General features: G+C 44.6%; 1 protein-coding gene across 1 annotated transcript; it reads left to right on the forward strand.

The window, feature by feature from the left end:
- Nucleotides 1-4,342: 4,342 nt before the first annotated feature.
- C4H6orf132 (chromosome 4 C6orf132 homolog) lies at nt 4,343-49,904 on the forward strand. The gene is made up of 5 exons (XM_066624669.1): nt 4,343-4,496; nt 23,589-23,704; nt 41,383-41,458; nt 46,656-49,695; nt 49,799-49,904. Exons 1-5 carry the CDS (start codon nt 4,343-4,345, stop codon nt 49,902-49,904), a joined length of 3,492 nt encoding a protein of 1,163 aa, XP_066480766.1.
- Nucleotides 49,905-57,985: the final 8,081 nt, after the last annotated feature.

Consider the following 57,985-nt stretch of genomic DNA (forward strand, 5'->3'; position numbering starts at 1 on the left):
CTTATGTTCTTATCCAGGGCCTGAAAGCCCTACACAGGGTTACTCAAACTTTTGTCAGATCCAGGTAGCCCCATTGGGCAGGCCAGAGCCTCTGAGAGGAATTTTATCAGGGGGTACAAAGTTTCTTTTGGGCCCCTTTGCAAAGAGTGAGGGGTGAAACAGTGGGGGAGGGTGGTGATGGGCAAGCAGAATAGGGGCAGGGAGGGGCAAAACAGGGGAGGGGGAGGGTAGAGACAGCTGGAAGAGTCTTTGGAGCCTAGGTTTACCAACCCATGTGGCATCAGTAGTGTCTCCAGCATCCCGTACAGGCAACATGTCTGAGTAGACAGGAAAACATAAGATCCCAGGAAATTTCTGGGCCCCCTCCTTTGGTTCCAGGGCCTGGGACCTGGACCTGGCTCCTTTAGACCCTGGACCTGGGTACAAATTACCCCCTTTACCCCCTTTACCCCCCTCTCCTAGGCCCTGGGGCAGGCTGGGGTTCAACATGGGGTTAGGGAACAAATATTCCCTCACCCCAAGGAGAACTCCAGCATGCCCAGTTTCAGTGTTGTGTACAGTGTAGGCCATGTGACTCTACTGTGCCAGTGCTGAATAGGATTGGTTTGTGAATCTCTGTGATACTAATAGCAGACTTGGGTGCTTATCAGTGGTTATCAGTAGTGACACATACTTGGGGGCTCCCTATATGTGCAGAAGTATATATGAGTTTGTAAAGAAGAAGAAGAAAAACCCAAAATAGGCTGATGGGGATGCTCAGTAGCCGGTCACCCAGGAACCATGAACTCATGAGATGGCTCTTGGAAGAAAGTTAAAACAACAGTAACACAACACCAGGGGGCCACTGGCCTGCTAACAGTACCACAGAGATAGGCATTAGAACGAGGGAAATGCAATGTTTTGTTACAGGTCACACTTGTATTGGCTTCTACTGCTAACATGAATTGCCAGTCATGAACCTCTGTGGCTCTTTGCGGTATTATTGAAAAGTAGAGGGTGAGTTGGAAAAGAAAAAATGCTTTGAGTGATGTTTAAATAAGCAGTTCAATCCTATGCATGTGTACTTGGAAGTAAGTACCACCGAGTTCAATTGGGACTTAATCCCGTTAAGTGTACATAGTTGTTACTTCTGGCAAATGGTGACACAAAGCCTTAAATACACCAAAGATCCCTCGACATGGGTTGCGCAGAAGGAAATGTTTCACGGACTGGGTGGCTCAAGGAATTGCGCTTCAACATTGTAATGCTTTTAGTCCAGTATGACTGCATATTTTAGTTAACAGACTTGTCTTTCAGAGGCAGTGCTGCAGGTTCCTTTCTGATGATGGATTACAATGGGGGGATGACTTCAGTGCAACATGGTCTACACTGTGCTTCTGTTTTTAGTTTAAAAAAACAAATTAGAACCCCCATGATCAGATACATCCCATGTTTTCAAGCAAGAGTGCATACCTCATATCTCTCAGTAATCAAGGCATAACTAATCTGTATTAAGTGAGCATTCTTCTGTCTTGTACTGTCATGCCGAGGTCTGCATAATCCAGCTGCCTTTGCAAGAACCCCAGTAACCATCAGGTACTAGGTGGTATGTTAGAAATTATTGTTGTCCACCAGTGGGCCATGAACTACCTTCTGCCAGCCCCTGAACTGAGAGACAGAAACAGAGTGGTGGTATTACAAAAAATTGTTATTTCAAAGTTAAAGTTGACTCTTCATGAAAGAAAGAAAAAATTTCTGGGCATATTCATCTATAGGTTTGTTGGGAGTTTGTTTATTCACTCCCCTTCCCCTCTGATCAGCAAATAGCAACTAATGACTTATCAATAATGAGGAAAACACTTCTGCTGATCTGTGAAGTATTCAGAGATGATAAGTCAATGTTATACATTTGAAAAATGCAGCCTAAACCCAGTTTACACACTCAGAAAGCAGTGGGGTTGCTACTTAATGGGCAAGTATGTAGAAGCTGTTACAACTTATGAAAGTTTGTCACTGTGGCACTAAAAGTGCTGTAGAATTTATGACCAAAGCCTAGGCTTTGTGCCAAAATTCAGGCTTGAAATTCAGAGGATGAAATTTTAGATTTCAAATTTTGCAATTGAGGTTGTGACATGGTCCTGTTAACATCCCTTGGTCTTACAGCCCAATCCTATCCTCTATCAGCCTAGAGCAGTGATTTTCAACATTTTTAATCTCATGGCACACTGACAAGGCGCTAAAATGGTCAAGGCACATTGTCAGTTTTTTGCCAGTTGACAAGTATTGCTGATGGGGAGCTCACATCTCCTAATGGCCCCACTAATAAGTGACCCTCCACCAAACTCCTGTGGCAACCATTCACAACACACCAATGTGCCATGGCATTCTGGTTGAAAATCGCTGGCCTAGAGTGTGCAGTGCTGCCAACAGAGTGTGTGCTGCAGTCTATGAGCTGGCAGGGCTCCAGACAGCCCAGGATAGGTAAATAAAGAACATTTTACTTACTTTCCCAGTGGCTGCCTAGTCCCCAGTGGGTCTCCTCAGATCTATGGCAGTTCTTTAGCTGGCATAGCTCCAAGGAGATTTGGGGGATGAGTCCTGGTCAGGAATGGGAATAGGATCTGGTGTGCACAGCTGTCACTGAGATGCACCCCTGTCCTGCTTCACCCTGCCCTGACCCAATCCCTGCCCTTATCTGCTCCTGAATCCCCCACTATTGGCCTCCTGTCTCCAGTGGAAGTTTTGCTGCCCACTGCTGCCAGTGCAAGACTTACTGGCTCCCACACCATGAGCAGCAAGCCTCAGAATGACGGAGTGGCAGCTGCTCTAGCAGCCCTGGCAGATTGTGAGATCTTCCAGTTGAAGGCCAGCGTAGGATTGGAGCCAAAGGAAGCTATATAGCAATGCTTTTCGAGCAGTGGTACTTTGCAGTCTGGCATGTGCTAGTTGGCTATGTGGATGATTCCACATGTGTGTGAAGTGCCGCTGCTAGCACTGAGACCACACAGCAATGCTCTGCATAGGCTCACCCCACTGGAGAGCAGTGCACTGGCAGTATGATGTGGATCCTTTGAAAGACCCTTTGAAAGAAGGCAGGTAAGGCAAGGAGGATTCAGAGTGGAGGAGAAACCAGAGAAGCCTCTTCCACAGGCTTTAGGAATGACTCTGTGGTGAGCCTCCTGCCCCGTCACATAGTAACTGCCTCTGTACCAAGTAGTATTTGCAAAAAAAAATAAAAAAAAATGGCAGGAAGCCAAGGGGCTGATATTCCAAACCTCTCTAGTATATATTCCAGAACCTATAGTATATAAGATTAAATTGCTCAGCGCATAATTCCATTTTTGAGTTCTGTTCTTCTGTTGTACTTCCCCAAGCTCTCAGTTGCAGCCATAATATGTAGAACTAGCAAACAGGCTCTTCCTCTTCGCATGGGGCATCTCCTTGTCAGCACAGCACATTCCTGAAGGAGGCTCGCGTTGACATGGAGATGGCCCATGTGAGAAGGAAATAGGATGTGTTTACTGGTGTCAAATATCATGGTGGTGATGGGGACAAATCATAAGGACAAGGCATTTCCTTATTGGAAAACAGACCTCTTCCACCTCTGTCCATCATTTTGATAAGTGAGAATAGCCTCTCAATAGTTCTCTGTAAGTTTAGAACAGATGGCGAAGGTGCACAGAAAGTAGTTCTTCATGTTTGCTCCCCAGGAGAGGTTCACCAAAGCCTTAGGTTGAGCTCATAGAAATGTTACAAAGCCAAGAATTCTGTGGCTGTGGATAAGCAAGGAGCTGTATATTTCTACTGCATACTTTTATTGTTTTAAAAAACAAAATATCATTTTAAAAATGTGTTTAGAGATGTTGTTACCTCTTCTGAGCTTTAGCAGGTTAGACCTGGTAGACCCTAAACAAATATTTGACCTGGTAGATTAGGGAATGCATGCATTGCCAATCATACTTTTTTTGCACAGCTTTGCCTCTGGAAATCTGGAAGGTGTGCTTGACTTGTACAGCTTTGATTGGGAGCCCTTGGGAGCCTTATAGATTCTCTCGGAGGTGGCAGCACGACGGGGGAACACCTCTGCAACTCCCTGGGCTCCAGAACAGCTACTTTTAACAATGGCTTATTGTAGCAGCGAAGAATGCAATCGAAGGAGCTGCTCCTGGGGTGTGGCCACCTAGCAGCAGCCAGCCCTCTACCTGCTCAGGTGGCTTGCCTTTAAAGCAGCTGAAAAGGTAGTTCAGGAGAGGAGCACCTGTTGGAGCCTCTGAGTGTTGGGTGGCAAGAACTGAGCAAACTGGAAATATGCCTTGCTAGAGGGAGCCTTTGGGAGACACGTCAGGGAAAGGCAGAAGGAAAGATGAAGAAGAACAGCTCTATGCAGGGAACATTTAGCAGGCTGTTTGGGAAGAAACATGGCAACAGTGGCAACAGCTCGACCACTTCCCTCTACGTCACCAACCCTCCATGGGTCTTCACACAGGAGGTCAGCTCTGACAAGCTGAAAAGCTCTGGTCAGTATGCTTCCCTTTCGTTTTCCTCTTCTGAGCTTTGGGGGGGGGGAGAAATTCTGGAGTTGCTGATTTGTGCTCTCACTGTGTAACTTTACCAGGACAGGTTCCAGCATGTTGGTTATTTGACCCCAGGGGTGTTTGGAAAATTGAGAAGAGGGGTGAAGATGTGGGTTTGGGGGCTTCATCGGTACTATTTTGCAATAGCTGTTTTAAGCAGCCGTCAAGCTGGGAAACTACAGGAGGCGTTTGGGAGGAATGACTGGATTAAACAGAAGCATGTTGGAACCTGTGAAGCTAAACCAGCACTCTGTGACCAGCTCATGAAAAAACAAAACCCAGGGTGAATGAGTGGATCTTGAATGGTCTCCCTTTAAAGCAAGGATATTGGGGTAACAGCATAGAATAAGGCAGCTATTTATTAGCAAGTTAATAAATCACTGCCACTGCTTTTGCGCGAGATTAGAACTCTAATGATGATAGCCATACGGAAGCCTTCAAAAGGATATACTGTAGTACTGTAGGTGCTTCTGGTGTCGAAGGCAAACATTTGTTTATTCTCTGAGTTTTATTTCTCTCTTATAGTTAGTAATTGTGTTAAAACAGATGGGAAGATGCCAGCCCTAAATGGCATTGGAGCAGTGCTGAGCATCAGCTAAGAAAATGGGGACATTTAGGGTACAGTTCACCGGGCATAGCTGCTATACAACCACTGGTTGATTTGCCAGGATATTGTGCAAAAACTCCATGCGGGTGCCATTGGAACGAATGGAAGTTGCACAGCAGAGATCTTCATAGATAGCACTCTTGGAGGCCAGGAAGCATAAAGATTAAAATGCATAAAGTTATGTAACTTGTACTTGGGTGGTGTTCAAGATAGGCAGCTACAGTGAGTCTCTCAAAATCCAGGAGTGCAATGTTTTGGATGAAAGGGGATGAGAGGAAAAAAGTCTCCACGATTAAATGAAATGTGAAGCTTTGCCCTTTGGCTTGCTCCTAGTTCAAAGAGTGAGTCAGTTCTTCGCTATGCATAAAAAAAATGTTTCTCAGTGTTTAATTACAAAGTTAGGCCTGAAGTCCAAGACAGTATCTGTCAACACTGGAGCTATTCTAGATGCTAAAGTTAGGAGTGGGCCTCCCCTGGTGTCTGATCTCATGTGGAGGCTTTGTATGATGAGGACCATCTGTTCAGGAATTCCCATGTGGTAGGCTGTCAAGCAAACAATAGTGTCAGCATGGTGGCCCAGGGAGTTAAGAGTACATCTGCAAAAGGCTTCTCTGTTGCTGTTCTTCACATTCTCATCATATGGTCATCATATTTTCAGTCCAAACATGCTTCCTTTCCCCAGGGCTGTGAGTTGTTCTTTGGGTCAGGTAATAAGTATGTAAAAAAAATACACAAAGGCATAAAGAAAGTGGAACTGACAGATCCTACCATGAAGCAATGCAAAGTGTTGCTCTGGGCAACAGATTCCAGGCAGGATACCAATTTTTGACCCCAAATCTCCTCTGAGTCATTCAAAAAGCCTTAGGGATTGGTGGGTGGGAGGAGAGGGATCAATTTCCCTTTTTGCTTCAGGTACAAACACATCTAAAGCTGATCCTGTGTTGTATATGTACGCACACAGCTGTGTATGCTGACACCCACACACAACAACTGCTGGAATGCTAAAATGAAGAGGATCCCTCCATCATGACTACATAGCCCCAGCCTAGCTATGAAATAGCAACCTCTGAATTGGGGGGGGGGGAGAGTTCTATTATGAAATGGTAAATACAGACCTGTATGTTCAGCATTATTTTATAGAGAATAATGAAAATAAATCTTCAGTAGTGGATGATGAACACTGGGACAATATTTGGGATGAGAGATGTCTGGGCTGTTCAGATGTGACACCCAACCACAGCCTGGCTTTACAAGAATAAGTTTTGGGCTTACACTCATTCTCTTCCTTTTCCCCCTCCATCCTTCTCCTCTGATTAGTAACTTCTGATTCTTTTGTGACAAATACTTTGCCATTTCATTCAGAAAGGTCTGCATCAAACCCTATTTTTTGCTCATGTTTGGTAGGCAAATGGAAACTTGGTTTCACTGTTTGCACTAAATGGCAATCTCTGGTTTGCCATAACCAGGGACTGAGCATCACAGATCACCACACATGAGGGGAGGAGAGAGGGGGAAGAGGGAGTGCATCCCAAGGCTACACATGTCTTATGGTAATGCCGAATAAACCATGACTTGACATTCTGTCTGAATGAGCAGGACCACTGTGAAATGCTAGCTCTGTGTAAACACAGAAACTTTGATATCCAGATCATGGTGGAATCAATATGACACCCATACAGAACATTTTCTTATTGACTACCCTTGTTGAAATATTTATCATCCATTGTTTTAGTTCACCTGTGTGTTTTCCCCATAAGAATGAGCAAAAAGAAGCAGGCTGTACATGGATTCAACCTGCAGCAGCTTTTTCTATGATGGCACAAAGTGTCATTGCAATTGGGAAGTGATGGACTGCTGGTCACTGCCAACTGCAAACTACATTTGATCCCTTCTACATCTGAACACACTCCTTGTTTCCTTGTAGTCTAACTGCTTATTGTACTGCGTCTGTTGCTGGAATTGAATCACACACTTTTCAGACTAATGTACCTCATCTGTATCTTGGTGTGGTGTGTAACATAAACTTGATCCATGACTGTGACAGCCACACACTGTTGTGTAAAAGTTATGCCTAGTGGCTTACTATTGCCCACTGAAACACTAAAGCTGCCAGTTTGAGGTGTATCAGTGGTAGGTATGGCATTATTACGCAGGTCCCTTGCTCTGAATGTTTGCTGCATACTTTCCATGCTCCATGTGCTAAAACAGATTGAATGCTTCAGCTAATCCCCACCTTAGTTTTGCATCAGATGAATTGCAAAGTAAACACAAGTTACCCAACCTGAAATGGGTGTAGACTTGTGGGTGTCACTGACTCAGAGATTCCTGAATCTAGTCCCTGGCCACTCCCTTTTCCTACACTTCCCTTAAAGCTATGGATGCATTTCTCATAAAGAGATAGCTAAACTACACCTCTCCTGTGTAAAGCATGGAATGATGTGACATGGTCAGAAATGTCTTGGAAATAGCCCCTACCAAGTCACACAACTGAACTAATTATAAAGCTGTTTGGGCATATAAAGTTCAGGCACTGGATTCTCCTGAAAATAGGAGATTTCCTCCCCCCCTTGTGCAAACAGTCCACGGGGAGCTGCATGTTTTGTAACAACCATCTGTGGAGTCCTCATCAAATATAGCTTTTGCCCCCTTCTCTCCAAGCAATGCGTCTGAGCATTGTTAATAGTTATTGTTAATGAATTAAATGCTGTTCAAACATTCCTGTCTAGGACAAAAATACAGGTTTAGTATTTCAAGTCTAAGCTCCAGGGCACACTGAGGGGAAAAACTCTTTCTAGGCTTCTCTCCGCCAGAAAGAAGCTCACTTGACTAATTATTAGTGTATAATAATAAGTCCAAAAACTGTGGCTTAGCCTTCTGGCATCCTGTGCCTAACTCGTTCAATGCTTATTGCTGCTCATCCATCAGGCTGATCAGGGCTAACTACTCACATAGTCCTCATGGTCATAGCAGTAGTAGAATGGTGCATTCCAGGTTACTTCCATATGCAGCAGTAGTGTAGCTAGAGGGGGGCAAAATGGTAAGTATTGCAGGCACTGCAATGCTCTGCGTAAGCAGCCCCTCCCACTCGCTGTCAGAGACATTCTGGGCAGCAACAGCACCATGCAGGAGACACTGTTTGGTTTGGCGACTCCTTGCACATTGCTGTTGCTGCCTGGAATGAAACCAGCGGCAAGGGGGAGGGGCTGCTTACATGGCACATTGCTGTGCCTGCAGTACTTACCCTTCCCCCCCTCCCTAGCCACATTACTGATTTGCTGCTTCACTGATTTCCCACATTCCTAGTTTAGTGTGTGAACATAAAACGTAGAGCATAAGACACATTGGCAAGGTCATCGTGGATTCCACAGTGTAGGTCATATCTCTCTAAGGACGCAGTCTTAACTTGCGGTGGAACAGGCTGGCCTAGCTGCCTGTGCTGTATTCAGCATAAGGAAAGTATGGCCTGGAGCACAACTCAGAGTAAGTTGGCCCCTTACCCCATGTCACGCGCCAGTTACCCCACAGGGCTGCTCAGATCTGTGCCCGTGATTTAACGGGCATAGATCTGAGCAGCCCATGTAACACTTGTTGGGACAGGGGTTAGGATCTGCCTCCCAGTCCATCCTCCCTCTGCCCACAACACCCCCTCCCTGCCTTCATTCCGCCCTCCTGCCATCCTCTCCCACCCCCAGCGCCAGCCTGCCTGGGCCGGCACAAACTCACCTTCTCCAGGGCTTGATTCAGCTCTGGCAAGCCAGTGCATGCCTAAGTGCTAGCTCACCCTGCTCCTGAGTAGCCACTAATGTGCTTTGGACTTGCTCTGGCTCAGGGGCGAGCTAGTTTTGTTCTGCCCAAAGATTCAAACATTTAGCAAAAGCTAATGATTCCCCCTACTCCTTCTGTAGCTCAGTGATTGATTTATTTTTATTTATTAATTTCTTCCAGTGCTGGTATCCTATAGCTTCAGTTTTAAAAATTCTCCCAGGAAGAATTTTCAACCTTTTCAATAGGCTGAAAACAATTTAGCGCAGTGTTTTTCAAACTGTGGGTTGGGGCCCACCATTGGGTTGCCACCTGATTGTTGGTGGGTCCTGAAGCTGAAAGTGACAAGCTGGTAGTTGACAAGGAAAATGTATTGGAAAGTGAAACTGAGCTACACATGCACATTTACTTATGAGAAAGCAAACATGTCTTGGCTCTTATTTAAAGGGGAATGGAAGACTGCCAGAATGTTCCTTATCCTATCTACTCAGAATTCAACAAATCCTCCGGAAGGCGGTCCCCTCACCATAGTAAAAAGGATAAAAGCAGAGGCTTGAACAACTGATAAAATGAATTTTTTTTTAGTTTCGTAAAGCCAGGTGGGTCCTGATAGAGTGTCGTTTTAAAAAGTGGGTCCCAGTGTTAAAAGGTTTGGTCACCACTGATTTAGCGGAAAGGCAAAACAGAAAAACAAGACAACAATAAAAACAGCAGCGCCATCAAAATAAAACAGGAACAGCAAGAAATGGATTAAAACAACTGAAGTGTTTAAACAAGGTCTGTGGAAATAAACAGGGCTTTGGTTGGCAACCTTCAGTCTCGAAAGACTATGGTATAAGCCTACAGCACCCGGTATTCCCAGGTGGTCTCCCATCCAAGTACTAACTAGGCCTGACCCTGCTTAGCTTCCGAGATCAGACGAGATCGGGCATGTACCTAGTGCTGAAAAGACAAAAGTGTAGGCATCTGGCAAGCCTCCATAGGGAGAGCGTTCCACAGCTGGGGTGCCCCAGCTAAGAAGACCCTCTCAGGGGTTGCCACATGGCTAACTTTTTGAAGGCCATCCAACAACAATCTTTGTATTATTTATTTATTTATTTATTTGCATGATTTTTACCTTGCTTTCTCTCCCTGCTTTGCACTCAAAGCAGCTAACATTTGCTTACATGAGCAAATACATATAGGGAAAGACAGACATTCAGGTACCAAGGTCCTGGGCACTTAGGTTAACAGCAGCATTTTATTGCATCAGAAGATACAAGCTGGGGTGTTAAACATAAGGCTGCTGGTTGTATCTGATCTGCAGAAGCTCTTTATTCAGCACACATGGTAATAGGGCTCTCTCAGCATCACCTACAGCTACTCTCAGTTGCTGAGCTACCCATCAGCAGAACTGGCCCAGCTGAAAGGGTAGAACTGGGACAACCCAGTTATCACGTGGGCCATCTTTTCAACAACACTGCTTCTACTGAGGTGTCACTGCTGAAAGCGTAGCCCATGTGATAATTGGGCTCTCCCAGACTACCCTTTCAGCAGTACCGCTTCTGCCAAGGCACTGGGAAAGAGAGACAGAAGGAGGTCTCAGAAGGTGAGGAATGGTATGAGGGAAGAAGCAGACCATGAGGGGTGCAAAAAGGGGAAAGCTGCCAAGGCTCTGGGAGAGAGCCCAATTATTATGTGGGCTGCCCTTTCAGCAGCACTGCTCCTGCTGAGATGTCACCCTACAGACACTGCTGGGCTACAAAGTGGTGCCTCATCAGAAGCAGTGGTGCTGCTGAAAGGGCAACCCACATGATAATTGGGGTCTCCTAGTATAATAATAGGGCTCTCTCACGTCTTGAAAATATGATACAGATTTGCGTATTTTCTTTTCTGCAGCTAATGAATTTGTGAGGAAAAAATGCTTATTTCTGGTCACCTCTGCTTAATGATGTCACTTTCTACTCAATGAAATCAGTTCTGGCCCTCAGCATTGCCATGAATGCTATTCGGTCTGCTATATGAAATGGGTTTTATATCCCTGTATCTATTTGCTGTTATATTGGTTGATGCCACTGAAGATCAGCCAATCAATTTTGGGGTTCTTCTCTGGTGTTATCAGTGAGCCTATGTGATCCTACACATTCTCTTTTGTTTCATCTACCTATCCTCAGGTATAAAGAGTAAGTGAGGGCTGCCCTTTGCACTTGAGAACTGATTTTGTCAGCCTTAGGAAGGCTGTACAGGTCCAGCCTATTTATACACTGATTTTTTATACACGGATTTGACTCAACACGAATGGCCTCTGCAAGTGAGAAGGAATGTGCTGATCCCCGGAGAAGGGGAAAAATGCATCCCTTTAAAATCAGTTTAAAAAACTGAACAGTCCTTTAACAATAGCCTCCTTAATGAGAGAGGGGGGGCAGCTGGCTGACAATCCATCAATCCTTCTCTCTCCAGCGGACCCCTCCCTTCCCCCTGAGCACTTGAAAGAAAGTTGATCACTTTGCATTGATGAAGGGAGGGACTGAGTGAAGCGCCTTTGTAAGCCCTTGGAGGAGGACTGATAGATGGATTGTCTTCTTAATGACTCTTATCTTACATCACAAAGGTCAGCAAGGTTGTTTTTAAATCAAAGAAACTTTGTTTTCTATAAGAAAAGAAACTGATTTGCTATAGTGCGTTTTTTGCCATCCACGTGAGTGCTTGGAACGGAACCCACGCGAATAATGAGGCTCAGACTGTATTTTGTTTCCTTGACGTGAGAAGACTTGGTCTTCAAAGCCTTGCTTTTGTTGTGTGGAAACCAAGAGGAATTGGATGGGTTCCATTTGCTTTGAAATTCTCCCATGCTCTTATTATGTTTCAGTTTGTATGCATGGTGTTGCACAAGAGATGTTCACAGTGGGTTGCATCCCAACAGTGTTTTGCTGCCTTTTAAAAGATTTGCCCTCCATTTTGAAAGGATTGCTTGTTTATTTTTGCACATTCACTTTCCGTCCTTCCTCCAAGGAACTGAAGGTGGTGTACCTGGCTCCTGTGGGACATCATCTGGGCCCAGGTCATCCATGAACAAGTGATATCTATGAGCTTTGTGGCTGATGAGTAGTGTAAACCCAGATGTTCATATGGTTGAACCTGGTTCTGTGGTGTCCCTGCACATTCCTGATCTCATCTGATCTTGGAAGCTAAGCAGGGTCAGGCCTGGTTAGTACTTGGATGGGAGACCACTTGGGAATACTGGGTGCTGTAGGCTTATACCATAGTCTTTCGAGACTGAAGGTTGCCAACCATTGTGGTATCCATTGATTGAACAGAGGGGAATGCAAAGTTTGAGGTTGTCTTATTGTTGCTGAGGCTGACATAAATGCTTCTTTGGTTGAGCCATAGAGAATTTAGTTCTTAAGACCTTGGATGAAACTGTTTCAGAGAGGAGGGCTGTAGCTCAACATTAGAGCACTTGCTCTGAATGTAGAGCATCCCATGTTCAACCTTTGGCATCTCCAAGCATAGTGGGGAAATACCTCCATTTAAAACCCTGCAGAGCCACTGTCCATCAGTGTAGGCAATGCTGAACTCAAGGGAACCCTCCTGGACTGATTCAGGATAAGGCAGCTTCATACGCTATTGGATAAGATTCATGGGACAGTCTTGGAAGTGAAGATTATGTCCAAATATGAGCAAGAGCAATCCCGCCAAGTTTTGTCATATTACAGTATTCATATTGGCTTTTGTAAATGATTCACATTCTAAAGTCAGGCAAGCCCATTTAAGTGTCAGTTCAGTATAGGTATATATCATACCTTTCAATTCCCTAGAGTGCTCCAGCTCAGCCTCCCAGCTGATCAGCCTTCCGCTCATCCCACGCCAGCTATTTGGCAAAGGTCCTGCTCACAATGAAAAATGGTTGTGTCCAAAAGCCTTCATGTTGCAGATTATTAAAAGGAATTGATGCATTAAGTCTAGCAAAAGGAATCAGGGTAAAAAGAGCTATACTGAGGTCTCTAGAATCACATTAGTCTTCTGCTTGGGGGGGGGGGTCACATGCCTTCTCTCACTCTTTCCCCACTCCAGCATCCACCCATATTTGAACATCATTGCCCTTTCAAATTATGGAAATGTGGATTTTGGACCCCATTGATGGAAAAAGCCATTGGATTGGATGGGAATTTGTGGTGAAGAAACTGTTGAAGGAGAAAAGATTAAGCACTTCTCTCTTTCTCTGATCTTCACTGATTCCACTGTACATGGACTGTGGTATTTATGGGTATGTTTTTGTCCATCTCCAATCCAGTCTCTGTTCAGACCATTGCAAGATGCTGCTTTTAAAAACTTGTTTTGTAAAATGCACTTTTTTTAAAGCAGCACAGTATAGTATTTGGAGAACCTGCAGTTCTCACACCCTTAAAGCTGAGATACCAACCTGTTTTAGAGTTTCTCAAAGTGAGACGCTCTCAGGGAGGGGGGCATTGCATGAGAATTGGGGGCAGATTGGCAGATATTGCAGTTACCTGTTTTTTCTCATGGCACCATCGACTTGCCTGTGGCAAGCAGTTGCAACATAGCCGAGGCTGGCAAACCACCTAAATAGAGTCTATGTGGGCAGAGTACACTTGCAACATGAGTGGAGAAGGAGGAGCAGCTCACCAAGAATCATAAGGGAGAGGAAGGTGGTCAGTGTTTGGGAGCATTTGGATAAGATGGAGATAAATGACAGGTTGCACATGGCGTGTACTATCCTGATTTGCCTTAAGGTGTAAGGTAGATGCACCTAGAAAAATTCAAAACTATAGGTAGTCTAAGGGGGTAGAGGCTGGACAGCAGGACTTGCTGTTTGGTTTTGGACAAGTCATTTTTCCCCAACTTTGGTTCCCCTGCTGTCAAATGAATGACGAGTGATGCTGATCGAACCTTTGTAATGTTGTGAAGGTTGAGAAATTGTTTGGGATAGGTTCCCACTCAGTGCCATAGGCAGAGGGACATCTCTAAGACAAATCTTCTCCTGCATTTCAGTAGTGTTAGGGTGTCCTTAGGTTCCATTGCAACAGCCATTTTTGTTGTGCTCATGTCAACAGCCAATCACCACTCTCATGAAGGGGGTCATGTGATTGTTAAAATATAACCTCAGGCATGCCGTTCCAAGCTCTTTGGAGAGAATCCAAATGTGATGAACAGGCATCTGAATTAAAACTCACCATTTCTTCAAAAATATTCCAAAAAATGGACAGTGAGTTGCAGTTTGGGAATGTTAAAACCATCCCACTGCCAATTATGTGTCTCCTTGGGTTGACTTCCTTCTCTCATTAGGTCCATTCTGGGGCCTTTTTCTGAGCGTGTTTAGAGTTATGAAACAGACATCCCCAGAAGCAGTTACACCCAGATTATAAGCATCAAGATTAACCTGAAGATCTGCAGTTTTGCTTAATTTGGCCAACTGGAAGGGAATCTGGCCAGAAGAGTCATAGATGATGAAGGTAGGTGAATTTGGGTGTCAATGACATCCATCACCATGGTAGTGCAGACTACCAGGCATTTCAGGAATTTCTGCTGCAAGCTAATTGGCAAGTTAAAAAATAAACATAAATAGGCATCTTACTAAAAAACATATACTTATCATAGGACCCATCCCTTTCCCTACTGGTAATGAGTATACAATGCAATTTCTAGACAAATCATCCACTGCAATGAAAATAACTTGCAGCTTGTTCAATACGATCCACTTATTTTCTCCTTTAATGAAGCCATCTTTTCACTAATTCTGACACTGAACCAATAACAAAATGTAATTGATTGGAGTAGGTGTGGATCTTTTCCATGTGGGAATTCATCCTGTTTTATTGCTGATCATGCATATTCTTCATGTCTCCCTGCTTTCTCCCTGCTCTTGCTTTAATGTTTGCTTTCTCTGTGGTAAATTGCTTCACAGCAACCCTTCAAGCAGAGGTGGGGCTTGCAGCCTCTGAGTGTCTCTGCTGATCATACCTGTTAATTCATACTGTTCACCTGAGAATCTTATTAAAGTAAATTATGGGCTGTGCTCACTACCAGAAAGAACAGCTCAGAGAGGTGTGGTCCTAGGGCAAGAACATAGAGCTGGAAGCTAGGAAGTCCCCAAGTTCTGTTCCCAGTACTGACACCAAGTGTATCATCATGTTTCTTCCTCTATCACCTCTACAGTGGGAATAATTATAGTTTACACGAGGTTTTGAAAGAATGTCTATACTGGTGATTTTCAACCTTTTTAGTCCCTGGGCACACTGACAAGGTACTAAAATTGTTAAGGCACACCATCGGTCTTTTGACAATTGGCAAGGCACACTGTACTGCCAGCGGGATACTCATATTCCCCAATGGCCCTACTAATAAATGACCTTCCTCCAAACTCCCGTGGCACACCTGCAGACCATTCACGGCACACCAGTGTGCCATGGCACAGTGGTTGAAAATGGCTGGCCTATACTCACAAAAAGATCTGACATTTTAGATTTTTTCCCCCAGCAGGACTAGCTCCCATGGTTGGTGAGGTCAGGCTTTTTTTGGGGTTCCAAATTAACTGATTGATTCATTAATTGATTAATTATAATAAATGCTGGGTATTTGAGTGGTGTTGTACATTTAAGCATGAACAGTATGACAGGGTACCATAGGAAGTGATGTTTTGGTCAAGCACAATGTGTGTCATGGTGCTGTGGTAGAACATAGAGTACATATCAGACAGCTGGAGGTAGAATAGAATAAAGGATCTTAAATGCCTTTCTAGAAAGTAATTGTGCTGGACAAGGAAAAGCGCAGAGGGCAAGACGGGTACAAGACTTAGCAGTAAGCAATGGCTTTCTCCCTAGCCTCCAATTTTCACTTCCTCTTACTGATCAGACTGGATTTATTGGGACATTGATAATATTCTGCTGCCACTATCCAAGGCTAGGAAGTCCAGACAGAAAGAAGCCACCTTGGAAAAACTCCTTTCCCAAGATTACTAAGGAGCCCCTAAAATCCAAAGGGTCATCTTTTGGAACCAAAAAGTAGCAAAGCTAGGATGGTCTGTTATTCTTGATGCACTGCTTCCTAATGAACTGAACCCAAGCAATTAATCAACAAAAAATAGACGGCATTTATTTGAATGGATGAAAGACCAAAACAAAAAGGGAGGAGTTTTTTCTGCAAAGGATCAAAGCAAAACATATATCAGTAACAGACAGGCAAGAATGGGGAAAGGGGAGAAAAGAATGGCAAGGAGGTTAAAATGCAGGCAGCAAATAAAACATAACCCTCACACAGATAACTGAGTACTTTCTCCCTGCTCTTTCTTACCCACAAGGTGCCAGAGGCCCTGGTTCCTTCACTCACTTGGTAAGTGGGTTTGCCTTTTAATTGAAAAAAGCCAATAGCTCATTGTTTTCTACAATGAACCAGGGCAACATGCCCAAGCATCCCTGTGCATGACCTTATAAACCTAGGGTTGATGATGTCATGCGTTTATCTGGCTGGATGATATAAGACCACTTGGGCATCTCTACCTACTGCTTGTCCTTGTCAGCTGGTGTGCCCAATTAACTGGCACATGTTAATCCCAGCAGGAAGGCTGACTAGGATCTGTTGTTTTCAGAGAAGCCAGGCAAGAAGAGAGCAAATCCAGATTCTGACTTGGTCGCTGTGATATGTGGTTCATTTGAATGGCATTGAATTCAGAGAGGCTCTTGCAGCAGAATATTCCAGTACTCTGTTTTAAGTGACTAATGAATCACAGAAGCATTTGAAGCATCCAAGAAATGGTGGAAATAGGCAATAAATAGGGGAAATTCAGAGGAAACATGGGAAAACATTGTTAAGTATCACACTTGTACTATGGCTAATGCAGACCAGAAGCACAGTGTTCATCTCACTCCCCAAATGACACAGCAGAAGGATTCATGTATGGGTACAGGAGGGGATAATGTTGCTTGTGAGGATCACAGTAGACTGTGGACAAGCCCTAAGTAGTCACTGCTTTAAACTAATGACCCTTATTGAGGCGTTCTAAAGAAGTTGTCAGCCAATAGGCAGGTTTATGATAAGTTCTGTTACAGAACACACCGGGTACCACTGCTCTAGTATTGTTGATATTTACCATTTATAGATGCAAAGAAATGGCAGTCAGCCAGAAGCCTGGATAGCCCCCGTGTGTACGTTTTGAGTTCGGCGCAACAGACGCGGTCCAATATTTACTTGCACAGAAAACTCATTGGAACATCTTGTACAAGTCTCTTTGGTTGCAACCAACCATACAGATATGTTTATATGTCACTTTTAATGTGCATCACAATTCAAATTCTGTTTACCTCAAAGCTAGAGAGCTGGTGTAACATCAGCGGCTGAGAAATTGACCTGCAGATCGGGGCTTCCCTGTCTTGAATCTTGCCTCTGCCATACACTCAGTAGGTAGCTGTAGGCAAGCCACTTCATCTCAGCTGCAATATGAGGATAATAATACATACCTTGCCAGGTTGTTTTGCATATACAGTACCTTCATGATAAAACATTCAGATGTTAAGCATTATTATTAACTTCCTCTGTGACTATTTTTGCATTTAGGAAATGGGGACATACATACAGCCCAATTCCAGGGATGGGAACCCATGCTCAACCAGCCTGTGTGATGCAGTGGTGCCAACACAGACTCTGTGGCATCCCACAGGCAGGCTGGCTGGGACCAGGCATGAAGACATGTTTTAATAATAATAAACTTTATTTATATCCCACCCTTCTCCCTAAAAGGGACCCAGGGCGGCTAATGTTTTATTTACCTACTCCACTGCTCCATGGTCCCCAATGGGCCTACTCAGATCTATGCCAGCTCCTTTGCTGGTGTAAATCTGGCAGACCCAAGGGGGCATGTTGGGCCTGACCTAGGAGCACAGGATCTCAGTGGCTGCTACTACGGCCAAGATCCTACCTTCCTCACCCCAAGACGGCCCATTCTCTGCCCACTTCTGGCCCTGATTCTCCCCCCAGCAACTTACTAGTATGGCAGACAATCTGGAGTCCATATGCATCTGAGTGCATCCTCTGCGCAACACCAGTAAGTTGCCAGTTCTTCAGAGCTGCTGCAGCACCAGTGGCCCATGGGATGCAATGAGAGAACATAAGATTCATCATTGCATCCCACCCATAGAATTGGGAATGGTTGGGAGCTTGGCACTGCAGCTAGAGTCGAGTTTTGAGTCTCCGCCCCCCCCCCCAGCTCAACTCATGCAAAAGTCTTAATGGGCAACCTTTGCTGACTTGGGGACTCATTTCCGAGCCAGAGGCTCAAATTCGAGTTAGTGCCTGAGTCAGTGACACATCTGACTCAAGTGTACACAAGTCAGCAAAAAGCACATGTCAGCAAAAATTATGGGATTGGGTCCAGAGTCTATATCTGAGGTGGGATTTGAACACTGGTACATGAGCCATTCAAAACATGATATATATCCTGCACAGCAAACACACTGCTGCGGGGGGGGGGAATGTAAACTGTGTGTACATCATTCTGTGTGTTGGTCCTATGCACATCTATTGCACTGCATATGTACATATTTAAATGCTGTTTTTGGTAGTGATTTTCCCAGTGGTATGTACATGGTGAAACAGGCACCGGGGTGATCACACACAATGGAATTACCCACAGTTGTCATGGTTTTCCTACAGAGCAGTGCTGTTCCTGTACAAAGAGTTTCTAGTGCCCGAATGGCATTGAGAGTATTCAGTCTGTAGTGGCATGTTATGAAGGTAAACAGGTTTACCCTTGCTAGCAAAGTTTGTCCTTGCTTACTGGACAAAGAGGCACCTTTCAAGGTGGTTCCCTCTTACATCTAGCAGGGGGAAACCAACTCTCCCTCTTCACCCTGGCATGGCGGCTTTTCCAGTGCTGTTGCTGGTGCCTATTCTGTATTTTTTTAGATTGTGAGCCCTTTGGGAACAGAGAACCATTTATTGATTTATTTTACTATATATATCGCTTTCTGAACTACTCCTATTGAAAAGTGGTATATAAATATTCTTAATAATAAACAAGAGAGGAATTATAAACTCTCTTTGTATGCTGAAAAGTGCTATAGAGAATATGAATAAGCATTAAAAGTGAGAGCAAATGGTTTTCTTTTTTTTTGTGGATTTGGTGTTTTCCAAAGTTAGAAGTGCAGAAAGCAGTGCTGTGTATCTTTATTTCAAATTTACATTATAATTATAAATTATAATCCCTTTAAAAGTGTACTTGGTAGATGATATAGGTGGTATAGTGTCAGCAGATGCAGCCACAGTCATTACCCATGCACTTCCCCCAATAAAATAATAAAAACCAAATAAAACAGTTTTTATTTTGCTGCTGGTATTCATTTGCATCTTTTTAGATTGTGAGCCCTTTTGGGACAGGGAGCCATTTAGTTATTTGATTTTTTTCTGTAAACCGCTTTGTGAACTTTTAGTTGAATAGCGGTATATAAATACTGTTAATAATAATAGTAATAATAATAATAATTATAATAATAATAATTTTATTTCTTCACAAATTTGGGGTGGGTTTTTTTTTGTGTGTGTGTTTTTCAAAAAAAGGGGAGGTGCAGAAAGTGATGGTATGTGTTTTTATTTTGTTATCACCATTTTCTCCCGCCTTTTTGTGGTTTTGTGGTTTGTGGTTTTGAGGGGTTTTGTGGTTTTGAGGGGTTTTGTGGTTTGTGGTTTTGAGGGGTTTGTGGTTTTTCTTCAGCACTGGAAATGGAAAGTGGAATCTTCCAGTGGCCTCGACCATTACAGCTTCCAGGGTGGTATCTTCTCTTTGAAATGCACGTTTGCTTCTCTGTCTCATTGCTTCTTAAAAATCTCTACAAGTCTTTTCTTCTTTCATCCGTCGCCAGATGTTTTAGTCACACGGCATTCAGTATCAGATTCTCTGCTGACTTGCCAATCACAGCTGAGCTATCAATTAAATTCACGTGTAACCATTGAGATTATTGAAATGCACACAGTATTGAGAGGCTCCAGACTTGAATTATTCTTGGGGAGACAAGGCAGTGAAGGTGTGACTGTCCCATGGCATGCACAGACACAGAGAGAACAGATTGTGCATGAGAATAAAGTTGAGGCACACATAAAAACAGAACTCGGTGCTTATTCACTTAAGCGGGACCCTATAAATAGAGACATAATTAAGCTCATGTCTGTTTGAGCCTCACTTCTGCTAGGCATATAGAAGCTGTAGAATTGGTTGGGTTGAATGAAGAGTAGTCTGCCACTGCCTCTGCTTGATACTACTCATTGGTTTTAATCTTTTAAATCTTTTAATTGGTGCATTGTTTTAATCTATATTTTTACAGGGCTGCCTTTAATCATTTTATAACTTTTGAAGCCTTTTATAACTTAAAAAAAATGGAGTTCCTAATAAATCAGGCAGCACATTTTTTTGAAGTGTTATTTTTAATCAGCATTATTTTTAACCATTGATAAGACTGGAGATGGCCAGCACCATCCTGGCATTTTTCTTCCCTTTTCATACGGGAGGGACTTGGATCTTTTGCAATGATGCTTGCCACAACCCACAGGGATGCACTCTAAAAGCAAAGAAGGCACTTCAGAATGATCTGACTGGCATGCAAGTTTGATGGATTAATCAATGGCCGAAAAATCTACAAAATCAGCCAAAATGTTTTTACTTTTTACTATTCTAAATTTAAAAAAAAACAAAAACATTTTGGGGTCTATTTTTACATTTCTTATGCTGTTAATCCACTGGGGATTCCAGCTAGCAGGAGTGGCTTCAGGGCTAGGTCGGGCACTGGCAGTGATGGAGCCCAACTTGCCATCAGGCAGTGCTATGGAAGACCTACAGCAAAGTTTTGCCCCAAGGGCCCCAGCAACCTGATGCCAGTGGCACTGCTGACTGGAACCAAAAGGGAAGATAATATATACAAACAAGCTCCTCATTACCTCTGAGGAGGTGCAAACGTTTTGCAGTTACAGATGTGGTTTTAATTTATGTGCCGCTTTTCTGTAAAAACAAGCCCCAAGGCAGCACACAACCTACCAGATAGATGGGCTATTATCCATGCTGATACCATGATTGGCTCTAACATAAGGCAGGGTGAGAGGTCCTGCCTCAGGCAGCAGAACTGAGAATATAAATAAGGACAGTAAATACTGATTAGGATATTGTTATATTTTTACAACCACTAAAAAAATTTTTTTTACAACCACTTGTATTTTCTGCTATAGGCCCCAAATGTCTTGGACTGACCTCTGGTCAGTGCTTCCTGAATTGTTTCTTTTCCCCAGTTTTTAGCCTACACTTCCTATACCTTTTTCCTGCCTTGCTTGGCGACAGCTGTAATGTGAAGGAGGGCTACTGGCAGCCATCTGCTCGGTTCTCCCTGGGAGCTGGAATCCCTAGAAAAAAGTCCCTTCTGCCCAAAGTGTGAGCCATGCCAGGACACTTCCAGTAGCAATTATTCAGGTGTGATCACAAGAATGGTTTCTTAATTCTGGCCATCCCTTGGTGTTTTGCTTAGGCAGGAATGCATCAGCCAGGGAAAGGAAAAACGAGCTGCTTCAGCTAAGCCTCGCCCTATGCTTCCTACTGCAGACTCTGTTCATCCGGGCTGAATGAGGAAAGGCACTGTAGCTCACTTGTCCTTTGCTCCGTTCATGTTTCTTGCAAAGCCACCTGACAAAAGGCTCTCGCGGCACTGGCTGCCAAGCCGAAAGAGCAGTGATACTCTTGAGCAACACTGAGGGCTTATTGTCCTTCTTGGCCCCGTGCACGATTAAATGGCCAAGATCAGTCGGAGCGATAAAGTCAAGCAAAGAGCATGTGTATTGCAAGAAGACTCCCCGCCTGTGTGGACGTGCAGCTAGGCCATAAAGGCAAGGTGACAGCTTGCAATTCGGCTGGGGTTGCGTGGTGTGGTTTAGCCATTGCTCATGCTCTCGACGACGCTGCGATCCTATCTGCTTCCTTGCCAAAGTCGGGTTGTCAGCCAAAGGCCACCGTCAGAGTGCCACTGGCAGAGGCTGTCTCTCTAGCAGCACAATTAGCCAGGCGTTTTCTATGGAGATGTGATAAGAGCGGAAGGGAGAGTCCAGGAGAGAGTCCAAGAAAGAGCCTTTCTCACCAAACTTGAAAGAGCTTGCTGGCTTGTTTCCTTACCTTCTCTTTAATGATTCAGACAGAGGTCCTTTCCTCACCCTACCTGGTAGTGCTAGCCAGATAAGGATGGCTCATCCATGAAGTCAACTGAGGGCCCAATCCTATCCAATTTCCCATTACCGGTGCAGCTGCAGTGCAGCCCCGAGGCAAGGGTACAAATGTTCCCTTTTACCTTGTGGAGGCATCCATAACTACCCTGCCATCACAGGATGCAACGCACACCCCATTGGCACGGCTACACTAGGGCTGGAAAGTTGGATAGGATTTGGCCCTGAGGTGGCTGCCTCAAACAATAGATTGATGAGGGTCATCTACTGCCCATTTCTGTTTGCCTGCCTCTGCTGCTCCTCCTTCCACTTCCACCCTGGCACTCTACACCACTATTCTTTTCTTTTCACACTCCCTCTTCCACTCATTCCTCTTTTTCCTTCTCCAGTCCAGGGAGTGGGGGAAGGGGCAGCAGTGGCTGGTGCATCGCACTAAGGGAGGAGCATTTGTGCACTGCCTGAGACATGAAGAAGTCTTAGCCTGACCCCGATGGCAGGGATTGAAGCTAGAACCTTCCACATGCAAACCATGTGCTCTGTCTACACCCTATACATGGGAATAGACACAAAAATATAAGAAAACATCATTTCTGACTAGTCAAAATTATACTTGTAGTACTTGTAGAAATGCAGGAGCTGGCAATCCACAAGATCGCCTCTTCAGAGCTGTTATTTGCCCTGCAGGGTACAACATGCAGGTATGAATCAGGATTTGCAGGAGTTTTGGGTTGGCTGGGTTTATGCTTGGTGGAAAAACCTGGGTTTGCTTCTTTATTATGTATGAAAATAAGGCCCTTAGTTCTCCCCCACAAACAATAACACATGAAGTGACCCCCCCCCCCAGTTCTAAAGTTCTTTGCTTCTTCTGAAATCACAGTGCCCAATGATATGACTGTCATTAAGCGCAAGCTAACACAAGGCGTTTGTTCTCCATCGTGAGCAGTCCTGAGCAAACTTGGAAACATGGAAAAACGAAGCAAACAATTGGGCAGAATGATCAATTTGCAAATGCCAAACAAAAGTGGACCCAATGTACAGGTACAGAGAAGAAGTTCCAGACTAGTCCAGGAGTGGCCACCCTTTCAACTTTAGGGGTCCTGGACCTTTAACAATTGTGTATAGGAAGGAATTCCAGAAGGTGCAGTTTGCAATCTGTGAAATGACAAGCAGCACCTGCTGAAATTCCCACCTCTACACAATTGTTAAAGGTCCAGGAGCTGTAAGGATGGCAGTCCCTGGACTAGACTAACCTTTAACCAAATGGTTTTTGTCTACTGAGGATACCATATATCTGAACATTTTTCATCCAATTATTTTCTTGATTTCCCTATGATTCAAAGTTGTGGTTTAAGCATCAGACTCACATGGAATTCTGCCCATTTCTCAAGAAGCAATGGGTGTGATAATCACATCATGGGGTTCATAATTAAAAACTAAAGTTAGTATTTAGTGCTTATTTGTTTTCTCTTTCTTTTTTGGTTCAGGTGACATTGATGGCATTTATTATGGGGATAATCGCTTTGGGTCAGTGACAGATTCTGGAACAGCAACACTTAAAGCACGCCCAAGAGTCAGACCTCTGCTCACTTTCTTACCCCTTGTAAGTATTTTCTATCTGCTCCAGGTTGGCCTGGGTTTGGTTTGCATGCGGAATGCTATAGTCATGTTTCACCTATAAAATGAGCTACAAAATAAGAAAATCTGTAATTTTTAATTGATATTTTTAATTGATTAGTTGGTGAAAATGGAAGATTTTCCAAGTTTTTCACCTTCACAAAAAGTCTACAGGAAAAAATATTTAAGAGCTCAAAAGCTTCCAAATAATGAGATCACAGAATGGAATTGTAAATTCTGGTACTACCGGACTTTGGGAAAAGTCATTATAAAATTTATGTGGCTGGTTCTCAGTGCCATAAAGATGTGAAAAAAGATTTGTGATTTAATATTTGGCACGTGCTAGAAATGTCAACACGAGGGAGCTGATATGGTATGAGATTGTGCCCTGTCTTGAAGATCTTTCACAAATTACTCATGATTTGACTGGAAATGACCTCTGCTAGACCATAAGATTGCTTTATGAAAAAAAAATTGGGGGGGGGTGTGTGTTGAATTTTTTAACAGCAGTAAAAATTGTCTCCAGAACATGAACATTATCTTCTTCTAGAGCTGCATACTGGTTGAATAAAATATGGGAAATCTCTAAGATGGAAAAGCTAACTTTTGGGCTGTATATGAGAGATGGGAAACTGACAGATGTATTTGTCAACAAATGAAATTTATTTTTGAACATTCAGCATCATGATGAACAAGTTGCACATCATGCTTTCATGCTGGATGGATACAGATGATCATGATGCAACACCCTTGCACCCAACACGAGGTAGAATTTTCTTTACTGCTTGGGGAAGATACAGTCAACCAACTTGTCAAGTGGTTATATGTATGCTTAAGACAGATACCACTTGGTAAGTGGTTGTCTGTGATGTGTCCACCCACACTCTCTAGCACAGGGGTATCAAACTCATTTCATACAGAGGGCCGAATAGCATTCATGATGCCCGCAAGGGCTGAAAGTGATGTCATTAAGCAGGAAGTGATGTCATTAAACAGTTCATGACCAAAAATAAGCACTTTTTTCACTTAGGAACTCATAAGCTGCAAATGACAGAAGAGAAAATATACATATCTTGATCATATTCAAGATATGGGAGAGCTCAATTTTCAAGTGGGTTGCGCTTTCAGCAGTAACACCTTAGCATGGCTCAGCAGCTGAGAGCCTGAGGGCCGGATAAAAAGCTTCTGCAGGCCGCATCCGACCTCGGGGCCTTATGTTTGACACCCCTGCTCTAGCATATGTTAAACCAGTAAAAGGTGCCATGTGATCTTCTACTTCTGGCTGTAGGACATGGATCCCAAAGGCTCTCTTTTCAAGAATTGAAAAGTGAGCATTGTGAACAGTTGTGGGTGATGCAGTCCCAAAACTTCCCAAATGAAAAAAAAGAAAACAAGTAAAAGATAAACTTATAGGCAAATGTGCCGGTAGATTGTATTGTATTGGCAACCTTCAGTCTCGAAAGACTATGGTATCGCGCTCTGAAAGGTGGTTCTGGCACAGCGTCTAGTGTGGCTGAAAAGGCCAATCCGGGAGTGACAATCCCTTCCACACCGGGAGCAAGTGCAGTCTGTCCCTGGTCTGTCTCCCTGGCTATGGGCCTTCCTTCTTTGCCTCTTAGCCTCAGACTGTTGGCCAAGTGTCTCTTCAAACTGGGAAAGGCCATGCTGCACAGCCTGCCTCCAAGCGGGCCGCTCAGAGGCCAGGGTTTCCCATTTGTTGAGGTCCATCCTTAAGGCCTTCAGATCCCTCTTGCAGATATCCTTGTATCGCAGCTGTGGTCTACCTGTAGGGCGCTTTCCTTGCACGAGTTCTCCATAGAGAAGATCCTTTGGGATCCAGCCATCATCCATTCTCACGACATGACCGAGCCAACGCAGGCGTCTCTGTTTCAGCAGTGAATACATGCTAGGGATTCCAGCTCGTTCCAGGACTGTGTTGTTTGGAACTTTGTCCTGCCAGGTGATGCCGAGGATGCGTCGGAGGCAGCGCATGTGGAAAGCGCTCAGTTTCCTCTGCTGTTGTGAGCGAAGAGTCCATGACACGCTGCAGTACAGAAGTGTACTCAGGACGCAAGCTCTGTAGACCTGGATCTTGGTATGTTCCGTCAGCTTCTTGTTGGACCAGACTCTCTTTGTGAGTCTGGAAAACGTGGTAGCTGCTTTACCGATGCGCTTGTTTAGCTCGGTATCAATAGAAAGAGTGTTGGAGATCGTTGAGCCAAGGTACACAAAGTCATGGACAACCTCCAGTTCATGCTCAGAGACTGTAATGCAGGGAGGTGAGTCCACATCCTGAACCATGACCTGTGTTTTCTTCAGGCTGATTGTCAGTCCAAAATCTTGGCAGGCCTTGCTAAAACGATCCATGAGCTGCTGGAGATCTTTGGCAGAGTGGGTAGTGACAGCTGCATCGTCGGCAAAGAGGAAGTCACGCAGACATTCCAGCTGGACTTTGGATTTTGCTCTCAGTCTGGAGAGGTTGAAGAGCTTTCCGTCTGATCTGGTCTGGAGATAGATGCCTTCTGTTGAAGTTCCAAAGGCCTGCTTCAGCAGGACAGCGAAGAAAATCCCAAACAAGGTTGGTGCAAGAACACAGCCCTGCTTCACTCCGCTTCGGATGTCAAAAGGGTCTGATGTGGAGCCATCGAAGACAACAGTGCCCTTCATGTCCTTGTGGAAAGATCTGATGATGCTGAGGAGCCTGGGTGGACATCCGATCTTGGGGAGAATCTTGAAGAGGCCATCGCTGCTGACCAGGTCGAAAGCCTTTGTGAGATCTATGAAGGCTATAAAGAGTGGCTGTCGTTGTTCCCTGCATTTCTCCTGCAGTTGTCTAAGGGAGAATACCATATCAGTGGTGGACCTGTTGGCTCGGAATCCACACTGCGATTCTGGATAGACGCTCTCTGCAAGTACCTGGAGCCTCTTTAGTGCAACTCGAGCAAACAGCTTTCCTACAACGCTAAGGAGAGAGATGCTGCGGTAGTTGTTGCAGTCACCCCTGTCACCTTTGTTCTTGTACAGCGTGATGATGTTTGCATCCCTCATGTCTTGAGGTACTCCACCTTCTCTCCAGCAGAGACAGAGGATTTCATGCAGCTCAGTGACGATGATCTCTTTGCAGCATTTTAGGACTTCAGCAGGGATGCTGTCGAACAGGAATGCTGTCGAACAGGGATGCTGTCGAACAGGGATGTTTGGTAGATTGTGACCAAAGTTAATTAGGAGAAATACAAATGAGACTTAGGGAATATCTTCAGCATAAAGTAAGTGCACTGGCTGTAAACTTGGCTAACTGGCTTGGCATCCTTCATGCAAATGTGATGAAAACTCATTTGTGTCATTCAGTTCATAAGTATGTGGAGATTATCACCAGTGGTTGTGTCATAGCCTGATAATCTTGTCCTCTGTGGTGCTTCAAGTTAACCAAATGAAGGATTCACAGAAGTAGTGGAGGAAGAAGGAAAAGCAGGAGATGAGTGGGCAGGGATGTGAATTCTGTCGCTGATAAGGCAACATGGACAAGACAGTGCCATGCTGTTGTGTGTTTATCAGGGACATTTATATTCCACTTTGCCATTTCTTAAATAATGTCTGCTCTTCTAGGCAAGACTTTCTGTCTGTTTAGGAGTAGATGCCCTACAGACTGTTACACCAAACAGAAAGTGTGATGTTTTCAATAGGATGTGCTGTTCCCAGAAGTAAATCCTTATCCAAATGTGAAATTTTATTTATTTGAAAACATTTCTTTTCTGTCATTTTCTATCCTAACGGGGAAGGCAGCTTGCAGGGTTTAAAAAAGACAATGAAAACCATACCCATATCAAATTAAAACAACAAGAGCAGCCGTACAACCAGTTAAAATATCTTCAGTCTAAGAATGGGGAAACTTTACAGAGACACTGTAATCAGGGCAATTAGAATTCTCCAGTTCCACATGACAGCCAAAAGGTAAATGCAGAATTGACTTTGGGTACAGAATGCACTACTAGGAAAACCTCTGCTTTCATTTGTTTTTTAAAAAGAATAATTTGCATCAGTTCTGCCAACCACAACATTTTACTTTCATTGATGCTGGACTCATTGATGCTAAAGCACAAACTTCAAAACAAGTTTGAAACTGCAAAGAGCCCTGCCTAACAAAATGTTCTGTGGAACTGCTCAACTTCATATTACCTGCTATTCATTATACTGTGGGCTACATAGTTACTGATTCCTGGTTTTGCTCTCTGGCCCTGTTCAGTTTTGCTAGGCAGAATGAAAAATAGATTTGCTGGTGCCTAGATCTGCTGTTTCTGAAACAACGGAACCAGTGTCTTCAGACACAGATTTTTAATGAATGCTGAATGTTCTGTGGTGCAGAGGAAGATTGCAGTGGGTGAATTGGTTGCTGGAGGAAGTAAACAGCTGAACACATTTTCATAATGAAATTCTAGTCTAATTTCCATCTTTCAGCTAGGCAGACGGTCTGCTTTTCAACATCATGACCAGTGGTACATAAGAACATAAGAACAGCCCCACTGGATCAGGCCATATGCCCATCTAGTCCAGCTTCCTGTATCTCACAGCGGCCCACCAAATGCCCCAGGGAGCACACCACATAACAAGAGACCTCATCCTGGTGCCCTCCCTTGCATCTGGCATTCTGACATAACACATTTCTAAAATCAGGAGGTTGCGCATACACATCATGGCTTGTACCCCGTAATGGATTTTTCCTCCAGAAACTTGTCCAATCCCCTTTTAAAGGCATCCAGGCCAGTCGCCATCACCACATCCTGTGGCAAGGAGTTCCACAGACCAACCACACGCTGAGTAAAGAAATATTTTCTTTTGTCTGTCCTACCTCTCCCAACACTCAATTTTAGTGGATGTCCCCTGGTTCTGGTGTTATGTGAGAGTGTAAAGAGCATCTTCCTATCCACTTTGTCCATCCCCTGCATAATTTTGTATGTCTCAATCATGTCCCCCCTCAGGCGCCTCTTTTCTAGGCTGAAGAGGCCCAAACACCGTAGCCTTTCCTCATAAGGAAGGTGCCCCAGCCCCGTAATCATCTTAGTCGCTCTCTTTTGCACCTTTTCCATTTCCACTATGTCTTTTTTGAGATGCGGTGACCAGAACTGGACACAATACTCCAGGTGTGGCCTAACCATAGGTTTGTGCAATGGCATTATAATATTATAATATTATAATGTACTCCACATATCCTCCCTCAATGGTGTTGCTGGGTGTTGACCTGGAAACTCCCTGTCTGGGTCACTTAAAATGCCACATGCAGCCCAAGAATATGTAGGAGCAAAGTCTCCTGCCTTTCTACTCCAGCAGTCCCTTCACCTCCCATTTTCTGTAGTTCTGCTAGCTACAGAAAGTAAAAGGGAAGAGAGTGGAAAAGGTTCCCTAGAAAAGCACTACTTCTATGTATTGTCCTGCAAACCCACATTATCAAAGTGACAGGCAGAAATTCAGGATTAGCACCTGGTAATCCTACTCCTACCTGAGCATGTAATCCTGCTCATAGGTAATCCTGCTGCTACAGGTTTATAATAAGCATGTTTATAAAAGAAAGTTACATGTCCTACATGTTTGCGGGACTAGACGAATAGACAAGACGAATGAGGTCGTTTCTTGGGCTAGTACATATTGGTAGATCAGACAGACTTCAAGTTTCAAATGGTACTCAGACTTCAAGCTGAGTAAAGGTTGCTTCACCCATGCAGTTTTCAACTTCATGGTGGTTCTCTTCACATGCACAACAAGATGTACCGCATCTGTTTTTCAAAATGGGGTTGGTGGTGTGATATTTGGAGGTGTGTTTTTAAAAATGAGCTGATGCTTCTGCGTTCCTTGTGCCCCTCCAAGTGGTGGGAACACCATTCCTCTGGTGTCTGTTGTCCAGTTGCTGTCCAATTTCAATGAATCTGCCTGCTGACAGATGCAAAGACAATCTCTCAAGGCTGATTCACACATGCCTGATCTTAAGGACTGCAGCATCAAATGGTGCCATGCATATGTGAATGAACAGTTCGCACATTCGGATGCAAGATAATAAGTGGTGTGAGTGATCAAGTGAAGTGCATGCATGTGTGAAACTGTGACTCAGGCATAGCCAGAATATCTGGATTACAAAGAATGAATGTACTGCGCACACACCTCAAGTTGCTTACATAAGTACTTTAGGTGGATTCTATTTGAGGATGTCGCCGCTTTGTGCTTCCAGAGACTGAAATGAGAACGTGGGTGACATGTCATGCTTATTTAAATACAGTACTAGACAAGCATTATGATCTCTCATCTCTTCTCCACTGTAAATTTTAATCTGGGCCACAGAAGAATTTAGCTCAATATTCCCCCACCTCCAGAGAACTTCCAGATCTCCTTTCTGCCTCTTTGCCATAGGAGTAGCAACCAGCTAGTACAGTGGTTCCCCAACTTTTTTTGACTGGTGGCTCCCTTGGCTTACTAGACCATTGGCCTTGGATCCCCATTAGGGCTACAATCCTATACATTGTACAGGGCAGTAGATTTTTCATGAGGATTCCATGGCTCCCCTGTCTGGATTCTGCGGCTCCCCAGGGAGCCACGGCTCACAGTATGGGAACCAATGAGATGGTGATAGGAAAATTATGGTGAGAGATTCCCCTCTCTCCCCCTTTTTTCTCTGGCACCTGAAGCACTGCTGCTGAAGTGACATGCCCAGAAGGAGGACAGGGAAGCAAGGGTTGTTCTTTCTTTTAAAACAAATGCTAGGGCCAATTTATTCTGGAGAGCAAAACTCTAAAATGCCAAGACACAGGTAAACGCCTGACAGGTGTCTGCTCCCATACAAACCTGCCCTTTCTTTAAAATCATCTTCTTTGGCTACCCTTACTTCTGAGGGCCCAATCCTATGCATTGCACCACCGGCATGCACTGCAGACTCACCGCTGGCATGCACTGTTGCAGACGTGCCATAAGGCACGTTTGTGGGGATTCACACCGGTCCAGCGCTGTAGTTGGCCCAGTGCAAACCTGTGCTGAGACAGCGCTGGTTGGAGGCTGGTAATTGGCCGCCAGGTGCTTGCAGCAGAGAGGTAAGTCGGGGCATGGGGGAAGGTGGAGAGGAGGTTTTTCCAGGACGGGTGGAGGGCGGGGAGAAGGTGTGGCAGGGGAAGGGAGTGGGACTGGAGAGGGGTGGGACTGGTGGAGCTCAGCTCTGCCAGATCCAGAACCCCATGTTGGGCCAGGTGGCCCAACGCGAGGCTTCTTGATTCTGCACCAGCTAAAGAGCCACTGCAGAGTTGAGTAGCCCCATATTGGGGCTACTTCCCTTACTTGGGGGGAGGGGACAAATGTCCCCTTCTCCTGAGGAGCCACCAGTAGCTGCCCAGTTGCGCACAGGATGTCGCGGCAGCCATTTTTGGCACCACGGTTGCCCTGCACGTCAGGCAGCTCAGGATTGGCCTCTGAGCCTTGTCAGTGGGCAGAGTCTTTCCAGTGGTGGCAACCTGTGTTTGTGGAATTAGCTCCTTAGAGGCTAATTTAGTGCCAACTTCTTTTTGCCTTCAGGCAGCAAATCTAGATATGTGTTTTTTTCCCATGCATTGGATATTTGAACATTTGTTTAAAGAGAAGAAGTGCCTGTTTTAGGACTGCTTTTGTTTGTTTTCACATAGATGCCTATCGGTTTTTATTGTATTTTATATTCATTGGATGGAATCCAGACTAATGATTCTGTTCCCAGAGTGTGATTCATTTCTTGCAAACCTCCGTTGTGGAGTTTTTTTTTTTTTTTTCAGTCAAAAGAAAGGATATCCCACCTATGGAATAGAGAAACCAACAATCCCGCAAACAAATTGATGAGGTGTGGAAGATGCACTCATCATTTTCTCATTGCACAAAGGAACTTCGGAATTGACTGTTCAAACTTTTACAGCTTAAATTTGTACCCCAGAGAATCACATCTGGGAATCTCAGCCCATGTGGCCACATATTTTAAGACTCATTTTGGACAACAATTAGTCCTGGCTCTTCCCAGCGCAAGGATTTCTCTATTCCTCAAATCTTGAGCCACATCAACATTTTGCACAGCCGTAATTAATTAGTGTTGTGACAGCAGAGGCTGCTTTACAGCAGTCACAAAGTAGTCTCTGTGCATGCTGCAGGTCCTCTGGTCGGGATACCAGAGCAGCCTCCTGCACAATGGCCAATGATTTGCTGGCCCAGGTAAGCCAGTACAGGGGGTTGGTGGGAGGTGGGGAGGAGGTTGAATGGGGCAGGAGTGGATGGAAAGGGGCAGCGATGGCATAGGAGAAGAGGGTGGAACAGGCCTAGAAAGGAGGGTGGGTGCAGCAGTAGTGCACACTGAATCCCAACCCCCTTCCCATGCCTGATCCACCTTCATGAATCAATGTGGACTTTTGCTGGCACAGGTTCAAGTTGTCCCATAGCAGCTAGTGGGGCTTACCCTGGGAAGGCCTCCAGCAGCCAGAAATCTCCCGTGGGATGCAGTGGTAGCTATGCTGGCACTGCTGTATCATGGGGATTTAGGTAGGATTAGGTTGTCACTTTCCTTACCAGCACTGGTCCATCTGAGACGAAACTAGTGTGGCCTCCTCCCTTGTGACCTGGGGCTTCCAACATACCAGAGTGATATGGGAAAGAGAGATACTGCAGGAGCTTCCTTCATGCTGAGGTATGAGGATGGTATCATCTTTGAGAAACGCTTCTAGGAAATGTGTGTGGAGTACATGGCCAATGTCATCTGGAAACATTTTCCCACCAATGCTGCCAGAAGAGTACGTTGCCAAAGGGTGGAGACAAGGCAGAGGAGGTGGAGGACCGATATGGGGGCAGAAAGTTAGCCTTCTTATCCTGGGCAGCAAAACAAAAAAAAATAATCTAGGACTAGCTCTGCTGGAGGCCAAGGGCGCAAGCCTAACCAGGTCTACTCAGAAGTAAGTCCTATTTTGTTCAATGGGGCTTACTCTCAGGAAAGTGTGGTTAGGATTGCAGCGCAAGATACATATTGTATACAAATGCATACACCACTTGTTAGATGGAAAAGCAATGGGGCAGGAGGAGAGGTTGAGCAGAGGAATGCTGGATGTTTTTCTGCTTCAAATTGGCCCATTCCCAGCTACCTTTTCCTCAGCAGAATTTCAGATGAGTGTTTATGCTCACAACCAGATATCTGGAACTTCAGAGAAAGAAAAGGACCTGGGATGGGGCAATCAGAAGGAGAAAGATGTTTGGTGGGGAAAGAGCTAACCTCCTCCTGCTATTATTTAGCTCAAAATAATCCCCTCTGGAAGTTGCTGTTCTTTACTTAAAGTGTCCAGGGGGGTTCAGATCTTGCCTTTGTATGTAATGTGTAGACACGTGCTTAAATGCAAGGTTGGGTAGGTAAGAGAGGCTAAAATATGAAGTATATGAGGCCCAGCCCTTGTATCTAGCTATTTATATAATCTGAAATTCTTTACCTCCACGGCCTTTCCTTACACAGCTTTCACCCTATGTAATTCTGCATCAGAAAGGAATGCGGGCTTGAGCAGGCTGCAATTGGGTGTAAGCATGAGTCAATATTTGCAGTGGCTTAGGAGCTGTGTACACAGGACAAAAGCCCATGCTGATTCCTTGGCTTTGAAAGTATGCCCCCTGTAAGTCTCAAACCTCCTTGCCACACCCTGGATTGAATTTGGTGACTGCCTCACCCACTGGCAACAGAGCATCCAGGAAGTGTTTTATTGTGTTTCACTGAGAAAGGAATTGCATTCTAAGCAATGTTAATTGGAGCATGTTGGAGGCAAGATCTGCACTGCATATTGGCACCTGGCCAATGCACACGTGATGTACTCTTGGATGAATCTGGTGTGTCTGCGTAGTGACAGGCACTCCCTTCTCCCCCCCCCCCCATTCACGTGGTGTACAGGCAGGGTGAAGTGCACTGTTGACACACCAAGTTTCGTAAGAGATTGTCAGCTATGTCTTTGCGCAGCTTTAGTTGCTGGACAAACCTGACCAAGGTCACACGTGTGTGTGTGCCTTTTAGTCATGCTGAGATTTGGTTAGCTTCATGAGGTTTTCACAGAACTGCTTTTGAAAACTGGCTGAAAACTGTGACCTGCACAAATTGGATCAGTAGAGGTGTTTGAAAACCATGTTATTTATTTTATACAGAAGTAAGCCCATTGTGTTCAGTACGAGTTGGAATGTAAACCTATCTTACTCACCAGAAACAAACACCTCTATGGATCAGGTGTCCTGGTCCAAACTAAGTCTTGCTCTGTCCTCCAGCAGCTGTGACAAAAGCCGTTTCCTTCTTGCAGGAAAGGCTAGTCCAGAAAAAAAAGATGATTGATGCATCAGACTTCTCATGATTCACATTCTGCAAGCCTGAAATGCTGGTTTTAAGCTGTCCTACATGGTGAAAGTGGCTCTTGCTGAGTCAGATAAATGTAAGGTTATAGCATTTGCTCCTGCTATGTGTCCATTCCATACTAACACTGAACAAGGAGCTCTGCAAAACATAGAAGTCTCAAAGGGCTTGCCATGCAAGCATCATTATTAATACAGGGCACATTTTCTGGAGACTCCACTGGTCCGATTACCTTTTGTTTGTAGGAGTTTAGATTAAAGAGCTGCTCAAGGTTTTGCCTGTAATTTTTAGAGGAATCTCAAGCAAACCATTATAAAATAGCATCTTGTGATGATTTCTCTTGCTACAAAGAAATGCATGCATAGTGGTATAATAGTGGGGGAGGAACAACAGGGTTGTATAGTGATAGGGATGACAGCTGAGGCTACACAGAATTCTGCTGAGTGAAGAATACACCACTCCTTTTCTACTGTTTTCTAATGGTGCTGGGGTTTCTCTCCATCACCATGAGGACTAGGCACTTGCATAACATCTGACATTCAATTGCTTTGGTACAAGGCACAGAATTTCAAACTGAAGACCAGTTTCTGTGCTCCAGTCTGTGTGACATGATTCTGACAAAGTCCAGGTTACTGGTCCAAACAGGCCCATGATGCAGCCACTTTCCTGAAGCTAAACACATCTGGGTCTGTCCAGTGCCTGGATGGGGAACGTGTACCTAGAAACATTATGTGCACAGCCGTAAGCTCCATAATGAAAAGCAGGTTGTAACTCAAATAAATACACTTACAGTGCATGTCTGCTCAGAAGTTAGCCTTATTGGGTTCCATAGGACTGACTTCTAGGAAAGCATGCAGAGGATATAGCTTTAGCCTTCAGTGAAACTCTTTCCCTGACACCATCAGCATACTGCAAATTGGAAAAGAGCCAGGTTAACCATTCCTAAGGCAAAATTAATTTTCATCCTGCAAACAAATTCAAACTTGACCTGGAACCCTGTTTGTTAATTATTAGCAGAATACCTCATGGTTAGTTTGAAAAACTAAATATTTGAGAGTCCATCAGCATGTGCAACTCTTGGAATTGCAAGATCAAAGGTCATATTTCATAGCATAACCCACAGTATTTGGACTTGTTTTTAAGAAAGCTTATTTTATGTATAATATACTCCTCCCAGTACTTGGTGTGTTTGAGTGCCAGGAAACTGATTATTGTGTTAGAAAATGCCTAATTTAATTCCACACTTCCAGAAGAAACATTTTTAAAAGGAAGTCTTCAGAGTTGTGAAGAGTTCAGAATGCCCATGGTGTCAAAATAACAGCGTTATGGCCTCTTAAAGGTTAACAAACACATTGTAGCATAAGCATCAATCAGCTTGAGCCCACTGTACCAAATGCAGGAAATGGTCCTGTTTGTATACTGCCTCTTTGAGAGCCAACTCTGGAAGGCCTCAGAATGAGATTGGCCTTGTGAGAGAACTGGAAAACAGTTTCAGCTTTGCAACTAAAGCCTGTATGAGTGGTTGGCCTGTGTTCTAATTAGACCTAGGTCCAAATGGACTAGAAACAATCCTCAGATAAGATTGTGCTCCATTTGTTTGTTTTTCCTATCACCAATTTTAAGTTTTATGGCACCAGGCTTTTCTAGTGAGCTGTAAGCAGTACATACTTGAGTAACTAGATGAGGACTGGGTGCATGCTGCTGTTTTCACATATATAATAGTCTCCACTTGTTGGTCTCCATGATATCCTATAAAGTTGTGATGTCCTAGAATAGGAAATTAGTCATTTAAAATAATGCAGATCCATATTAACCCAAACAACTCAAAACATCTATTTAACATCTGTTATGAAGAGTAGGTTGTAACCACTACAAGGCAAGATACAGGACTAGGGCGTTGGTTCATTTGTTCTGAATGAACCACATACTTGCTTTTTGATATTCTGGCTTGAGTTGTACATGATGTTACATGTTCTGTTAAGTGTGCAAGACACTGACCCTCTATGCAGTATTCAAAGACAATAATAATAAGTGTTCAGTGCAAAGCACAGGTTTCTGGTTTAATCATTGTCAAAGGCTTCATTCATAGGAGAGCAGTAAAAACCTTTCAAGTGAGGCTAAGAGCTTTAATGCCAGTATGAATTGCCACTTCCTGGTTAACTTTAAAAGCATTCTGAAGCAGCAGTTCTCAAACTGTGGGTTGCGACCCACCAGTGGATAGCAACCCAATTTTCAGTGGGTTGCGTGGCTGTGCTGTCTGGAAGCTGCAAGGCATTCTGGGGTGCAACATGGCCACCACAGCCAACAAAGTTGGTCACGACGGTAAAACGACCGAGAAACACTGCTCTGAAGCATTCGTGTGTTCTCAAGCATGAGATAGGGCAGAGGGAAAGCACTGAATGAAAAGCACCACAAGTGCATGTCCACATGTTTGATACTACATTGCAGTCTTGCATATGGTGTGCTTCAGCCTGATAGACCCCATCCTAGCTCCCCACAAGACAGGGCTGACAAGAGAGCATTGGCAGCTTGTAGACGGTAATGGCTGACTTCCTGTGATTAATTGACTTCCTGTGGTGAACACGAGAGACCCTGGGGACCCTCAAAATGCCAGATGCGAGGGGGGCCACCAGGTTGCAGGTCTCCTGTTGTCTTGTGTGTTCCCTGAAGCATCTGGTGGGCCACTGTGAGATACAGGAGGCTGGACTAGATGGGCTTTTGGCATGATCCAGCCAGGCTTTTCTTCTTATGGGGATAAGAACATTCACTGCTGTGTGCGTGATGGGGAACTTTGCTTACTGGATGCCACCATGTGGATGTGTTCTAAGCATAGTATGAGTGCTTAAGGGTTTTCAAAATGGCATTTGCACCTGGGTCTGATTCACATTGTCAGATTGATGTGCCCTTCTTAACAACACTCATGTATAAAGAGCTCTGTTCTGTCATGAACTTGCTAGGGGCCTTCAGCAGGCCACTTCCTCCCAGCCTCAGTTCCTCAGCTGGGCTATGGGGATAATAATATTTGCTCACCTTACACAGGGTTGTTGCAAGCACAACAATGCATATAAGCCTATTAGCGTTATATAAAGATTAAACATTATAATTCATGTTTACAAAAACAACGGCGGCTGTTGCCCCATGGCAGGCAATGAGACACAGTGCAGTGTGTGGGCTAAAGCTCATTTTTGTGAAGGAAAGGCTCTGATGTGGGTCTGGGTGAGGCAGAAACTCAGTGCTTCTAAAGAAGCCACTCTCCCAGGTAGTCGGAAGTATGAGTTTGTCTTCTGGCAATGACTTCCCTATAATTTTCAGGAATTAATATGCAGCATATTCAGAAGGCAGAAGGAACATTAAAGGCCTTTTTGTGGCATGATCTCAATAGTGAGTCACCAGCAAAGGGACACGTTGAGTTCCTGGATGCAGGGCTGAATGATGAAGCAGATGCTCTTGTAGGGCATTCTAGGCTGCTTCTAAGCACCAAGTGCAAAACAGCTTCACTGTGAAATGATGTGAACTAAAGGTAGAGGGGGGCACTCAAAAGAACATGAAATAGCCATGACACTTTCACAAACCTGAAATCTAGGGAGCTGTGCTTAGAGGCCTGGGCCAGACCATGAAGACCATTCTAAAGAGGATTGTAACCAAAATGTTAGACTTACAGCCCAATTCTAAACACGCTGTCAGCCGGCACAGCCTAACGTCCGCTCCCAGGCCAAGCAGCCCTATACGGACTTCCCAAATTTGAGCCAGCTTTATAGCTGGTGTAGATCTGAGAAGCCCCAAGGAACGACTGGGGTTTTACTTGGAACTATATCCCCTTACCCAAAGGTGACCTCCAGCCAGCTCCTAAATTGCGTTGGATGCAGCACAGGCCATGCAGCCTGGCTGTGCCAGTGCAGTTTAGGATTGGGCTGTCAATCTAACAATTCTGGAGAGCCAGGATGGTGTAGTGGTTTGGACTTAGACCTGCAAGATCCAGGTTCAAATCTCCATCCAGCCATGAAGCTTCCTGGATGACCTTGGGCCAGTCACTATCTCTCAGCCCCACCTATCTCACAGGATTATTGCAAAGACAAAAGGAGGGAGGAAACTATGTACACCACCCTGAGCTTGGAGGAAAGGTGATATAAAATGTGAAAAAATAAATAAATTTTCACATTACACAGAGTTTGGTGGCAAGCTGAAGTGGTAGAATTCTGAACTGTTCCGCTTCAGCCTGCAGGGGGGAAATCATATATATGAATCTTTCCCCGGTGCAGAAAAAAACATCCTACATATAGCAAACCAACCAGTCAGGGTAAGGCCCTGCTTCATCTTTTCTTCAGTGTTGCAGATTTACTACATGCAGTGAAGGGTGGGATTTTTTTTTTGCAGGGGAAATATTTTAAAGTATGACCTCCCCTGCCCACTTGCAGTTTGAAGTGGAACATTTCAGCATTCTACCACCCCACTGTACCTTCTCACACTACAGAATGTGTAGACTGAGTCTTATGTTACCAGGAATGCACAGGGAAAAAAGTCCAAGCATCTCTAAGCTCCTCTTTGAGCCTTGCAAGAGTCAATGTTGCTTGTTGGATTATGCAAACAATTTTATAAGGATGCTCAATGCACATCCTTTAAAGATAGAATTCAGATACTTGTTTGAACCCAGAGGGCCATATTAGGTGTATCCAAGGGCTTAGGCATGCCAGTTTGGACTTCGGACTTTTTTTGTTTTGAACAGTTATCTCCACACCATCTCACAAGTGGCTTTTGGAAGTGCCATGCTTTTCCATGTCATGTTGTTATGTGGCACGGAGTAGACTGTAATTCAAGGAATATACGAGGGTCGCCCAGAAAGTAATGCACCACATTTTTTTTCTTCAACAATTATTTACTGAACACAATGAAACTTACACACAAGAAAGAATGATGTTTCTTCTACACTCCCTATTTTTCCATGTAATCTCCATCCAGTTCTATGGCCTTCCTCCAGCGAGACACAAGGGCATGTATGCCCTGTCGGTACCACTCCTTGTTCTGGTCACGAAGCCATTTCTGCACTGTGTGAATCACCTCTTCGTCATCCTCAAAATGTCTTCCGCGAATGGCATCCTTTAATGGCCCAAACAAGTGGATGTCTGAGGGAGCTAGGTCAGGGCTGTAGGGTGGATGGGGTAACACAGTCCAACCCTGTTTAGTGATGTGTTCCGAAGTCCTCAAACTTGTGTGAGGCTGAGCGTTATCATGTTGAATCTAACATTCACCTGGGTTGTTATGGCGCCGAAGTCGCTGGAAGCGCTTCTTGAGTTTGGTTAATGTCTTCACATAAGCTTCAGAATTAATGGTGCTGCCTCTTGGCATCACACCAATGAGTATGACACCCTCACAGTCCCAAAACACAGTGATCATGACCTTACCGACGGAAGCAGTTGCTTTGAATTTTTTCTTCTGTGGAGATTGAGGATGACGCCATTCCATCGACTGTCGTTTTGTTTCGGGCTCAAAATGGTGAACCCAGGTTTCATCACCTGTCACAATCCTGGACAAGAACGCTTCCACCTCATCTTCAAAACGTTTCAGCAACTCAGAAGAAACGTTTTTTCTGAGAGATTTGTGGTCCACCGTAAGACAGCGCGGAACCCATCGTGCACACACTTTTGAGTAATCAAGAGCACGGATGATTACATCCACACTTCCTTTGCTGATTGACAGCTTCAGCGCCAACTGCCTAGTTGTTATGCGTCAGTTCTCGCGAATGAGCACATCAGCAAGCTGCGTCTTGTCAGGTGTGACAGCCGTGGATGGCCGCCCTGAACGCTGCAAATCTTGGAGCTCTGCCGAACCGCCTTCTAATGGCCTCACCCTCTGTGCCCAGCGACTAACCGTACTTCTGTTGACTGCAGATTCTCCATAAACTGTACACAGACGTTTGTGAATGTTCTCAACAGTTTCTTTCTCTGCAGTGAGAAATTCAGTGACGACACGCTGCTTGTAACGTACATCACTTACAGACGCCATTTCGAAACACTGCTGCAGCTACGCTATCTGTCTGAAAAAACCAAAAATTTGTGTGCGCACTCCTGAAAATTCAAATAATGTATATCTAAAGTTTCGCATTCATACCATTACTGTAGACTGAGAAAAAAAATGTGGTGCATTACTTTCTGGGCAACCCTCGTAAGTCCAAAGTCCCCTTGGGCATGTTGAACTATTTGTCTAATTCTTTGGAAACCAGCCAAGGAGCCTGCAACTCTCCCAGCTGTTTAATCTCTGTCCTTCAGGATGGGGATCATGGCACAGAAAATCCAAGGAAAAATTATTCTAGATCATGACTTTCAACTTTTTTCACCTCATAGCAAATTGACAAGGTGCTAAAATTGTCTAGGCATGCCATTGGTTTTTTGACAATTGGCAAGGCACACCGCACTGCTGGCTGGAGGCTCACATCCCCCAAAGGCCCTACTAATAAATAACTTTCTCCCAAACCCCCGCAGCGTTCAGACCATTCACAGCACACCGGCTGAAAATATCTGTTCCTGATGCTTAAGTCAACACAAATAAACCATCACAAACAAGTGATGGCATTTGCCAAGTCATTCAACACCATCTGCTTAATCTTGCTTTTTTCCTTCCATCACTTGTTTGTGATCTGAATGGTCTGTCTTTCCATCTGGTTTTCTGAATGCTTCAGCATATGACCAGGGTTGCACACACAACCTCCCAGCTCTTGAAAATGGGGATTGAGCCAGAAAGTGGTGAATTGTGATGTGATGGGGATATGTATCAAAGTATTCTCCAGACTAGTTCAGCTTGCCAAACTGTAGCTTGTGGATGTGTGACTGAGCCTTAAGCAATTCCTCACATCAGGAAAGTGCATGCAAGTTCTGATTTAATGACTTCCATCCTTAAATGTTCTGGCCATAGGAGAAGAGCATCACGTCAGGTGGATTTCATTGACTGCAAGGTAGCAGCTTTCTCTTTGACAGCTCTGTGTGGAAGGTGGTCATCTTGCAGCTTCCAGTCATATTCGTAGGCCCAGCATTGCCAGCTGTTCTAATTCCTCTGATTGGATCACTCTAATGCTAATGATGGTGTGTTTCTGAGATTCCAAATGTTGGCACATGGGTATAGAAGGGGTGCGTCATTAGAGTTTTGTCAGATAGGTTAATGAATAAAAGGCAAAGGCCCCTTGTCATGAAAAGAGCTGTAGCATTTGCAAATATATGTACCACATTTACATACTTCCAATTAATTTTTGAATCAGCATCCTTTTTACTTTCATCATTTATTTCTTGTGATCTGATGGTCTCTCTTTCAACCCATTTCAGAGTGCTCAAGAGGCACATGGAGTGGCTGTACCAACACCGTCAGTGCCTGAAGGCTTTGAAGAGAAAGCATCTCTGGGTAAGACACTAGGTGGTTGTTTTTTAATTGGGGGGTCATCCAACAAACCTAATGTTGGATTTGCACACAGTTCAGAGTGCTGCTTGTTATTGCCTTGTTAAGTGTTATTGCACTTAAATCCTAAATGAGATTGCGCTGGCACATTTCTTTCAACATTGCCATATCCCTGCAACACCAGCTTGAGGCCATGTGTGACGCTGCACCATTGCAAGATATATGGAACCATTACGTATATCCGTTTAAAGCATAACAATACACAAAAGACAGCTTAACAATACCAACACCATCCCTGAGCGAGAGATGACTATGTGTTAATTCCATCCATAGGGTAAATACATACATAGAGTTGCCCGGTTTGCTGCAAATCAGGTACACAACAGTATAAGGCAGAGGGGTTGGGTTAGTTGTTCATCAAATGCACAGATTAGTAGTAGTGCAAACACAGGCTTAGAGTTCCAACATGCAGAGCTTTCTTCAATACAAGCTGATGTGGGGTAGTGTTGTAGAATGCTGGATTTGGACCAGGGAAGACCGTTGGAAGGCTTTGAGCAAGTCACAAACTCCTAAAAAGTATCTCATGGAGTGGTCAAGAGGAGAAATGGGATAACTTCATGTATGTTACCCTGAGCACCTTCAAGAAGGGTTGAGGGAGACAAGTATCGAACACATGTGCACATTGCATTCAAGTCTTGCAATCTACATATGGCGAAAATATATGGGAAGTGGTTGAAACATTTAAGGAAAAGCACTGCCTGAATGCTGAGTTTTATGGAGAGCCAGGGTTAGGTGTGGGAAACCCAGGCCAAAATCCCAACATGAAGCACAGTGGTTGGTCCTTGGCAAGTTACTCTCCCTCAGTTGTTGCAAGGATAAAACACGGTTATTCCTGAGCAACTTGGAGGAAGGCCGGGTTATAAATGTGACTTGTACATTAAAGAATGAACGAATGCTCCTAGGCCTTCAGGTTGTACTGGTTTCTCTGCCTGTCTTACCCAGCATAAGGGAACAACTGCACGAACAGTGTAAGTCTAACAAATCCAGTCAGTGTGAAAGTGGGTGAGACAGACAGGTCAGTATTTGCTGTATGTTATCCACTGAAACAAATGGGACCAGATTAACAGTCCACTTTGGCTGAATCATATATACATATATGGCATGTTGGAACATGTACCATAGAGTTAGGGTTAATCATGGCTTCCTAAATTATATTTCTGTTGAGCACGTGCAGTGAAAATAAAGGTGTGTAGCCATCTCACATGCGATGTAAAAGGACTGACGGAGGTAACTTCTGAGGCTGCAATCCTAACCACACTTTCCTGAGACTAAACCCCATTGAACAAAATAGGACTTACTTCTGAGTAGACCTGGTTAGGATTGTGCCCTAAATCTTTTAATATATACCTACCTACTCCTAATGCAAAGGCCCTCAGTCATCTGATTGCCTTGGTCAAAGAGGGCATATACCAAAATCTATACAGCAGTTTTAGAATTTTCATTTCCTACTATCATCATCAAAATCCAGTTAGCAACAAGAAAGTTTTTGTGTTTGTCCTCAAAGCAAAATCACCTGAGATACAAATGGTTGTTGTATGATACCGTTTTTTTGGACCTGCTCCGTTTTGGAGCATTTTTGGAGATGCTCCAAAATGCATCTCCATTTTGAAGATGGAAAATGCCATTTTTGAACTGTAGGTTCTCCAAAAATATTCCAGCCTCAAAAAGAGTTCTATGCACCGCAGAATCTTGCTTCCCTATCCTATTGACACAGTATGTCAAATATAAGTCATCAGAAATATTCATTAGAAAGGAGCGCGGTTCACTGAGAAGTTCCTCTGTGCAACTTCTGCTGAAACTGGTCTTTCATAACTCGCGTGCATTACAATAGCACTTGCTCAGGAGCAGAGGTGTAGCTAGGTCATTTGACACCCGGGGCCCATAAATTTTTGTCACCCCATATGACATAATTAATTAATTATTAATCATATTATTGATTTATTAATTATTAATTAATTAACTCACATTTTTAGACCACCCTTCCTCTAAGCAACTCAGGGTGGTGTACATGGTTCCTCTCCTTATTTTATCCTCACAACAACCCTGTGAGGTAGGTGAGACAGAGATAGTAATAGTCATGACATGAAATTAATAATAATAATGGCCAGAAAATAAATGCAGTGAATATTTTCCCACAAGCAATGGATGAAATTCTGCATCATATGGTATATAACATGATGGTGGTATTCCTAAAAAACACAATTTCCAGAGTTTTGGTCACTAGGGTGTCACCCCCACCCCCGGATGTCTCATTGGCCTGTTTTGAGTTAAGGCAGTGATTCTCAAACTTTGAACACTGAGACCCACTTTTTAGAATGACAATCTGTCCAAGACCACCAGAAGTAATGTCATGGCTGGAAGTGACTTCATCAAGCAAAATAAAATGATTACAAATAATTAAAGAAAAACAGATAATTAAATAAGGGGAAGCCAGCCCTGTTCCACCACGTGAATTTTCTCTGTAGCCTGCAACAACACCCCCCCACAAAAATATCAGTGAGATTTTCAGCCCTCCCCAGTGCCCAGTTCAGTGTAAATTCTTATATTTCAAGCATAGCACTATCAGGACCCACCTGGCTTTACAGGTCTAAAAACAAATAAAATGGCCAGCTGAATTCTCTGTTTTATTCTTGGGGGGGGGGGGGGCTGCCTTCTGGAGCATTTGTTGAGCTCCACTTTCATCAGATTGGGACCATGCAGCTAGCCTTGCATTCCCCTTTGCCTGACTTGACCAGGACCCAAGGCACATTTGCTTACTCACAAGTAAACGCGACCTTGTGGCTTACTTTCTCTTTCCATAGGGCTCAATACATTTGTCTGCTCGGAGGGAGGGACTTCCTTTTTGGGTGTTTTTGGGGGCCTGCTTTCGTTGGATAGGAACCATTCTGGTGTGATTGGATTCCTCTCAGCCTGCCCTTTCCGACGAACTATAGCAAGTTCATCTACTCACGAGTAAACGCGTGATATGGCTTGGGTTCATTTTCCATAGGGTTCCATGCATTTTTTTTCCGGTTTTTTGGCCATAACTTTTGATGGAAAGGAGATATTTCAATCCAGTTTTTTGCATTGCGTTTTGCTGGAAAGTCCACATCCAACGGTATATGGCATGATGGGGTTACTCCTAACCTTCGCAATGTTAGCGATGTTGGGGCATTTGTGGTGTGTCAACCCCCCAAAGGTGGTATCCGGGGTGGACCGCCCCCACCCCGTGCTAGCTACGCCACTGCTCAGGAGATCAAGCTAGTCCTAGTGGTTCATGTCCCAATATATTTAGTATGAAGTTGCCACAATATCAACCAACATTTTAAATTCCCATCCAAAAATGTTTGTGGCCAGTTTTTCAACTAGGTGGATTTCTTGTTCATTTATGTATTATTTATTTATTTGCACTTTTATATACCACCTTTCCTTTGGTAACACAGCCTGGTGCCCAAGGCAGTTTACAACACATACGTATGTAATTCACATATTAAATCCACTTTCGAATCGAGTCTATCCATTCAGTTGTGTCCAAACCGTGGCAATTCCATGAGCCAGCTCTCTCCATGATTTCCGAACTTTTACAGCTTATTTCAATTGCTTTACATTTTGGCCAGTGTCTGCTTTGATTACATCCAGCCAACGTGTTCTTTGGCATCCTCATCATCTTTTGCCACTGACCATTCCAAGCATAACATCATGTTCCAGTGATGTTGACTACATGACATGGCTGAAGTAACTAAGGGCGCAATCCTAACCAATTTTCCAGCACTGGCATAGCTGTGCCAGTGGGGCATATGCTGCATCCTGCAGTTGGGGGGCAGTCATGGAGGCCTCCTCAAGGTAAGGCAATGTTTGTTCCCTTACCTCGGAGTTGCATTGCCCTTATGTCAGTGCTGGAAAGTTGGTTAGGATTGCGGCCTAAGTCTAAGTTTTATTATTTTGCTTTCCAGTGACATGTCTGGTTTTATGCACTGCAGCACTTCTTTATTCATTATCTTTGCAGTCCATGGGATATGCAAGAGCATCCTCCAACACCATAGCTCAAAAGAATAATAATAAAAACCTGAAAACAGCAGCTTAATATATAAGAAAACAGAGAGTAAAAGATCTGCCACACACACACCCCCTTTTACATTTATATCACAATATTAAGTTGTGACAATTAGTTTCTCTGCTCATTCTGTTCTGTTTTCTGGGTGTAGAATTTCAACTGTGATGAACTCAAAATATTTAGCGTTGCTACCAGGAAGTCTTGGCACAGAGTTAAGGGCAGCTATCATGAAACTGAATCAACCTCTTCAGAAGCATGTTCAGCTAGTTTCTGCAGTGAGGCAACCATGGCAATTATCAAACATTAAAAAAAAAGAAAAAGAAAAAGTTACTTCCCTGTTAATATGTACATCTAGCCCCTCATTTATGGAGAAACTGGAATGTAAATTGATTTTCTTTGTCCTTTCTATTTGATAGTGGAGGTTGATAGGGTTGCTTGTTTTGTGGATACCAAAATCTGTTCTTCAAATGGGGGGAACATTTCCTGGACACCAGCTAGGCAAGGTGCTGTATATAGCTTCATAACGTACCTGCTGGAGAAAAGAATTACAATTCCTTTTCAGATTCCTTTGCTGATAATTCTAGAAGGGCCAAGTAGACATACAATGGCAGGCCTGTATGTAAAAACTGAGAATGCCAGATTTGTACAAAAGGGAGTGGAGAACACTACAAGTGCAGCATGGACTGATGATAGGGAGAGAGAGCTGAACCCTTGCCCTGAAACTGTCACACCCTAGCTGTTTTCTCCTGGTCTCCAAACCACAAGTCACCCAAGTAAGCAGAAAAACAGCTGGACAGAATCCATTTCAGGAGCAAAGTCCAGCTCTCCCCCTCTTACTTTTCCCATAGTGTCCACTCACCACCTTATAGGAATATGGCAAAACTTAAGTTGTTTTGTGTTGCCCAGCTCTCTTGTAATATTAATTGTAGTATTTAATTTGGTTTGTTTGGTGGCACAGCTCCTCTAATTGGGGGGGGGGGAGTTTAATTTTCCCAGCCTTCCAAAAATGCTTGCCACCATTGCCTGTTGGGAAATGCACTAATGTTGACTTTTTCCAGCCTAAAATAATAGGAAGTCTTAACACCATTGTATGTGTTGTTTTCTCTCCAGGGCTTGGGTCCCAAATCAATGGTGGTTATAGAAAGTATAATTCAGTTCTTGATCTGAGGTCCAAGGCATTTGATGAGGACTACTTCAACAATGAGGACATTCCACCCCCTCCATCAGTTCCTCCACCACCACCTCCATCCTCCATTGACATACCATCACCTCCACCACCCTTGGTGGAAGTTCCACCTCCACCACCTTCAGTGGAAGCTCCACCTCCACCACCTTCAGTGGAAGCTCCACCTCCACCCCCAATGGTGCCTCCTCCAGCCCCACCAACAAAGCCAGTTGTGTCTCCTTCATTCCTGGCCCCATCTTCATATCCATATTCTAACGTGTCTTCTCCCAGTACTCCATCTCCACCAGACTTCATTCCTCCCCCACCTCCTCTAGCATTTATGGATGATGCATCCCCTCTTGTGCCTCCCCCTCCACCACCACTCCCCTTCAATACTCCACCATTCTCAAATGGTGTGTCCAAGTGGAAATCTGAGACTGTTCTAAATATTAGGCAGTCAGAAAACAGCCTTCCTAATCTGAACCTCACTTCCCCACCAACCCCTAACCAGAAGGAGTCACAACTGCTCCGATCCAGCCCAGAGCCTCATCTCACCTTCCCCAGGTCACTTAAAGTGCCTCCCCCAACCCCTGTGAGAACATCATCCATGCCCTCAGGGGAAAAGGAATCCAGCCCACAAGAAGAGGAGCTTCTCAAGATGGTTTTTCATAGCCGGCCTGCCCTGCCATCTTCCTTTACTATACAAACTGCAACCATGGTTCACTCAAAGGGAGAAGCTGGGGAGAAAGCTGCTTTGGAAAAGCCTTCCATATTAATAACCGATAATTCAAAAGTGACATCAGACTCTAATGGTTCTTCTACTTCCTCGCTGAAACATGAGGTATCAGTTGCAGAAGAGACCAAATTTCCTACTCCAGAGAGTGCATCCTCTGATGATGATGACTGGAAGGAGCGCACCAACCTGGACAAACTGAAGCATGAATTGTCAGCCCTGCTGTCCTCTTCATGCCGAAAGGACGACAGGCAGCCTGAAAGAACTGTAATTCCCAAGACTAAAACCAGCAATACTGATGGTAACCAGGGTAGTACTGATGAATTAAAACGAGTTAAGCCTGCTGTGACAGGCCCACAGTTGCCCATAGGGACAGAGAGTGAGAGGAAAGAGAAGACAAGCAAGAAAGCACCCTCTCCAGGCAAAGCTTTCACTGGTGATGCTCTCCCAGCTGCAGACAGTAAATCCACCACTATCCCAACAAACTCAGTTATGAAATTCAGGAATGAGCTGGAAGCTGTGTTGTCCCCAACCAAGGACGGAGGACCACCCTTGGCTCTTGCAAACCTGAGGCACAAACCAGAAACAAAGAAACAAGTTACTCTTCAGTTTGGTGGCAGCCAGTCCAGGGTCCCAAAACTCCCCACAAATCAGAATCCTGCAATGTCAGAACTGACAAAGAAAGTGCCCGAGAGTCCTGGTGCCTCATCTGGTAAGTCGCCATCTGGGAACACTGGCAAACTTCCAGCCTCTCCTCTGAAACAAAAGAACGAACCTGTGGCTCCAGCTGCACCTTCACCCCTTTCTTCTGGGACCACCTCGCCAGTACGAACTGCCTCTCCCAACATGGATTTTTCACTCCTGCAATACAAGACACATCGGACAAGGTTTGGCTCTGTTGACAGCCTGGGCTCTGGGACTTCTTCCCAAACTACAGAAGACGGACCCGTGAACACAAACAACGTTGAAAGCCAAAGAGACTCTGCCGAGTCCATGTCGTCACGGACATCCACGCTCTCTAGGAACACAGAGCAAGCAAATAATCATGTTTTGTTCCATCCTGTTACAGGAGAAAAAGTCGAGAGAGGCTCTCCAATGGCTCTTCTCTTGGCTGCACAACAGCGGGCCCAGAAAGGCAGGTGTTCTTCTGCCACAACTTCTCGACAGAACAGTTACGTATCTGAGAAGCCTTCACCCAAGTTATCAGAGAAGCTGCTGAATAGCACCCAGTTAGAGACTGGGTCATCCTCCTCCTCCACTATCTACTACAGTGACTCCAAGCCCAACACTGTCACAGTTGTGCCAAAGTCCCCTCAAAGGGCATCTCATGCAGTCTTAGAAAGCAAGCAGCCTAATGGGCCAGATACCTCGGAGAGCAAGATCTGGAGCACATCAGGATTAGGGCAGAGAGAACATAAGCCTTATTCATCCTCCAGTGCTTCAGAGCAATGCAGGAATGTGCAGCAACTGAGGGAGAGTGAATCTCAGAATCCTCCCGCACCAAACAGGTCTGGTGCTTCTGTTTTCAAACAAGCCCTTGCCGAGTCCAGCCACTTGAAACAGCAAGGCCTTCACAGCACACCTGAGACTTCCTTGTCCTCGGTCACTGTACCCCAAAGTCACACTCAGAGCAACAATGATGACGTGGATGTGGGGTTTAACTATGAGATCATTCCCCCACCACCAGAGTTCAGCAATGATGCCATCAGGGTCACAGATGGTTTTTCAAATGGGCAAGATAGTCTTAAAGGCCTTACCCCTCGAAGAGATGATCAGGTCTCAGACAAGCAACCTTCTTATAATAATTCACGCTATAGCTATGGCAACAGTTACCCTCTGACACCTAAATCAGCTCTGGAAAGCAGCACAAAGCCCAGCGGATACAGCCACCATTATCCAGGTGGGACATATTCGACCGGCTACCTCGGTTCCTACTCCAACAGCCGCCCTCTGATAAAGAAGCGTCTTTATGTGTCTGACTCAGATAAGTCGTACGGGAGATCATCCATGACTTCTCGCAGCATGAGCACACCCACCACCTATGGCCACAATACAATGGCATACAACTCTCAGGTTGCAGAGGGAATGCGCCGGATGAACCCTGGTCATAGGAATGTCCCCAACAGTGCCCAAGGCAGGAGGGTCTCCCTGGAACTACCTGGGACAATGGTGACTTATAATAATCCTGCTGGTGATATCAAGTACAGAGGGCAGAATGGAGAGTATCCTACCAATGTGGCAGCTGCTAGCAGGTATGTTTTACTTGCCTAATTGTTTTTCTTATTGCATTGTAAACCTTGGGATTTTTTATTGCATTGTAAGCATCTGATGATATTCTTTTCCCTCTTGCTCTAGACCTTCCCATGGAAGTCAACAGTATGGTGGAACTGCAAATACATTTACTGTCAGACCCGGGACAAGACAACCCATTTCTTACTCACACCAAGGAGGTCTTCGATAAGGCACATCAAGAGGAAGCTCAAACATTTTGCACATAGCCCTGACTGAGTCTGGTGTTACACCTCATGGACCTTCTTTTCTCTGCTTTGTTGTGGATCTTCCTCTGAAAGCTCTTTAGGGAGAACCAAGAGTCTGCAGTAGACCTTAATTACCCCCTATTTATCTTCTTGTAAATTGGCTGGTTGTAAGTTATTAGGGACAAGGTAAGAATGAGTATTCTGAACCAATACTCTGCTTTTAAGGGTTTTATGCAATAGGAACCCCCAGGGCAGGATATGACACACAGTGATTCAGCAACCCTTATTGAACTTCAAGCAATTAAGCAATGGTGAAGGCCTCCTTATGTCTTAGGATCATTTATCCAGTAGGTGACTACCTAGTGCCACAGTTTATGGAAGACTTTGTCTTTCTGGCAGTGCTTGTCTTTCAGGAAAAACAAAGGAATGGTGGACACCTTCATCTTCTAGAGATGCAAAGAACAGACAAGGAATCCCCATAGAACAGAGTGAGTAGAGTGCAGGAGCCAAGATACGAAGGATGACTGAATAGTAGCTGGATCCAGAAGTGAGAGATGAAAATCCTAGTGGTTGGAAATGCAGTAGGTGGTACAGAGATGGGAATGGAGGAGAGTGGGACACAGAGAAAGTACAAGAAAAAAGTTCAATGGATGAAGGGGGAAAACCTTTTTCTTTATTATCTTCTTTCCCTTTTGCACTGTGATTTTAATGTGGCAGCTGGAGGTTGCCTTTTTCCTGCGTCTCTGAACTGAGAAAAGCTGTACCTGCTGAATTTGTGCCTGACATGACTGTTAACAGATGCAGTACTCAAGGAGGAACTGTCACAGCCAGGTGCTGTTGGGATCTCTTGGGAAGTGGGAGGGAAGTTAATAGTTCAGATATGGTACCAAAATGATACTCAAGCCTTCATCTCACACAATTCTAAAACTGGGCATGAATTTCACATTTTCAATGAGCACATTCCAACATTTTTGTAGACGCTGCTTCTCAATTGATGGGAATGAGGTTTCCCAATAGTGCTAAGTATCAGTACAGTATCAGCAAGTGTTAGGATTATTGCTGTCACTTTCAAATGTGACTTTGATTTCAAAAACTTTTTTTAAGAAACTGCACAGTTAAACTGTGTGTCTGCTCAATGTTGCATACACGCAGCAGGACCAAATGTGTACACCTGTGGGCAAAAATGGGTTCAAGCCAAATTGAAGTGCCACATGGTTGCCAGAGTGCAACCTAGAGATCCTGTGTATCTCTTTCATAGCTCAGATAGCAGACAAGGGTGCAGTTGTGACACCTCCAGCCTTGTTCCTCCATCAGCCCCTTCACGCTAGAACCCTGCTAGCTGCAGCAGACAAGTGTGGGCAGAGGGACAGGATGGAAGGTGAAATGGCTCCATTCTCTTTTTGCGGCCTTGGAATGTTTACGGGCATGGGAAGACGTCCCAGGCTTCAAACTGGCCCACCTGCATGGGGAATAAGGTGCCAAATAACCACAGATAGCCTGAAATGTCTGTGATCTGAGCAACTTGCTTGGTTTGAGGGTTTTTAAAAAAAAATCTTTTTAATGGTTTCAGTGGCACTTTAATAAACAGGTGCTGCCGCCTTACATAAATAAAATTCAAGAAATATTTGAATGGGCCACTACTACAGATGTAATGCAAGACCCCTGTAGAAATTTGAGCCCTGCAGCCTGATCCTTACCATGTTTTACTTGGCAGTCAATATCGATTAAATGGGTGTGGGATTGTAGTCGTAACCCACCTAAGTTTATGTTGCCTCTGTGTTAGTGCTCTCATAATATAACCGTTGGCCACTTGTCTGATGTCAGTTGATAATGTTTGGTAGATGTAGTATTTTAACTGGCGAGTTGAGAAATACATTCTGAACTTTCCTTCAGCTGTTCCCGTAGTCTATGCATGAGCCATGGCTTTTCGAATTACAAAAAACACTGCAAATACCCATGAATAGTTTTTCACACTTGTAGATACTCATGTAAATTATTACACACCATGTACAGTATTGTTGCTTTTGCTTAACTATGTATTATTTTTCATGTAAGAACAAATCTCAGAGGTAGGCAGTTTTAGTTCAGATCAAGGCGGTATAAATGGTTGGCACTGTCCTTTAGGATGACATCACACATAGCAATCTAATTCAGTATAGTGGGCTTTTGTACCCTTAAGAATAGGGTAGAAAAGTGAGATTCTCCAACATGTCATGTCAGAGTGCTGCAAGGCTGGGAAAAACTGCACTTTTGTTTCTTCTATTAAGAGGCACTGGAGTCCTCCCTTAAATTGCATTGAGCACCTTAGTCATATTTTAGAACTGTTTCCTACACTTATCTATAAACATGCATCTATAATGTTTAAAGCTGCAAGGCCATTGGCTTTCTCTATTATACACATAAATAGCCTGAGTGACTTCCAAACATTCACATCACAAGGCATATATATCCACTCTCTGGTGGGGTAGGGAAAAAGATTACCCGAAGGGATCTTCAGTGCTTTATTTTACTTGCCTTTGAATTTTGCATGCATTATTGGCTCTCAGCAGACTGCAGGTTCCAGACAAACAATTCCTTATATTAGTCGCAACTCAACAACTAGCCAAATGATATGAAAGGCGCTTGGGATGAAGAAGCAACTTATTTTCTCAGCATGTAGATTTTGATGCTCATTTCTGATGGCCAACGCGCATAAGAGATCTTTAGACTTTAGAAAAGCTCCACAGATGAAACGACTGTAGTATTTGCATCGCAAAGCTATGTAAGAACTGTAAAATAAATGTAAAACATGTAGAGACTGTATGGTACTATGGAAACATAAAGCACTTTGACACACAAACATCCTGAGAGCACTTTTTAATTTCCTCCATATGCAGCATCTTCCTTTCGTTCACTTACAGCATAATCCCATATAGATTACCCAGGCTTGTTTTGATCAATGGAGCTTACGTCCAGGTTTTGATTGCAGCCTTACAGCCAAACCTTGCAATGCAGCAGTGCTGGAATTGCTACCGCTCTAGCTAGCACAAGAAACAAGGTTGGTGGAGGTCTTCCTAAGGTAAGAAGACATTTGTCCCCTTTAACCCAGGAAAAGCCCCAGCAGCCACTATGGGGCTACTGTACTTGGGCCTCCACCTGCAAATTCGCTGGCCAGGCCTGAGCAGCTTCATATTGGTGGATCAGGCCTGGGAGGGAGGGGGGGATAGGATCCAACAGGAATCTCTGCCACTGGCCCTGCCCCCCAGGCCTGATCCATCCCTTCCCTGCCTACCTGCTCTGGTGGGCGCTGGTCTCTGGCGCTGGCAGGCCTGTCCACTGGTGCCATGATCCTTTGCGCAGCTGCAACCATGTTTGCAAAAGTGTGTATGCTTGTCCCACTGACAGTAGCAGGCTTAGGAAAGTCTTTCTCAGGTGGTGTGGAAATACCTATGTGTTAATTTTAAAGTACAGTACTTAATCTAATGTTGAGAAACATCTAGGCTATGGATTTTGAAAACTGGATATTTAGCTATATGTGTGGCATACTGGAACAAGCCATAGCACTGGCATTTTTGAAACAGTGGAAAAACTAGATAAAATGTAATGAGGTCCAAACTTCTATTCTCCTCCTCCTGGGAGAGGAGTCACCCAAAGGGAGGGAGCCCAGAGCTCTACTCTCTCCCCCAACCCTTCCCCCCCCCAAGCAGGACTGGTCTGACCCATCCCTGCTAGTGGGCAGCAGCCCTCAGGGAGGCGTCCCAGCCTGCAGGAGTCCAGGAAGGCATGGGAGGGGAACCTCTGTGCTCTTTGCAGCTTCGCAGCCTGTTGGGCACTTCCAGTCCTCAAAATGATGGCACCTGGGCTGGGCTCCAGACGCATAGGGAGACCCAGACCGGGTGCTTCACGGCTCCAGAGAGCTGGCCACGAAAAGGCCCACCTGGCCACAGAACCTGTGTAACACCACGAAACGCCCTGCCAGACCCTGAGAGCCAAGGGCTGCAAGGGAAAGAGTCCGCCAGCCAGCCCAATCCTGTGACCAGCACCAATCTTCTATGGAAGACATCTAGGCTGTCAGGTGCCATCACCACCACCTCCTATGGCAAGGAGTTCCACAGACCAATCAGAGCAAGGCAGCCCCTGTCCAGACTTCCCATTCAGCACCCCTGTCTGTCCAACCCACATTAAAAGGCATCTAGGCCACTGTATTGAACCCAGGAGTTTCTGCATCAGAACAGATGAACTACTACTGAACTATGCCCCAATCCTCCAAGTTAAGGTGCATAAGTAGGCTGAATCCATAGACAGAAATGTCATCAGGTCTTACTAGACCCAGGGAGTGGACTGCCCAGTGGACACAGGACCGGGTCCTGGAAAGGCATTGATGGGATAGAGCACAAGCTGTCAGCCCATTCAGCAGAGTGTGCCTGCATATGCTGGAGCAGCAGAGGAGCAGCAAGGCATGGCACATACTTGAGATGAGACGGTTTCTAGGCTGACCAAAATCAAGTTGCACTTTATGTGTCTGGTAGTACACCTACAATGAATCATTGGAAATCTGGCCTGTAAATCTCTTCCTTTCCATTCCACTGATATCAAACAACAATCCTACTGGGTGTAACATAAATGTAGTCAGTTTACTAATCTGTATTCTAATATAGCTGAGTTACATAGGGTTGTACTGAAATAGCAGCTTGCCCAAACAGTAGTCACCTCAGGTTATCTTGCAGTCATGCACAAGGGGAAAAAAGGTGTGTTTTTTTTTTTACTCATTTCCCCTTTCCCTCTCTAGCTCACCACTCCTTTCGGCAATCTGCCTCTAATCCTCAGGAGATTTTGGGTGGGTCAGAGACAGTTATACATACATATAGTGCGGACTAGTGAGGGAAGGGAGACTAAGCAAAACTTGCTCCTCCTTCCCACACAAGCATGAGAAACCACGAGAGGAAAGCTGGATACCAATCAGAGTTTTCTGGACTGATTCTAAGGTTATCAGGGGAGACCCTCTTGCACATCTCATTCCACCTGAGGCATAACTGGTGAGAACAGGAGAACTTCAACTGTGGCATTCATGCTGTGGAAGTCTACGCTGGAAGATTCACCAGGGCCCTTCTCATCACCTTCTGAAAACTTTGGTTTAGGCTAGACTTTAGGCTGTATGGCAAGACCAGCAACACTTTTAAAAACATGAGTTAACATACGTACATGGGGGAAAAACCATCCTATGCAGGGTTCCTGCCTAATGACCAGTAGTAGAGCAGGGAATAAAACGTATTCAGTGGGGAAAGGAAAATGAAGGCAAGGATGCATGATGCAAAAATTTTATTTTAGTACCCAAAATCAAAAAGGGGGTTCAAACTGGGCTAGCTAATTAACAGCCTGATCCTAGCCTAACTCCCTGTGTGGTAATGCAGCAGTGCCAACATGGCACCCGCTTTATCCCATTTGGGAGTTTTGGCACATTGAGGCCTCCTTGGAGGAAGGAGGGAACAAGTGTTCCCTTCCCCTGAGGTAAGCCTTCACTGCCACCAAGGGTCTACGCATTAATATCAGCAGTAATATTGCTGGGGCAAGTCCACATTGACCAGTCCAGAAAGGGGGTTAGGATTTGGTGGGTGTAGCTGCTGAACTACCCCTTTCACAGTCCATCCTCCTCCCTGTTTCTGGGAGGATCAAGAGCACTGCAGGAATTGCATCAGCAAAGGGCTGACCAAGTGAATCTCTCTGGGAAAAGTGGGGTCTCAGAGGCGGAAGAAAGCTATGAAGCAAGCCCTTACCATGCACAGGAGGCAATCGCCTTGAAGGAAGCTGAGCAAGGGAACCAACTGCCTCTTTTGAAGTGAAGAGGTACTTACAGACAGAAGTGGGGCACAGAGTTAGGTGAGCAGCCTGTGGGGCTTAGCACCTTCAGCAGTGCTTGGGGGAGGGGGAAGAGAAGGCTGGAAAGGAAGCAAGGGTTGTGGGGTTTTACCAATATGGATGCCAACTGGGCACAGTGGTTCTCAGATGGCAGCTAGAATGGGGGTGGCCTAATGCAGCACCTGCAGGTTACTGTTCCACAAACCAGCAGCTAGGCAGGGTAGAAGGCAAGAATGGAGAAGATTCCAGTGCTCAGGGTTTTTCCAGACTTCCACCCAAAAGAATCTTATAGGATTCTAGGTGGGGTGACTCAGTCACGGGATCTTCTATAGTTAGTTGAAGATCCCTGCTGGGTTCTGCAGCTGAAGGTGCGGCAGCTCATTTGGAGGTCCATCGGCGCATTAGCATGCCTCCTTGATCGAGCACGATCATGGGGTTGTCAAGGACCTCGGAGGTGCAAAATCTTTGTTCTGTTAAAGTCATTTTTCACAAGTTCAGGTGATGTTAGGAGTGGTTCTGGTCACAAAGCATAAAATACATGTTGCTGCAGCAAGATTTGGAGCTGATAGGCTTCCTCTGAAGCCTCTTGCTGTCAATTCTGTAAATAGCCGTATTACTGATCTGGTCCATTCTCTCCTGGCACAGTGGCTGCCTCATGGCTATGACCCACACAGCCCTAGTAACAGTAAATAATGTGGGTCAGGAGAATGACAATAATGCACCGAAGCAGTCTAGGAACCAGCCATGAGGTCCTGACAATGTTTGTCGGATAGTGCATGAAATCTGCTTTTCTATCGATCTAGAATTTTGGCTTTCGGGCATATGATCTATGTTAGGCCAAGTTCTGCCTCCCCTGCTGCTACCTTTAACGTCAAGACTAAATGAGTCATCTTCACTGGAGATGCATACTCAGTGTAGCAGGACATGGGCAGGACTGCTTGTTCGGCTGCTTACCAGGGCTAATGCTATAAATAGAATGCAAGTCTTCAAGCTGCCCATACAGCTCTCCTTCCAGCAAGTCCTAACAGGAGAGACTTTTGAAATGGCACATAGTTGCATTAATCCTCTAACACAGGGGTGCCCAAACCCTGGCCCTGGGGTCACTTGCGGCCCTTAAGGACTCCCAATGCGACCCTCAGGGAGCCCCCAGTCTCCAATGAGCCTCTGGCCCTCCGGGGACTTGCTGGAGCCCACACTGGCCCAACGCAACTGCTTTCAGTGTGAGGGCGACTGTTTGACCTCTCACATGAGCTATGGGATGAGGGCTCCCTCCATTGCTTGCTGTTTCACGTCTGTGATGCAGCAGCAGCAGCAAAGGAAAGGCCAGGCTTGCTTTGTGCAAGGCCTTTTATAGGCCTTGAGCTATTGCAAAACCTTCATTCATTCATATAAGTTCATCTTCAATATATTCATTTAAGTAAACTTATGTAAATTTATTCAAATTTTAAATGTAAATTAATTCTTTTTTCTCCCAGCTCCTGACACAGTGTCAGAGAGGTGATGTGGCCCTCCTGCCAAAAACTTTGGACACCCCTGCTCTAACAAACCCAAAACAACTTTGTGTGAAACTAAACCAATAAAACTATGCCCGTCTCTAGACAATAGGCAACTTAGGTGTGCTGGCTGTGCACAAGCAAGACTTGAAGTGGCAGCAAAGGCAAAGTATCAAGGCAGAGGGAGCTGATTCCAAAGCAGATTTGTTTGGAAAACAAACCGACTCAGGGATTCAAGGCAGAAACTCAGCATTAGCTGAATCCTAGTGCACGTCTTGATCCAAATTTGGTAGAGGCACTGAGGGCCAAATAGAATTTTGATTTCACAGCAAGGGTCTCCAAAGCTTGCGCTATGAAAATGTGTGTTATATTTGCATGTGTTTCTTTCCTTTCCAAATTCTGCTTTGGCCTGACCTGAGATCAGCTATGCAAAACACTGAAGTCTTTATCACTAATCACTGGAAGTACTACTGAGCACGCTCCCCGATCCCCCCCCCCCGGCTCTAGGAAATTTCTCCAAATGCCTAATTTTAGCAGTCCATAGGGTTAGAAACTCAGACAAAAACAGCAGATACTCTCCAGGTGCAAAATTACACAGCTTCTGTGTACCTGTTGTGAAACATACATGCATGTGAAATATTTGGTATGCATGGAAAAGGCATACCAAATAACTGGAACACAACTGCACCTTAAAATGGAATAAAACGTTCTAAGCAACACAATGCAGATAATTTCTT

Source organism: Tiliqua scincoides, chromosome 4 (assembly GCF_035046505.1).
Source record: "Tiliqua scincoides isolate rTilSci1 chromosome 4, rTilSci1.hap2, whole genome shotgun sequence".
NCBI lineage: Eukaryota > Metazoa > Chordata > Lepidosauria > Squamata > Scincidae > Tiliqua > Tiliqua scincoides.

Excerpts from the sequence above, each read along its gene's own strand:
- C4H6orf132 (XM_066624669.1), top strand. The coding sequence starts at position 4,343 with ATGAAGAAGAACAGCTCTATGCAGGGAACATTTAGCAGGCTGTTTGGG. Across the intron at positions 23,705-41,382 it reads TGCTCACTTTCTTACCCCTT|AGTGCTCAAGAGGCACATGG; the intron begins GTAAGTATTTTC and ends AACCCATTTCAG. Across the intron at positions 41,459-46,655 it reads TGAAGAGAAAGCATCTCTGG|GGCTTGGGTCCCAAATCAAT; the intron begins GTAAGACACTAG and ends TTTTCTCTCCAG.